The following is a 72,089-nucleotide window of genomic DNA, read 5'->3' as shown; positions in this document are numbered from 1 at the left end:
GTTCGCCATTTAAACTAATTATTCCCCTTGGTATTGACCCTCCTAATAAACCAAGTACCCCCTTATCTATCTGTTTGATACTTGTCCGTCTTTCAAAGCCCTTACCTCGTACCTCTTCAGGCTTGGGGGGCTAGTGTACTGGATAGGGAACTACTCGGTCTTACATATAGGAAAAAGAAATTGAATACCTATTCGGCCCAGTTTGGCCGAATATCTTGTTATTAGGATTAAAAGGTAATTAACTCAGTTAAAGGTAATAATCAGAGCATTATCTACCTTAAGTAAAAGGACAAAATCAAGGCTGACTCATCAGACCCATTAGCCCATAATAAAGCCTATAAAAGGAAGGTAGGAAGTACAAGTAAAGGGTTGACTTTCATTATAAAATAGCATTTATTGCTTAGAATCGAATTCTAACTTCAGCATCAGAGTGCCTTTTGCAGGTACCCTCCCACATCCGCAACGGTCAGAGAGACGTTATCGCTACAGATCAGAGACTTGAAGATTAGTGTTTCCCCAAGCAGGAATATTAGTCATTTTTTATACGCCTATTTTAGTTAAAAGAAATTTAAAAATATAAAAAAATTTGGTTAATCAAAGACCTATTTTAATAATTCTATTTAAAGTTTTTTTAAGTCTCCTTCAATCTCTCTTCATTATAGTCTTTTAAAAATAATTTTTTTGCACAAGACGAATCATTCTAAATAATTTAGTTATTTTTTTTTTACAAATGTTACTTTATTGTTATCTCTTATTACAATTTCAATAATAAATTAATAATATTATTTCAACCTTTTTCTTATTCTCGCTTTTCTTCCTTTGCTATTGCCTCGTGCCTCGACGGTACCAAAGCTCAACGCTCACCCATGGCTTCCTTTGCTATCTTTGTTATACAAACCTTCAATATAAAAATTATCTTAGTAAAGTTTTAATGATGAAAATTAGTGAACAGGAAAACAATGGCTCTTGCCACTAATTGAAGAATGAAACTTATCAATTATATTAATGGAGATTTACTAAAAAATATGAAAACAAAATGAAGAGATCAATGAACCACAATATTACTTGTTGTGTGGTTAAGAGCATAAATGACTCTTAGTTTTGACGAAGATGGTAAGCTTAAACACATCACATCAAATTTGAAAAAAACTAAAATGAAACATGCAAAAAATGAAACGAGTTAAAATTGTAGTTTGGATCTTTGAAAAAAGAAGGATCCGCTAATGACAATTTATTTGTGTAATTCATACACTAATCTATAGTAAGGTTGTATTTTTATTTAAATCACACATAATCTTATATCTAGATTAGTTTTTATTAGGTATTACACGTATATTTTGGTTCAAGTAGCTTGTTTTTTATGTTTGTAGTACATTTGGGGGGAGGAGTATAGAATTAGAATATAAAAATTAAGCTTGTTCATACATTAAGCTTGTTTTTTTAATATGTTCAGATTCATTACTTTGGCTTGTAATCCAAACATAACTAAGTTTTTTTTTTTTTTTTATTCTAGAGTTGGGAGCAAGCCAAATTAAAATTGATAGTAATGCAATCAATATTTTTATTATTGTTTTGTTAACAGTGATTTACTTCTTACTGATATTAATGTTTGCAAATTTATTGTACCGTTTAGTTTCATGATTTTACATGTTTAGAACAAACTGTTAAAAGATAAATTAAAATAAGCTAGATTTCTTGAGCAATCAGCAATTCACCATGGATCTTAACATGTTTATAAGATATAATTACTATGAAAGTAGAAGTTAGTCTAACTGAATATGTTAATTATATTTTGAAAGAGAACAATAATTACTTTAAAGTAATTCACTTTCAAGATAAATCAAGTTGAAAGATCTATTTGAATTATGCTTAATTTTTTTTTAAATCAAGCCCAATCCAACCAAATTTGTGCTTTTTTTTTTTTAAATAGTTGAATACTTGAATTGAGTCATTGGGCTTAATTGGCCCGAAACTAACTGAACAAGATTTCAGGACCTGACAAGTGTCCGACACGGACACATGGATTATAATGAGGCCCTGAAGGTGAAAGGAACGACCAGGGTACTATCTAAAAGGCTAAGTAGGAGAATTGTGGGACACTTTAAATTCCATCTTTGTTATTTAAAAATAATTAATAATTTTTTAAATGGTTTAGAGGCGTTTAATTTTTTAACTAATATTTTATTTTATTTTTAATTACAAAATATGAATGTTAATAATTGTCTTTAGAACATTGACAAATATACCAAAAATTAATAAAAATTATTTATATTTCTAATAATAAATTATTAGAAACCTTATTAGGAAGTTCATTTATTTATATTTCTAATAATTTAAAAGTTGAAAATAATAATAACTGTTTTTTCAGTTGTGTCCTTATCTCTATTGAAATTTGAATATTTTATTTTTTATTATAAATAAAAAAATTAACAATAAAAACCTTATTAGGAAGTTCAAAATAATTTTAATATAAATAATGATATTAAATATATTTCTTAATTTATGTATAATATTTCAAAATAAAAAATAATGAAGCAAATGTTATATGTTTTTAAAATTAGATATACTCACACATGTTTGGTATGAGAAAAATGTTGTATAGACAGATTTATAATGTTGCTATATTAGTCCTATTGGATTAAAGTGACATTTTTTTTAATTTGATAATAATTTAAATCTTTGATTAAAAATATATAATTTAATCAAATCAATGATTATGAAGAACAAAAATGACAAAAAAAAAAAACTGCTTTGGGAATCAATTCAAACCTTTAACATTGTTATCATCAATCTCCTCAATTAAATGTTAATACATGAATATTTATTTAAAAATTTACAATATATATTTAATAAAAAGATTATATCCTTGCAGTTCACCTGTCATCACTTTAACAGCGAAGTTAATAGTAAGAATATAATGAACTTACCTAAGTCCCTAATTATAATTTTTAAACAATTACTCCTTTTGTTTCTGAAAAATGATTTTTTAATTAATTTTATTTTTTAAAATAATAATAATTGTATAGTTTTAAAGTAAATTAATTTTTCTAATTTTATTTTTAAGATAATTATTATTTTAAAAACTATTTTTTTTATCTTTTCTTTCTATTTGTTTATCATAAAGACAAATTCTAAAAATAAATACAATAAAAAAATTGATAATAATTTTAATAAAAACAAAATATTTCATATATTTCTTAATTTTTGTATAACAACCTTAAACAACTAGTTTTTAGTTATGCTTTATAGATTTTCTCAATACTAATGTTTAATAATTAGTTTATAAGTGAAAGGTAAAGGTCTCTTATTGCTATGCGTCTAATCCAGCGGAGATAAACAAATTAGCTACTTCTTCTCAATTGTAGTCACTCTTTTATAGAAGGTAATTAACATTTATAATAATTAATATAATTATAATAAACGGCCATTGCAATTTAATCTTTCTTTAGTTTCTTATTTTTTTAAGAAGTTGTTGGAATTGTTTGGGAGTTAATTATTTAAGAAAGAAAAATCATTGTTACATTTTGCCGTTTTCATTTGATGTTTGATATTTTATTTTATAAATTTAAAAAATATATATACTTTAATTACATGCTAAATTATAAACTTTATTAGTTAATTAACTTGAGTAATGTAAGATTTTTTTATTGTATTAAAGGAGATCTATGTCAGTGAACAATTAATTAGTTACGGAGAGAAAATAAGTCTAAATATTAACATGCTATGTCAAAATAAAAAATCAACCTATTTCAGACTAATATAAGATTTTTTTGTCATAATATTTATCAAAGAACTATTATTCTGATTAGCAGGTTTATTGAATTTGTTAAAAAAAATTAGTCAGAATAATAGAAAAAACTCAATTACAAAGGTTTTTAAAATGTCTCAATAGGTGAATTTATTCCTCATCTCAATAATATTATTAAGCCTTTGCATAATAAACTTAAGAAAAACTCTCCATTTTGGACTAGCATTCATACCAACGTCGTCAAAGAGATTAAAATCAAAGTCAGAGAGATAAAATGTTATCTCCCTATTCCTAAAGCATTTAAAATTATCGAAATAGATGTATCAGATATAAGTTACGGTGGCATTCTCAAACAAAGAATCAATTCCTATGAGCATATCATTGCATACACATTTAAACACTAAAATTTTGCATAACAGAATTATTCAACTGTCAAAAAAGAAGTTTTGATAATTGTTTTGTGTGTTTTAAAATTTCAGTCAAATTTATTAAATCAAAAATTTCTTGTCAGAGTTGATTATAAATCAGCCAAAGAAATTTTACAAAAAGATGTTAAAAATTTTGCTTCTAAACAAATTTTTGTAGGATGACAAGTAATTTTAAGTATTTTTTATTTTAAAATCGAGTATCTCAAAGACACTTCAAACTCTCTTCCTGGTTATCTTACTCATGAATACTTACAGGACAAGTGAGATGCCTAAAAAGGCAACAACCCCCTCCCATGGAGGAACCACCAACAAAGGTAGGGTCAGACTTGCTCTGTCTCTTAACAAATCAAAATCGAAGTCTATCTCAGTAGATTCAAATTTAACTTCTCCCAGCCTTTTCACCCAGCAGGATATAACTACTGGGACTATATAGATGTCTGGACAAGGGTTTGCTGGCTCCAAAATAAATTTAGCTGACATTTTTGGTTAATTTATTTTAAAAGAACTCAAAACCATGGACAACATTATGAATTTTCAAATTGATTTCTTCAATGGTGGGACTTCTTCAGGCTTATTGAAGCAATTCTTCCCTCTCCAGTAAAAGAGGGATACGAACAATTCAAGAAAAGATATACTTCTGAATCAAGGATTATAGCAAATCTCAAATGCTTTTATGTCTTTGCTTTGGCATGGGTATTCTCATGGCAATATTGGTACAGCAAGCCAGAAGGTCAAGAAATTCTTCCCATTCTACAAAGACATTCCTTTGTCAAATGGTGGAATTAGTTTAATGGAGATTATGCAGGACCGTTAGGAGTAAATAACTTCTTTGGTGTAAATTCTCACTTTCTTAGAGTATCTGAACTTAATACTTCAAAATTTCTCAACAAGAAATCACAGATTACAGCATTTTTAACAAGATGCAATTCAAAATTGATTCTAAAGAATAATTTAAATGATGTTCTTCTACTTCTACAAAAAGAAGATGAGGTTGAACCTTCATCATCAAAGAAAGAATCTGAACATATATACCAAATTGAAGACGATTGTTTCAGAATAGATCTTCAAGATCTATAACTTGTACTATACACATACATACATAGGGTATGATGGATTCTATTATTTAAAGAAAAATAAAAAAGGACGCTATAATATAACTCCATGTCAAAAATAATAGTATTACTAGGTATGTCATCGACATGTACAACTAACTTAATATGACATGTCATCTGGTACTCATTAAATACATAATTAAGTCTATATTGTACAGAGTTATCTATCAGCTTAATTGTTTCCTGAGGTGTCGTCATCCTAATTTCCTAAAAATTTTAGTAAGGATGAGTGACTATTCTATCATATTACAAATTATCACATCACATAAAATCATAGTTACAACATAAAGATCACATAATCATTCCAATAACTAATTCACAGAACGATTATAATCACATATTCAAAACACAACAATTTATTATACTTATTCAGTTTCCTTCCTCAAATATGCACTCCCAGTGCAATATAATCATAGACAACGATGCCTATAGCATTTTTGGAGGTCTTACTCAACTAGGTAAATAGTCGTTGATTAGCCTATGCACACAGATACAACGTATACAATAACAGGTCCTTTAGTAAAGGTATAGTCAAGAGCCTAGTTAGGAAATGAGTGTGAGGTTGTGTGACGCATTTACTCTTAGAAGAGTGTGTACACACACACAAAAGTTGCTCACCACCCTATGTTTCCCACAAATTTCTTATCGTCTCTGAACTCTATACCTCCATTATATCTCTATAACTATTCACACTAGATCCATTCTATATCCAACACTTATACTTATCTCGAGAATCTCTTCATTCTTTATTCATAAAATCGTGCTTAGTAAAGCATTTTCGGACTAAGTCCACATCACTCATCCCATTAGAGTATAGTTCCACTCATCAACTCATTCAGACCAACATCATACTTTATAACAGCCATAAAATACTCATATACTATCTGTACATATAGTCTATGCATTTCAACTCATAAATACAATATCATGTTTTATCATAACATCTCATATAAACATATTTCATTCAATTACACCATAATCATTCATAATATTTTCATAAAACTCCACATTGAGTACTCATCATGTATTTCTTGTAAACACAACATAGTCATTCAAGCCAAACAACCAAACGCGCATATTCTCAGCTATAACTCACAAATATTATCCTTCAACATAGGTTTTCACAAAATCTTTATATGATAGTGCTCTAATGAGCACAAAATAAACATTTTAATATAATGAAAAAATAGATCTCTCCTTACCTCGAGGTGAGTATGTGAAAAAAGATTGACAAAGGCTCTTGCTCAACAGCAGAAGTTCTCCTAGATATCATGAGATACCCGTTAAGAGATGAAGAATGAGAAAAACAAATGGAGAAAATAATGTTTCATCTAAAGAAACTTAATTGGAGTCGTTAAGATTTAACCTCCAAGCTTGGATTCAAGGAGTACTTGGAGTTTGAAGGCGTTTTATCTGAGAAAAGTAAGTAAGAGTTTAGAGAAAATGAGAAGGGAACGTGACGTTTGGAATGAAATGAAATTTTCATATTGAAAATCTCTTAAATACCTCTCAGCTTCATGCACTTTTGCTTGAGTAAGGGATTGTTCGCTCAAGCGACGAAATTCTTGCTTGAGCGAGATGTAGCTCACCTGAGTGAGAACACCAGACAATGGCATTACTAAGCATTTTCTGCTATTCTTGCTTGAGCGAGGTCGAGCTCGCCTGAGCGAGATAGCATCCAAAGAGTTGGACATTTTTCCTGTGAGTCCTCACTTGAGTTACTTAGCTCGCTTAGGTGAGATCATAGCTTTCCTAAGCGAGATCACTCTCGCTTGGGCAAGGTGACAGTTGGGCATAATTTATTATCTCGCTTGAGCGAGAATCATCTCGCCTGAGCAATATTACCCTTAAAACATGTGATTTTAGGCTTTCAATCTTGCTTGAGCAAGATATGTCTCGTCTAACCGACACCCTCTGCACCCGACTTCTACCAAAACATCGTTAAATTATTCTCATACATTCTAACACTATATAATATCAAACAATCATCAATTTATTAACTAAATGAAAAAGAGGGTGTTACATAACAGCCTATAAGGAAGGTGTGCATGGGACTTAACTTGTTGATAAACAACGAGGCTTTGACAAAATTTATCACATCCCCTTTCATCCCTTTCCAAAAGAAATTTTCATTTAGCCTTCCATAAGCTCTGAGTATTCCCACCTGTCCAGCCATCAGTGTGGCATGGAACTCTGCCAATAAAACTTGTTTAAGAGGCAATTGTTCGGAGAGGTAAATTTTATTATGATAAAGGAGGACCCCTTTAACAATTTTAAATCCTAGATATTCCCCAGGCAATGAAGAATGCCTTGATATATTTGTTGGATGTCAGGCTCAGAATTGTAGGTTGCTTGAATTTTTTTTCTACTAAGTCACATTGTGGAATGGTTAGCCCTATCATTTGAGTTGGGTTTCCATGCATCCTGCTCAAAGCATCTGCTACACTGTTGGACACCCTTGACTTGTATACTATCTCATATGTGTAACCGAGTAACTTGGACAAATAGTATTGTTGTTCTTGTGTCTGCACTACTTGAGTCATTAGCTCCTTAAGGCTACTATGATCAGTATGGACAATGAATCGTTTGCCCAACAAATAAGTATGTCACTTCTTGACTGCGGCTGTGATTATGTGCAATTCTCTTACATAAGTAGAGGATGAGAGTAATTTAGGGCATAACTTTTTTGCTGAAATACGAAATAAGGTGGCCTTTTTGCAGCAGAACTGCCCCCATTCCTTGCCCAGAAGCATCAGTTTCTAGGATAAAATCCTCTTGAAAATTAGGTAATGACAAAACTGGGGCTTGAGTCATGGTAGCCTTCAACTGATCAAACGATTGTTGAGCTTTGATTGACCAAGCAAACAAGTCTTTCTTGAGTAAATTGGTGAGAGGGGCAACTATTGAAGCGTAGTGCTTGACAAACTTATGATAGAATCCAGTTAGTCCTAAGAACCCACGCAACTGCTTGATATTGTTAGGTGCTGGCCATGCAAGTATAGCTTGAATTTTTCCAAGATCTGGTTCGACTCCTTCTCTGCTTAATATGTGACCCGGATATTCGATTGACTCCTGCGCAAACAAGCATTTGCTCTTCTTGAGGAAGAACTAATTAGTCAAGAGGCATTGCAAAATTGTGTTAAGATGAACCAAATGTTCTTCTAATTACTTATTGTAGACTATTATGCCATAATAAAAAAATAATAACAAAGTTTCGCAAATAATCCTAAAATAAGATATTCACTGTTGACTAAGACGACATTGGTTTGTTGAACAACTCAAAAGGCATTACGAGAAATTCATAATGTTCTTCATGCATCTGAAAAGATATTTTTAAAATATCACCTAGGCTCATACTGATTTGATGGCATCTGAAGCATAAATCTAGCTTAGAAAATCACTGTGCTCCATGTAACTCATCTAGCAATTCATCAATTATAGGAACTGGAAAGCGGTCTTGCAAATTAGTCAAGAGGCATTGCAATTACATGTAACTCATACTCATAAACCCTAAACTAATTAGTCAAGAGGCATTGCAAAATTGTGTCAAGATGAACCAAATGTTCTTCCAATTACTTATTGTAGACTAGTATGCCATAATAAAAAAACAATAACAAAGTTTCGCAAATAATCCTAAAATAAGATATTCAGTGTTGACTGAGACGACGCTGGTTTGTTGAACAACTCAAAAGGCATTACGAGAAATTCATAATGTTCTTCATGCGTCTTAAAAGAAATTTTTAAAATATCACCTAGGCTCATATTGATTTGATGGCATCCGAAGCATAAATCTAGCTTAGAAAACCACTGTGCTCCATGTAACTCATCTAGCAGTTCATCAATTACAGGAACTGGAAAGCAGTCTTTCACTATGATTGCATTCAAAGCCTAGTAGTCTACGCAGAACCTCCAGGATCCATCTTTCTTACACACTAACAATACTGGGGATGAAAAGGCACTACTGCGGCTTTATATAATCCCTTCAGCCAATATATCCTTAATCTGACATTCAATTTCATATTTCTGGAAGTGTGGACATCTATAAGGCCTGACATTCACAGGATTAGCTCCTTCCATTAGAGGAATCTAATGGTCAGTTTCTCATATGGGAGGGAGCCCCTTTGGCTTATCAAAAATTTAAGGGTATCTGCTCAACAACTCCTTAACCTCGTATAATGACTAAAACTGAATTGGGGACGCTATAGGTAAAACCAATTGCAGCTAAAAGAGTTCAGCTACCCTATTGGTGGAGAACATGCGCTTAAGTTGATGCACAATGGCTTCTTGTGGGGCTGAACAATGCTCACCCTTAAGTTTGTTTGTACACAAGTGTACCTATCACAAAGTAATAAAGGGTTTTCAAATTAAGAGTTCCAAAGTTATTGTCCCACAGAGATTATTTTCACGTACCAAGAATAACTTAGTTTGATTGTTTAAACGTAACAGGATTGTAACGGATAAAAAATAGAGCTTAATTTTAACAATAAATTAAAAGAATAGTAATATAATGTATTAGAGAGATCAGATGAGATGAACCTAAGACTTATGGGTTCACCTACTACACTTCTTTATGTTCTAATTAATTTAATCCAAATATTAGTATCCAAATATTTGCTAACCACTCATAATTAGTTCTATTAACACCTAATGATTATGCAATGTCACTATTCTTTTCTCTGAGCAAACACCCTCAATGATCATGCAAGGTAATTGTTCGAGAAAGCATGAAGATCATATGAGTTTGTTAATTTAATAACTGCTGAAAGAAAAGAATTAAGTGTGATTAACCTAGCTCCTTATCTCGTTTTATCCTACAGTTTCGCTAATTACACGTAGTACGATCGCCTACAATGTAACTAACTATAGAGTGCTAAGGGTGATCAAATCTTAACATACACAATATAATCCAATAGAATAAAAACCAAATATTAAAGGAAAATCAATACCAACATTAAAGTAAAAATCACACAAAGTTTGCAGTAGGATTTGCCATAGTCTTAGCTATGGGTTTAGTTACTCATAACAAAATAAACCACGAAGAACGTGATAAATAAACCCATAACCACAAAGGAAAACTCAAATGAAAGATACCCAGAAAGGTAAAAGACGAAGAAAGTTCTCGTTCTTCGAAGGGTGCTTAATCACTTGCTTGAACTCCAAGGAGAAACTCGTCATCCTTGTCAATGGTCTTCAATGACTCTCAAATATGAGTTTTATTATAACTAAAAAGAGGAAGAAGGTTTGTAGAGAAGTGGAAGTGTCAAGTGTGCAGCATAAGGCTTCTTTATATAGGTTATGCCCTAAGTTTCCAGTCAGTTGAGCTCTATCTTTTTAAATCGATTTTATCCACAATCAAAATCGCTCCAAATCTTCACATCTCAATCTTTATCTAAGTTTAAATTTTAAATTTTAAATTCAAAATTCAAACTCAGATTCAGAGAGCACAGCCAAGGACTAAAAGTATCTAAATTTTATCTAAAATATCTCCATAATGCACTAATAACAACTTTCAGCTAAACTGCAACAACTAATAACATAATTAGTGTAAATATATATAAAATAGAGTTTAGGTGTATAAATATAAGTCATAAAATATATCAAAATATGAACTTTTCAACCCCTTCATACTTGAGGTTTGCTTGCTCTCAAGGAGAAGTCCTGGTTAAAAAACAAAGGAACAAATTGAAACATATCATCAAAACAAGAAACCCAAAATAATAGAGATACAAAGAACACAACAGTAATATCACTGAGTTCAAGTAATCAGAAGACATTTAAAATTTTATATGCTTTATCTTCTTGCTCGATTATCAAACTGTGATACTCTACTCTCCTCTCTCTTTCAGTGTATAAGGACAAAAATAAAGAACGCTTAGTCCCTCTAAGAAGAAATATACTACCATAGGCTTGACGATAAACTAACTCTTCACTAAGTCAATTGAATGCAATTAAAAATCATGAGGTCTTTTATAAGATATAATGTGGCCGAAAGGTTATAATAATTAAGGAGAGATAAAATGAAGGAAAAGGATACACAAGGGATTAACTTAATTAAAACAATCACAAATATCCCCTAGGTTTGTAAATGCAGCTCTTGAAGTAATGATTTCTATATTTTCACTTTCTTTACTCCTATTTTCTTTCATTCAAATGTAACCCTTTTTTTTCTTTTTCTTTTTACTATTTTTTTTTCTTTTTGTTCACATAAGAGATATAAAGAAGAATTTTTCTAACAATCCAACAACTTAATTGCTTCAGTTACAAACTCAAGGTCAATAAAATATTTCATAGTTTTAATATAAAGGACAAAAAAAAATCGATAAAGCTCAAAGTTGGCAACTAGTTATATATCTTTCTCAAACATGTTGAAGGCCAAGAAAAAAAATAATCCTAATATGTCTCAAAAACATGCAATCAAAAGGAGTAGTTTCAAATTGGTTACAAGTCAAGTTCTAGAGCATAACTCTCAAGGGGACAATCACACAAAGCAATGAGGAAAGGGATACAATTAAATTAGGATAAACATTTCCTTTAAGGCCCAAAACACATATGTGGGTTAAAGTTTAATGTAGAGCAAAAAGCTAGAGATCTCAATCAATTATTTTTTTTAGAACTCCAAAACTTAATAGAAATTACTCAATCATGTTCTTATTATTTTCAAAAAATTGGGTTTCTTGGGATAAAATTTTCAAAATTTTCTCAGAATAGGGACACAGGAAATTACTTGAGAGCAAGTAATGAAACAAATAAGAACATGAAATTGCTTGAAAGTAAGTAATGAGACAAGTAATAATGGAACCCCCCTCATACTTAAAGCATCACATTATCCTTAATGTTTAGATAAAAGAAGAAGAAGAAGTAAGGATAAAGAGGACAAGAGAAATAAAGAGAAAGGAAATCTCTGAATGTGAGACAAATTGCGTAGAAAAAGTCACCATGTTCTGAAAAACAAGAACACAAAATAAATAAAAGTGAAAAAATAAAACACAGGTTACCTCTTATGAGCGCTTATTTTACTTCACGAGCTTGATGTCCTATTAGGCTATAGTAAGAACATAGCTTGTTGGGTGGAGGTCACTCCATTTGTGTATAGCTTGGCCCTCTAACCATTGACTTGAAACGTCTCTCCCCCAGTATTTGGAGGGCATGTGTACACATCGAGAAGTAATACAAGGTTCTTAAATTAAGTTCCCAAAATATCGTCCCACAAGATTGATTTCCAATTACTAAGAATTTCTTAATTCAATTGTTTAAGCTTCAAAGATACGAGATTAATTAAAAACAAGAATTTATAAAATCAATTATAAAACTAAGAGCAAGGAACACAAAACACGTCTTGGTTACACTTATTAGAGAAAAACCTAGAGCGTATGGGTGTTCTCATTCAATCCTTTATGTTATTTTTCTGTTTTAGATCTAAACCTGAATTCCTTGTGATTACTAATTATTCATACGAATACTATTAATATTCACTAGTCATGCAATATCAATATTCTTTTCTCTAAGTTAATATCCCTAATGATCATGCAAGTTATCAATTTAGAGAAAGCCTAAGGAACCTATGAATTTGTTAATTCAATAACAATTAGAAGAGGAAGATTGGTTTGGTCTACCTAATCTTTCATCTCAATTTATCCTATAGATCTATTAATTAATCGAGGTACGATCGCCTGACGATGTAATTAATTAGGGTTAAGAAGAGAAGCGATAGGGTAAATTCTAATCACGGAACAAAATTCGAATTAAGATTCAAACATCAAAATCTCATAAAATCATAAACAATAATCCCCATAGTCTTAGCTACGGATTTAGTTACTCAAGTAGAAAGAAAGAGTTAAAACAATCAATAACATATCCATAATGAAAAGATATAGCAAACTAGAAATGAGATGGATCTTCAGTCTTTAAGTATGGTCACTTGAAGCAAGTTTCTGCCAAGAGTATGGTGAGAATCCATGCAAGAGAGGCGAAAAATAATTGAAAACTTGAAAGACTAAGGTTGTGTGTAAGCTGGTGTCCAAAAAGATGCTCTGACGATCCTCTCTCCCTTTATTTATAGAATTTTAACTCCTTTTGAAATGGCTAAGATTGAAGTTCCGCAAATTAGCACGGCCGTTCACACAATGCAGCATGGTCGTGCATTACGTCGAAGCACCCCTGTGTTATGCTCGCCGTGCTTATTTCTGTGAGGCTTTTAACCCCATCCATTTGGGCCTAAAATGCACCAAAACTCACTTTTGCCTCTTTTCTACCAAACTACACAAACAATATATAAATTTGTGTAAAATCTCAATAAAGTAAGGGTTAGATATAAATATATGGCTGTAAAATATAGCCAAATTACAAACTTATCAACTCTCCCATACTTATCTGTTTGCTTGTCCTCAAGCAAAGTATGGTTAAGATAATAACGTAATAACTTGAAACATAATACCACACAAGGAACCCGAGATAAAGGAGATAAAGGAAGCAACAAGAGTGATATTACTGAGCTTTAAACAATCAAAAGGATTCCCAATTAGAATCTTTCCATACTTTTCACTCAAGCGTCAAACTGAGGTACTCTACTTTCTTCTCTCACTAAGGGACAAAATAAGATATCGCTCAGTTCTCCTAAAGAAAAGTGTACTACCATAGGCTTGACTATAAACCGACTCTTCATTGGATAAATTAAATGCAAGTAAAAATCATGAGGTCTTTTACAGGTTATAATGTGGCCAAGAGGTTATAATAATTAAGGTGAGATAAATAAGAGAAAGGGAATATACAAAGGGGTAATAAATTATAAAAATTATAAACATCCCCTAAGTTTACAAATGAAGCAATAAGAGTAAAATTATTATTACTCTTTTTTTAAATTTTTTTTTTCATTCTTTCTTTCTTTCTTTTTTCACATCAAAGTTATAGAGGAGAATTTATCAAGCAATTCAACAACTCAATTGCTCCATTCATAAACTCAAGGTCATCAAAATATTTTATAAATTTAATGCAAGGGACCAAGAAAATCAATAAAGCTCAAAGTGGGCAACTAGTTGTATCTCAAACATGTTGAAGGCTAAGAAAAAAAAAATCCTATTATGCCTCAATCACATTAAAACATGCAATTAAAAAGAGAAGTCTTAAGTCGGTTCCAAGTCAAGTTTTAGAACACAAATCCTAAGGAGATAATCACACAAAATAATGATGAAAGGGGCACAATTAATTAAAAATCTCCTTTAAGGATCAAAACTCACATCTGTTGGTCAAAGTTTAATGTAGAGCATAAAAGTAAGGAGCTTAGCTAATTATTAGTTTCCTAATGAAAGTATAATGTCAAATAATAATCACTCAACATGCTCTTCTATCTGGAAAAATTGGGTTCCATGAGGGAAAAAGTTTTAAATTATCACAAAAATAGCATAGACACTTTACTTAAGAACATGCAATAGCAATTATATAATTAGGACTACTCCCCCATACTTAAAGCTAAACATGGTCCTCTATGTTCGGAAAATAAATAAATAAATAAATAAAGAGAAGAGAAAAAGGAAAAATACTGCCTGGTGGAATCGGGCGTTGATAAAGCTCATAGTGTCGACCTCCGAATATTTGAAATGTTATGAAGACAAAGTACCTGCATAGTAGACCAGCTTAGAGTAGCAAATATTTAAAAGAAGCTAGAGTTTAAGTACATGAATAGAACCAAGGTGCATGAAATAAAAAATAGGAAAAATAGATATTAAAGTAAAAGAAAAGACATAAAAGAAATCATGAAACTCATAAGTCACTAGGGAGGAGGGAAATGATGCTAGAACAAGCGGAGGAGCTCTGCGATCTGGGTCTCCTGCTGGTCAAGGCGCTGATGGACCGATGTAGAATACTCAGCCAGTTGAGCCTCGTACCTATCCATCCTCTCATCAATGTGCTGGTGCAACTGCTGTAGATCTGGGTGGTGAGCAGGAGCAGGGGATGAGGGCGGCTCTATTGGAGCATCATGAAACTCTCCATCCTCGTCAACAAGAGGAGGCTCAGGCTACTGTTTGGGTATCGCTGGCTCCTCTCTGGCGAGTGCTTGAGGTGGGGCCAGTACGAACTCCCCATTTCCTACTCAGACTAATATGCCCATATGGTAAAAGATGTCCGTAGTCATAGGGGTCATCTCGGCAATTCTCGTGTCTCTCTAGTGTACTCGCTTAAGGTTGAGGGCGAGATGAGATATGAAGGACCCTACACAGATGTAACCAGTCTTCAAGGTGCTCAGACGTGCTTCTAAGTCCATGCACGAGAGTAGAAGAAATCGCCCAACATTGACATGGCATTGGTGAAGCATGCACCATAGAATGAACAAGTGGTGAGAGCTAACATTACCTGTGTTCTGGCTACGTGCAAAAATAGAATGTACAAGCCACCTGTGGACCACCCGCAGCGCTGGATCTCAAATGGTTGTGCTTTTCGCGAGTCGGGCCTTGTAGACGTCATTGGTGCCAGTAATCTTCTACCAAGCTGTGTCCTCAGAATAGCCTGGAGGAATCTCTACCAATGCATCTCTATATGTCGCCGTCTGGACTGACTCCTCTGTCTGAAATCGGCAGTGGATGTTGAACTGTGGCAATGTCATGTCGTGTTGGGTGATCATGTGGAAATGCACCCTCAAGTCTTCAGTGTATGTGACCGAACTCAGGAACTCCAAGACTGGCTCCCTGTATGATGGTGCTCGTACAGCCTAGACACCCTCCCATCCTATGGCTACAATGTACCTGGAGACATCCTCCTAGAGACCATGTTCTTGAAGAACATTCTTGTCTAGATAGCATGTTGGGAGGAACTCAAACCCCAGCAAAGTATCCAAACGCTTGCGGTATCCTGCTACTGTACCCTGTTTACCTCGAAATTGAATCTCATAAGTTGTTGGCGCAATGGAGGTACCTTTACAGCTCTTTTAGAAGGCATTTTCTGCAGGAAAAATAGAGAGCCAATGTCAGTCCTGGTGAACATGCATGGCCGTTCTCCTAAACAAGCACGGTCGTTCTGGTACTTAAAGCACTCCCGTGCTTGTAATAAACACGGCGATGCCAAAACCCTAGTTCATATGCATGACCGTGCTATTCATATGCACGATCGTGCTTTGTGCACAGAGATAACAAATTTCTACCTAGAACAATGAAAAACATAAAGGGGTGCTTACCAAAATGAAATAAGATAAACGCACAAAAGCATACCTGAAATAACTGAAGGCCAAGGGAACTTAGAAGAAAGATACTGAAATTGAGAGAAATAGTGTGTAGGAGTGCTTTTGGGGAGAAAGGGCGTGCATGTTCTGCGCATCTCTCCCCCCTTTTATTTTTCAAATTTCGCATATAGGCACGCCCGTGCATATGTTAAGCACGATCGTGCTTATTTAATGAAAGCATGCCCAAACAACCCTTTTTAACATGGGCGTGTTTAAGGGAGGCACGCCCATGCTCCTATTGTGCACGGTCGTGCATTATGTAAGCGCGACCGTGCAACGTTTGTTTACCTTCTTCACTATATATATATATATATATATATATATATATATATAAAGAAAATGAAAACTTAAAATAAAATAAAATTAAGAAAAGAGAAATAACTAAATAAAAACATAACACAGAGTGCCTCCTGGAAGCGCTTGTTCAATGTCGCGAGCCTGACATCTTGCCTGGGCTAGTTAAATGTTATCGTGTGACCAGGAGGGGTCACATTCTCTATGTATAGCTTTGCTCTCAGCCCATTGATATGAAAGGGTTCTTCTCCATGCTTGGACACTTCTAGTACTCCATATGGAAGAACTTTGACCACATTGTAGGGGCCATACCACCTAGATTTCAGTTTTCCAGGAAACAGTCACAACCGAGAGTTATAAATCAAAACCTTGTCACCTACTTGAAAACTCCTATGATAAATGTGTTTATCATGCCACTTCTTAGTACGCTCTTTGTATAACTTGGCATTTTCAAATGCTTCAAAACGCAATTCCTCCAATTCATTGAGCTACAACAATCTCTTTTTACCTGTGACCTGTGAATCAAAATTTAGGAACTTCAAAGCCCATTAGGCCTTGTGTTCAAGCTCAACTGGTAAGTGACATGCTTTACCAAAAACCAAACGATAAGGGGACATACCAATAGGGATTTTGAAAGCAGTGCGATAGGCCCATAGTGCATCATCTAATTTCAAAGACCAATCTTTCCTGGAGTTGTTAACAATACGCTCTAAAATTCTTTTCAATTTCTTATTAGATATCTCAACTTGCCCACTAGTTTGGGGATGATAAGGAGTGGCCACCTTATGGGTGACACCATACTTTGTCAAAAGATTTTCAAATTGTTTATTGTAAAAATAGGTGCCACCATCACTAATAATAGCCCTAGGGGTGCCAAATCTAGTGAAAATATTTTTCTTTAAAAATTTGATCACTCGAGTATTATTGGTGGGTAATGCTACAACTTCTACCCATTTAGAAACATAATCAACAACTACTAATATGTACTCATTATGCATGGATTTGGGAAAAGGCCCCATGAAGTCTATGCCCCAGACATCAAATAATTCACAAATTAAGATATTACTAAGAGGCATTTCATGTTTCCTAGATATATATCCATTTCTTTGACTCCTATCACATGACTTAACATACAAATGAGCATCTTTAAACAAAGTAGGCCAATAAAAACCACACTGCAGGACCTTATGAGCGGTTTTTGATAATCCACAATGGCCTTCCACCTCCCTAGAATGACAATGGTTAAGGATCTCGTTAACTTCACTCTCTGAAACACACCTCTTAATCATATTATCCCCACAAATCTTAAAGAGGTAAGGTTTATCCCAAATATAATGCTTCATATCAGACCAAAACTTTCTAAGCTTGCGTTTGTCGAGTAGTTTAGGAGTTATATTACCTGCCAGATAATTTACAAAATCTGCATACTAAGGTGCCTTAGAGATTGCGAGGAACTTCTCATCAGGAAAAGAGTCCTTGATCTCCTTCACCGTGGATTCCTTTACTGAAGCATCCAATTGGGACAAATGATCGCTACAACATTCTCACTTCCTTTCTTATCTCTAATTTCTATATCAATCTCTTGGAGGAGAAGAATCCACCATATAATTCTTGGTTTAGCATCCTGTTTCGACAACAAATACTTAATTGCAGAATGGTCAGTGAAAACAACAACTCTGGACATTATCAGATAAGAACAAAATTTATCAAATGTAAAGATAACAGCAAGTAATTCCTTCTCTGTAACAGTGTAATTACGCTGAGCGTCGTCCAAGGTTTTACTTGCATAATAGATTGCATGAAACACCTTATCTCGCCTTTGTCCCAAAACTGCTCCCACAGCTACATCACACATTATTTCAAAAGGCAAAGACCAATCAGGGGCCACAATCACAGGAGCAATTATTAATTTCTCTTTTATTTTCATGAAAGCAGATAAACATGTTTAATCAAATTTTAACTCTACATCTTTAGCCAATAATTCAGAAAGGGGTTTTGCTAATCTTGAGAAGTTTTGTATAAACCTCCTATAAAACCCAACATGCCCTAGAAAACTCCTGACTGCCTTGACACTCGTAGGGGGAGGTAGTTTAGCAATAACCTCAATCTTGGCAGGGTCTACTTCAATACCTTTTCTTGACACCTTGTGTCCCAAAACAATGCATTCATCAACCATAAACTGACATTTCTCCCAATTTAGAATCAAATTGGCCTTCTGACATCTCTGTAAAACTAAATCTAAGTTATGTACACAACTATCAAATGTGGTGCCATATACAAAAAAATCATCCATGAAGATTTCAATACAATGTTCTAACAAATCAGAAAAATAAAGCCATCATACACCTTTGAAAAGTAGTGGGGGCATTACATAATCCAAACGACATTCGTTTATATGCAAATGTACCATAGGGGCATGTAAAGGTGGTTTTTTCTTGATCTTCAATAGTCACGGGTATTTGCATATAACCAGATAGCCATCAAAACAACAGAAAAATTCATGCTCAGCTAACTTCTCTAACATCTTATCAATAAAGGGTAGGGAGAAGTGATCCTTCTTGGTGGCTTCGTTAAGCTTCCTGTAGTCGATACACATCCTCCATTCGGTTACCTTTCTAACAGCAATGAGCTCCTGTTGCTCATTTTGCATAACAGTAGTCCCTCTTTTCTTTGGTACAACCTGCACAGGACTCACCCAAGGGCTATTAGAGATTGGGAATATGATATCGGCATCCAACAACTTAATTACCTCCTTTTTCACCACTTATTTTAGATTGGGATTTAATCGTTGTTGGGGTTTCACTTTTGGTTTGAACTCCTCCTCCAAGTGAATTCTATGAGTGCATATGGAAGGGCTGATGCCCTTAATATCATTGATGCTCCACCCTGAAAGCCTCCTTATTCTCCCTCAGTACTCTTAGAAGCTTCTCCTCCATGCTACCTGTCAAATTAGCAGAAATAATTACAGGTAAGTGAGATGGAGGGTTTAAAAAGGCATATTTAAGATTCGATGGGAGAGGTTTGAGTTCTAGTTCAGGAGGTTCTTCGACTGATGGCTTGGTTCTTTTTCGGGCACCCCATTGTTCAATGCTAAAATCTCGTCTATTATTTCTTCAATGTCGTGAAGATCCCTTTTTTCCAATGTAAGTATCCTCTCCAACACATCTTCTATTAATTCATCATGTACCTGTAGCACATTCAGGGAGAGGGAGGTAGCATTTGCAGTTGTCACAAAATTACATGAATCAAAAGTGGAGGGATGCTTGAGTGAATTAAAAACTTTAAATACTACTTCCTTATCATTCAATCTTTATGTAACCTTCCCCTGTTGAACATGTATTATAGTTCTTCCTGTGGCTAGGAAAGGCCTCCCTAGTATGATGGGTACTTCATCATCCTCTTACATGTCAAGGACAATAAAATCTGCAAGAAACATGAACTTATCTACCTTGACCAGGACATCCTCCACTATGCCCCTAGGATACGTTATTGAATGATCAGCAACCTGTAGAGAGATTGAAGTTGGCTTGGGTTCTTGCATACCCAACCTTCTAAACACAGAAAATGGCATTAGATTGATGCTAGCGGCTAAATCACAGAGCGCTTTATCAAAATAAGAATTGCCTATAGTGCATGGAATTGTAAAACTCCCTGGATCCTTAAGCTTAGGTGGCAGCTTCCTTAGTAAAATTGCTGAGCACTCCTCATTCAATCTAACTGTCTCGAATTCTTCCAATTTCTTTTTGTTGCTTAGCATCTCCTTGAGAAATTTAGTATATTTCAGCATTTGTGAGATGGCTTTAACAAAAGGAATATTGATGTGGAGCTTTCTGAGGATCCCACGGAACTTATTGAACTGAGGGTCTCTCTGGCTACTCATCAATCGTTGTGAAAATGGAAATTTCAGTTTTGTCACCACTGGTGCATCTTCCCTTGTCTCCTTTTTCGCATCTGGGTGGTAAGCACGGCCTTGCTCATCATCCAGCACGGTCATGCCTTCGTTGAGCATGACCTTGCTTTCGTCTAGCACGGTCGTGCCTTTATTATCTGTAAGGGTGTCCTGTTCTAAGCATGGTCGTTTTGTTTCAGGCAGCATGGGCGTGCTCCTCCTTCAGCACAGGCATGCATGACTTATGTGTTTGCGTCCCATTTAAACTTTTCCCACTTCTTAGAGTAATTGCCTTAGCTTGTTCCCTAGGATTCAGTTCTGGCTGGGACGGTAGTGCTTCTAGTGCTCTTTGACTGAGGAGACTAGTGATTTGCTCTAACTGGGATTCAAGCTTTGAAGACTGAGTCCTCATCCCTACCTTGATTTCTGCAAACCTCTTATCTTCCCTCTCAATCTGTTGTTCCATCTGGGCTTTAAGTTTTGCTATTCTCTTGTCAGAACTATGCACATATTGCATCATCTGTTCTTGAAAATTGGATTGAAATCTAGGAGCTTCTTTTCTTTCTATCTTCTCCCTTTGATTTGGCACACGGGGGGACGATAGGGTGCATTCTGATTTCCTTGGCGGTTTGCCCAAGGGTTTGTATTGCTGTTGCGCAAAGTGTTGTTGTTTACAATCTCTAAAGACTAGCAAGTGCACTAGGAATTGCAGCAAGTAATGAGTAATTTTTAAGATCAGAATATCGTCTCCTCAGGGAATTAAGAAATCAATTATCAATTCACAGAACAATAACCATTTGAGCTGTAAGAAATTGGAAGATTTGTAACATTCAGAAATCAAGATCAGGAACAATTAAAAGGTAAGAAACTTGCAGTAAAAATAGAGTATGAAAGTTGTGATGAAATGAGATAGGAATAAAGAATGTTTAGGAATTTATTTCACAAGAATGTCAATATCAATTCAATCATGCCTCTGAATATTCAAGTAATTGGTTAATTGCCAATCAATTTCTCTTATTAATAGTCAAAGTTTAATTCCTTAAATCATTGACCCTAACAAGCAACTAAACCCCCCTAATCCCTTAGGTGAAGTTCAATTTCATGTTGCATTAAGACTTGGAACCTTAGAATTATAGAATTAGGTCTCCTTATCCCTAAGAAATCCCCAATTCTGATTGCTAACTCAGATCAGAGAAGCAAATCCAACTTCCATTGGTAAATGTTCCTCTTTGGTTAACCATATGAATTTCCATTCACAGATTGCAATAACAGCAAAATTAACAATTCAATTAATCCAAGAACTCAAATTTCAGAAGCAAAAGTTGAATTAATACATCAATTCAAGTTCCATAAACTCCTAACTATGGAGAATTAAGCAAACATTGTAGCAGAGAAAGAGAAAGAAGGAGAAGATGAGAAGATTTGTAAAGAAGTCATCTCCACAAGCTCCAATCCAATGCCTCTTCTTGGAGCTTCAAAATTTGACCTCAATCCTCTCTCTCTCAACAAGAATCTAACAGAAAAAATGGAAAATGAACCAAAGACCCCGAGTTCTGAGCTTAAAACAGGTATTTATAGAAATCCCGATTCTGTGCGTTATCACTCTTGCTGATAAGAGTGGCCACGCAAAAGCTCATGTAGTTTCTGGAAACTGGAACTGTCACTTTCGCTGCTAAGAGTTGCAACGCAGGAGGTCAAGTGGTTGCGCGTGGTCACTTTCGAGAGCAAGAGTGATCACGCACAACTTGCCTTGATTCACTCCTCTTTGGAACATCCACTTTCGCTGGCAAGAGTGACAACATAGAGCTCGCTGAAAATTTGCCTTCTCTGGAGCACTCACTTTCGCCAGTAAGTGTGTTAACGCAGAGCTCACTGAAATTTTACCTTCTCTGGAACACTCACTTTCGCCAGCAAGAGTGTTAACGCAGAGCTTGTTCTTCTGAGTAACTCTCTGGAACACTCACTTTCGCTGGTAAGAGTGACCACGCCCAGACTCCCTTCTTCTTTTAAGCTCTAGAACGATCATTTTTACTGGCAATAGTGATCACGCCCAGTGTTTATTCCTCTTTGATGTCTGGAGTGATCACTTTCACTAACAATAGTGATCACGCCCAGTTTGCATTCCATAATTCTTGTGCTTTGAGTCTAGAATTGCTACTCTTCTTTTTTCTTTCCATTGATTTTCCATTTTCATGAACCTTGCTCAGATTATTCCTTCAAAACAAGATTAAATTCTTAATTTCTAATAAAAAAAATCTCACCAATGTTAAAATAACTACAAATTGAAATAAAACATTCAATCATTCTATTTTTTTGAGCTTTTCTGCTTTTCTCATGTATTTTCCTTATCAAATGGGTTAGAAATATGCTAAAATATTAGTAAAAATATGGATTCATCACTACCCCAAACTTGAATTTTTGCTTGTCCTCAAGCAAATCAAACTAAACCAAGGGTAATTCTTCCATTTTGCAAAATCACTTCATAAACTGCTTATCTTAGAATTTTCAATTTCTAATTTTGTGTTTTCTGTAGAATTTTCAATCAAATTGTTCATCCCAATACTCATCATGATCTTCATACTGCATAATCATTAGTGAGTAAGAATTGTTATCTAAGTTCATATATTTCATCAAAATTCATGTGAGCACAATTAATAAACATGATCACAGCTCACTTGGAAGTGTTTCTCTCATCACTCAACAATGTTTAGGTACTATTTTCTCTCTAAATCATCAATTTAACTACACTCTACCATATGCTTGCCCATATTCTCAATTTCCTCTGCTTAATACAGTTAATCACACATCCAAGGGACTTTTTGCAGGTTATAAAAAGGCTAAGGTCAAGGTAGGTATTGAACAAAATGAAAAACAATTCATGCATTTTCAAAGGATCAGTGACATTTTGAGTGAATGACTTTAAAACTAGCATGAGTCTGCACTATTTCTCACTATTTCTCTCAATTATGCAGCACATAGATTCATTCGTGCAGTAATTCTACTTTTCCTTTCTTTCTTTTCTTGCTTTCATTCACTATTTTCCTTTTCATTAAATTTCTTTTTCTTTTTCTACAGCATTTTGCTGTAATTCTTTCTTTTGAATTCACCTTTTTCTCTTTTCACGACTTTGCTGCATATTTTTCATTTTTCTGCTGCTTTTTGCTATTTCTTCCTATCTTTTTGAACTCAAAAACTATATAGCTTGCTATTCCCACCCCAAACTTAGAACATTGCTTGTCCCCAAGCAATTAAAATGTGGATGTCACCCCAAACTTAGTTTTAAAACTCATTCTTGATTAAACTCTTTATGCCTCATTTCATTTGAATGGTAAAATTGGTTTTTCAGCAAGGCTTATAATGAGGTAATTTCAAGAAAAGGGATATTAAGCTCAAGGGGTGAACTAAGACAATCAAGCACAAAGGAGGTCATTTAGGCTAACTAGGCATATTCAAACAAGGCCTCCATCATATATGTGAAAACTGTAAATTGCATATTTAATCAGGAAACAAGACAAGTTCTAGAGGGTGCAGCAAAATTATGATTAATCACACATCCAAGAAAAGTATGTAGCTCAAGTCTCACTAGGGGTTTGTAAGTGAACATGTAGATCAATGAACTTGCAATTCACTTTTTCATAATTATATGCACCTAGTGGCAAGACTGCCTCATTTTGAAAATACAAGTGTGATCTCATTTTGAGAATGGGAAAAACAACTTAAAAAGAAAATTCAAACAGAATTCACAGAATTATCAATTAGACTTCATTTGATTCACAACTAGCAGTTTAATATCTATTCTAGTATTTTTGGTGTTTTTTAGAAACAATTCAGTGTAATGTGAAGCTAACACATGAACAAGAGGTAGAGAATGAAACCCCCCCTTTTCATGGTAGCTTGTGCAAGTGTGAACATCCATTGTGTGTGAGTGATGTGTGATTGTGACATTTTTTGCACAAAACACCAAAAATTTGTCAATTAGCAAGTAAAAAGGTAATTAATTGGAAAGCTAACAAATATTCAAAACATAGATGTGAAAATTAAACCAAAATGTACCAAATTGTAATTACAACCTCAAAAAGATTTGAAACTTAATTACAGAAATTTACAAAATTTCTAATGACAGAAAATAAATTCCTAAACTATTCATTTGCTGCAGATTAGTCTGCCCCTCTGCTAATTGGTTTTGTCTCTTAGTCATTAGCTTTAAGGAGTCCTTCATCATCATTGGTTTTTTCTTTCTAAATTGAGAAGAAATAGGATTTGCTGCAGTGCACGATGTGGTAGCATATATTTCTTTCACCATGGAGATAGAGATGAGAGGCATAGATCTAATCCTCTCTTGGTAATCTCTAACTTCGACCCCTGCATCCTCACAAAGTAAGGTTATTAATGAAGGAAAGGCAAGCGAATCTCTCTTGGTTTTCAGAATATTTAAAATGCATTCATTGATGACCTCTCCCACATCAATATACAAATCATTAACTATTGCAAAAAGAAGTTCTGCCCTCTTCACAACTAATGTTGAACTGTGCTTGACTGGCATAAAGGAGTTCAGAAGGAAAGTGTTCCACACTTTGGCAAATGGCAGCAGTTGTTTGGTGACAATGCATTTGGGCTTCTTGGACTGGTTCAGCTTCCAAGTTGTTCCTGGCCCCCCAATCCTTTGCAGAATTTCCACATAGTCCTTGTCAGGGCTATTTTTAAAAACGTTGAACTCCAGCTGTCCAGGCTGCTGTGCAGAAATTATGTTCAGTACTCTGTTTATGTTTGCAGGAGTGAAGTCCACTCTCATCCCCTTTACCATTATGTTGAACTTAGGAAATTTGTCTCCTTTGAACCTCACAGCATTGGTATAAAACTCCTGGGTTATTTCCCTCCAACCCATGCTAGCTAGGGACAGAAGGATTCCCAATCCCTCTTCTGAATTTCTTCTTTGTATTCTGGGTAATTGTCCCCAACAATTTCAAAAGCTCTATCAGGGACAATCTTCCTCCTCAGAATATTTGCTTTGAAATAATTCTCATAAGCAATACTTCTGAACCTTGGATCACACACTTCAATTGGTGAGGAAGCTAAGGCACCATCTGTTCTGGCCTTCTTTGATTTAGGAGTGTTTCTGGTGGTCCAGCTTAGATGTTCCTATTGGATCTCCTCTTTGGAGTGTTGCTAGAAGATCCAGCCTAAGTTTTCCTGGAAGATCCAACTTATGTGTTCATAGAGGTTCTGGCCATTTTTCAGTTTGCTGCAAAAAAGAACCACTTGAACATTTTAATATTGTAGTACAAAGTTACAAAAGTATAAATTTTTATACTGAAGAAGATTCAATCAAACAATTTACAGAAATTCAATTCTTCTAACCAATATAACATGCAGTCTACTGTTAGGCGAAATCAATCATACATATACAAAAGCACAATTGCACAATATTAAGCATTCACAGTCAAAGCATGTTAAATCCCAATATATAAATTCAGAGTGCATACTCTCAAAACATATCATGTTAACGCAGAGGGATTATTACAGGTCTTAACCAAATTTCAACAAAACTCTATAATTTCAGCAAAAGAGAGCTGTTTAAGCAGAACAGGATATATTCGTATGCACCTATGAAAGTACAGATGCACAGAATTGAACAACCACATTCAGATAATTTTTAATTTGATATCCCTACTTTGTATTTGCAGAGTGCACAAAATCACAGAATATTATGGTAATACAGAGAGCTAAGTTCAGGTTTAAACTAATTTTCAACAGTTATGCGCTCACTCATTATCAGCAAAGAGTTATTGTATCACATTCATCCAGAACTGGTTTCAGAATCACAAATAATTGTAGATAATCATATTCAGATATTTTCAATCCAACACTTATACAGAAGTCTATTTAGACATATTGGATTCTGTAGAAATTTGGTTCAAATAGTGTGTAATGTAGGTTTGACTTTTCTTAAAAGAAATATCATGAATGATAGTGAACACCTATTCAGCATTTTTTCCATTCTATTATTGAATCAAATAATACCAGAATAGTTCTCCTAATTCCCATTTCTGACTTTTCCGTATACCTCAAACACATAATACATTTCAGAAGATAAATTCAGACAATCAATTTCAATACTTTTCAACAAACTCAGGCAATACTTCATTGCCTTTCTTTGACATTTTCCAAAATAATACACACAAAACACAATTTTAGAGTATTATCTTTCAATTAAAACATTTTTATTAAAGTCTTTATAGATCACTGAACTTCTGCAGAAATTTAATCAGAAAGTTGGCACAATGCAGATTCTAATCTCATAGAAAATTCATACGTAACAGAAAAACTTATTCAAAGTGTTGTCCCTTCTATTATTGAACCAATTAACCTCAGAACAGTGCCCTATTGCTCATTCGAGAATTTCTTCTAACTTAAAACCAGAAAACATTGCAGAATGTAACTCCAGAAATCATTCTCATAATTTTTATTCAAAGTTTTTTTTTTCTTTATTAAAAATGGATTAAAAGTTAGAAGTACAGATTACTATTCTAAATTGAATAACAATTTTAGTTCAAACATTTTCACTGAAGTCTTTTTAGGTCAGTCTCATTTTTGCAGAAATTTTGTTAAAATAATATGCAATGCAGATTCGAATCTTCTTAAAAGAAATTTTAAATGACAGGGAAACTTATTCAGTGTATTATTCATGCTATTATTAAGTCAAATAACCTCAAAACAATTTCCTATTACCCCTTTTTTCATTTCCCCTAAAACATTAACACAGAAAACCCTAATCCACTATTTCAGAGAGAAGAGAGTTGCGTACCTAGCAAAAAGGATGTAGAAATATGGGAGAAAAGCTTGTTGTTGCTAGGTTGATGTATATAAGAAGTGAAATCTCAGAGAACACTCAGAGAGAAGAGGAATTTGTAAGTGCAAAGGTGTGTGCGTGTTCACTTTAGTTTATATTTATAGTCACGTGTTGGCACGTGACGACTTTAAGCAAGAAAAGTGAATGTTACAGCATTTAAGACACTCAACGTGGTTACTTTATCTGATTAGAGTGAGCGTTCCAGAGAGTTAAGTTTTCTGGGTGAGGGGCGTGTTATCACTATTGCTGGACAAAGTGACAACGCGCAAGCAATGTTGCAACTGTTTTCACAAAAAAATGTAACGCACATAAAAGAACTCATACTTACCTGTGCGTAACCACTTTTGCTAGGGAAAGTGAGCATTCCAGAGAGTATGTTTTCTCATCTACCTTTGCGTGATCACTCTCATCAGTGAGAGTGAGTGTTCCAGAGGAGCGTGTTTACCTTGATGCCTCTGCGTGATCACTTTTGTCAGTAAAAGTGATTGTTCCAGCAGAGATCTTCAAAATGCATTCTCTACGTAGCTTCTTTCCTGCAAAATAATGACTCCTATCATTAATCAAATGCCTCTAAAACCTCAATTAACTCACTTCTCACACTTTAATCCTTCAATTTACTTCTCACAACCTCAAATTTTTAATCAATTATGATATTTAATTCAAAAAACCAGATGCAGCAGAATATTTATAGAATTCTAAACCTTAAAATACGCTTTCATAACATCAAATCTCTAATCAATTATAATATTCACTTCAGAAAATCAGATGCAGCAGAACTTGCAGAGAATTGTAAGACATGAATATGCAGAATTTTAATTTGCAGAAACTGCAAAATTTGTAAAAATGAAATGCAAACTTCTAAAATAATACAAAAAGCTTAAAATGAGTTAGAAATATGAGTTGCCTCTCACAAAGCGCTTCTTTAACATCACTAGCTTGACGTTAAATGTTCCTCACTCAAGAGGAACTAATTTGACACATGAGATATTCCTTGCAAATTCCTCTCCATGGTAGACTATCAATCTTTCGCCATTGACCTGAAATTCTCTCCCTATCTTTTGATCCTCAATCAGAATTGCTCCAAAGGGAGATGTTTCTTTGATCATAAAAGGTCCAGACCATCTTGATCTTAGTTTTCCTGGAAATAGTTTCAACCTAGAATTGAACAACAACACTTGCTGTCCAGGTTTGAATTCTCTTTGCAGAATGAATTTGTCATGAATTCTCTTGGTTTTTTCTTTGTACAACTTTGCATTCTCATAAGCTTGCTGTCTAAACTTCTCCAATTCATGTAATTGCAGAATTCTCTTCTTTCAAGCACTTGGTAAATCAAAGTTCAGCCACTTAGTAGTCCAATAAGCTTTGTGCTCCAACTCTAAAGGTAAGTGACATGCATTTCCAAAGACTAATTGGTATGGTGACATCCCAATTGGAGTTTTAAAAGCAGTCCTATATGCCCATAGGGAGTCATCCAGTTTCTTTGACCAGTCTTTTCTTGAACTACTCACTACTTTCTCTAAAATTTGCTTGATTTCTCTGTTTGACACTTCCACTTGTCCACTTGTTTGTGAATGGTATGGAGTAGCAACCTTGTGCTTCACACCATACTTCATTAATACTGTTTCAAGGTGTTTGTTACAGAAATGAGCACCTCCATCACTTATCAGAAATCTGGGTACTCCAAACCTTGCAATAATGTTCTTTCTTATAAAAGATATCACTACCTTGGCATCATTTGATCTTGTGGGAATGACTTCCACCCACTTAGAAACATAATCTACTGCCACTAAGATGTATTCATGAGAGAATAATGGGGGAAAAGGTCCCATGAAGTCAATTCCTCATACATCAAATAACTCTACTTCTAAAATGTTTGTCAATGGCAGCTCATGCCTTCTAAAGATGTTGCCTGTTCTTTGACATTTATCACAGCTTTTAACATACTTCTTAGCATCCTTGAAGAGTGTAGGCCAAAAGAAGCCCTGCTTGAAGTACTTTTGCAGCAATCCTTGAACTTGCATGGTGGCCTCCATATTCTGAGTTGTGACAATGCAATAATACCTCAAATTGTTCATTTTGTGGAATGCACCTCCTAATTAGACCATCTACCCCAATCTTGAACAAATAAGGGTCTCCCCACCCATAGAATTTGCTGTCATGTAAGAACTTCTTCTTTTACTGCCAAGTGAACCTCTTTGGGATTAATTGAGTAGCCTTAAAGTTTGCAATGTTAACAAATCAAGGCATCTCTTCTACTACAAGAACCCTTTCATCTGGAAATTCTTCATTAATTTCCAAGGAGTCAGGGTTTAGACTTTCCAATGGAAGTCTGGACAGTTGGTCATTTACCCCATTTTCCTTTCCCTTTTTATCTCTAATTTCCAATTCAAATTCCTGCAGCAATAGAATCCATCTCAGCAATCTTGGCTTAGCATCCTATTTTGACAACAAGTATTTCAGTGCAGAATGGTCAGTATATACAATAAACTTTGATCCCATCAAATATGATTTGAATTTGTCAAAGGCAAACACAATAGCAAGGAGTTCTTTTTCTGTGGTTGTGTAATTTACTTGTGCAGGATTTAAAACATTGCTGGAATAATAAATGACATGCAATTTCCTATCCTTTTTCTGTCCTAAAACAGCACCCACTGCACTATCACTTGCATCACACATTAGTACAAAAGGAAAATTCCAATCAGCTTTTGCAAGAATAGGTGCAGAAATTAGTTTTTCTTTTAAAACAAAAAATGCATGCAAACAAGTATCATCAAATATGAAATCAGCATCTTTCACAAGTAAATCACTAAGAGGTTTTGCAATTTTAGAAAAATCTTTAATAAACCTCCTATAAAAATCAGCATCTCCTAAAAAACTCCTAATTCCCTTAACATTGATTGGTGGAGGCAGTTTACTAATGACTTCTATTTTTGTTTGGTCCACCTCCATTCCTTTTTCTGAAATTTTATGGCCAAGCACAATGCCCTCTTGGACCATGAAATGACATTTCTCCCAATTCAACACAAGGTTAGTATCTTGACATCTCTGCAAAATAGTGGATAGATTAGCTAAGCAATCATCAAATGAATCACCAAATACAGAAAAATAATCCATGACCACCTCTATAATTTTTTTTACCAAATCAAAAAAAATGGAAAACATGCACCTTTGAAAAGTGGCAGGAGCATTGCATAATCCAAAAGACATTCTTCTATATGCAAAAACTCTAAATGGACATGTAAAAGCAATCTTTTCTTGGTCCAAAGGATCCAGTGCTGTTTGGTTGTATCCTGAATACCCATCAAGAAAATAGTAAAATGCATGTCCAATAAGTCTTTCCAGCATTTGATCAGCAAATGGTAGTGAAAAATGGTCCTTTCTAGTTGCATCATTCAACTTCCTATAGTCAATACACATGCGCCAGCCAGTGACAGTCCTAGTAGGTATAAGTTCATTCTTCTCATTAGGTAGAATTGTTATCCCTCCTTTCTTAGGGACAACTTGGACTGGACTCACCCATTGGCTGTCAGAAATTGGATAAATGATCCCTGCATTTAGCAACCTCATGACTTCTTTCTTAACTACTTCTTTCATGGCTAGGTTCAATCTTCTTTGTGGCTGTACAACTGGCTTAAACTTCTCTTCAAATAAAATTATGTGTTTACAAAAAGAAGGATTTATACATTTCAAGTCTGAAATACTCCAGCCAATTGTAGATTTGTGTTTTCTCAGAATTCTCAGCAGCTTTTCCTCTTCTTCCTCCTTGAGTTCATTGTTGATGATAACTGGATTTTCGTGACTCTCATCCAAGAAAGCATATCTCAAGTTAGAAGGTAGTTGCTTGAGCTCTAACTTCTGATTTTGATCTTTTTTTATTTCCTTTTTCAGCTCTTCTTTAACTGATTTTTCTGCAGGATTCAGAATTGGTAGAGCTTCTAGTAGCTGCTCAATTTCCATCATTTGTTCTGTTTTACAAATCTCAGAATTTATATTTCCTGCAGCTATGGTTTCTCTCAACACAGAATTTTCATCAAATTCATTAATAGGATAGTGTGTAATAATAGAATCCAAAATATCTACTCTCATACATGAATTATCTTCAACTGGATATTTTAATGCTTCAAACACATTAAACACTACCTTCTCATCTTGAACTCAAAGCATAAGTTCACCTTTTTGCACATCAATAAGAACTCTCACTGTTGCAAGAAATGGCCTTCCTAGGATTAAAGGTATGTTTGCATCCACCTCAATGTCCAGAAATACAAAATTTGCAGGAAAAATGAACTTGTCAACTTTAACCAATAAATCTTCAATAACTCCATATGGATAAGTGTATGATCTATCAGCTAGTTGCAGTGTGATGTTGGTAGGTTTCACTTCTTCTATGCCTAGTTTCTTCATGATAGCTAAAGGCATCAAGTTAATGCTTGCTCCCAAGTCACATAATGCTCTTCTTACAGTGCACTGTCCTATTTCACATGGAATGTTGAATGATCCTGGATCTTTGAGTTTTAGAGGAAGCTTTCTCTTGAGAATGGCACTGTATTCCTCTGTCAAGGGTACTGTTTTGTCATGCTCTAACTTCCTTTTTCTGGAAAGTAGTTCTTTCATAAATTTTGCATATGAAGGCATATGCTCCAAGACTTCTACAAAAGGTATGTTAATCTGTAATTTCTTAAAAACATTAAGAAACCTTTCAAATTGTTCTTCCTGTTTAGGATTTTGAACCCTTTGAAGATAAGGCAGCCTCTTGTATTTTTCTGGATCTATTGGCTTGCAAGCATATTCAAAGAGTTGTTTCTTTGTCTTCCTTTCAGAATTTGTAGGAGCTTCCACTTTTCCTTTTGATTGCTCTTTCTTTAATAATATGAAGTTTCCTTGTTGTAGATCTTGTTCAATTCTCCTTTCTTCTACTGCATCATTAACTTTCTTTTCTGCAGCTTTTGGACTTGCAACTACAACTCCACTCCTTGTAGTGATGGCTTGACATTGCTCCTTAGGATTGATCACTGTATTGCTTGAAAATATGCCCTCATCTTTGCTGGACAACTGCTCAGCTAGCTGTCCAATTTAGGTTTCCAGTTTCTTCATAGAGGCTTCTTGATTCTTGAAGCTTGTTTGGGTCACCTTCATAAACTGCAGCATGGTTTCCTCCATCTAAGTCAACCTTTCATTCATAGGTTTGGATAATTTTTGAGTTCCTTGAGGTTGAGTGGATGGATTCCTCTGAAAATAAGATTGTTGTGCTGCTGGACCTGTATTAGAAAAAGGTAAATTGGAGTTAGAAGTCTTGGCAGTAGAATATTGATTATTCTAATTAGAATACTGCTGACTTCTATTATTCAAAAATTGAAATTCAGGAGGATATGAGGATTATTGTCTCTGAAAATTATTCATATAATTCACTTGTTCCTATGATTCACTTGTAGATGCCTCACATGCACCATTGACATAATTTCCTCCATAGAAATCACAGTTTAGCTGACTAGTAGGCATATTCCCTGCTTGAAGATTGTTGATTTGTTGAGTTAGAACAGCTATTTGTTCTGAAAACATCTGATTTTGTAGCTGGTTCTATGCAAGAAAGGTTTCCAAAACCTTAGCTTCATAACCAGAGTTTCTTCCTTGATTTCTTGAGTTTGAATTTTGGTACATTGAAGATGCCATCATCCCAATAATTCTCTGGGCTTCTTCTAAAAACTTTGTATTTAAGGAACCTCCAACAGCAGCATCAACCATTGTTCTTGTTGATGTATTTATCCCATTGTAGAAAGTCTCCAATTGCGTCAAATCTGGGATACAATGATGTGGACACCTTCTCAGTAATTCTTTGTATCTTTCCCAAGCTTCATACAAGGATTCTCCTTCCTGCTACACAAAGGATGTAATTTCTCCTCTCAGCTTAGCAGCTTTGGATAGAGGAAAATACTTGGTTAGAAATTTATTCACTAGCTCTGTCCAAGTTGTGATGCTTCCTTGTGGTTGAGCTTGCAACCAACATTTGGCTCTATCTCTCAAGGAAAAGGGAAATAATCTCAGTCTGATGGCTTCTTCACTAACCCCATTCATTCTTACGGTATCACATAGCTGCAAAAAGTTTGAAATATGTAGGTTAAGGTCATCAGAATTTCCACCAGAAAACTGATCCTGTTGGACAAAGTGTAATAGGGCAGGTTTAATCTCAAAATGGTTGGCTTGGATAGTTGGCCTAATTATTGAAGAATTAAAACCTTGCATGTTAGGAATTGCATAGTCCCCTAATGTTCTAATCCTATTCTGTTCTGCCATCTCTATTTCTGGATTTGGTTGTCTCAAAGGTGTAGGTGTTCTTTTTACTCTAGGAGTATTCTGAATTTCTGGAGAATAGACAACTTCTAATTCACTATCACTTCCTATGAATTTTTCTGCTCTAGCCTCTTTTCTTAATTTTCTTAAGGTTATGTCTATGTCAGGATCAAAGGCCAGAGTTGATTTATTTTTGTTTTTATCACGCATATACAAATCAAAATGAAACAAAATTAGACTACAAATCAGTATTCAGAAATGCACAACAAAGATTATGCAAAAGATATCAGCAAAAGCATATAAAATTCAAATCTAGCAACTGCAGAATTATGCATAATTCAATAGAAAATGATTTAGAGAAATGAAAAATGAAATTATGCAGAAAAATGAAAAAAAATAGCAAAAAATAGTGCATAAAACTATACAAAATGCAAAAAGAAAAAAAATCATGCAGAAAAATTTGGAAGCAAAACAACAAAAATAAATGCTCAATCTAGCTACCTCTCTGCTACTAATGATATTGAAACACAAATTTCCCCTGCAACGGCGCCAAAAACTTGTGTTTACAATCTCTAAACACTAGGAAGTGCACTAGGAATTGCAACAAGTAATGAGTAATTTTTAAGATCAGAATATCGTCTCCACAGGGAATTAGGAAATCAATTATCAATTCACAGAATAATAACCATTTGAGCTATAAGAAATTGGAAGATTTGTAACATTCAGAAATCAAGATTAGGAACAATTAAAAGGTAAGAAACTTGCAGTAAAAACAGAGTATGAAAGTTGTGCTGAAATGAGATAGGAATAAAGAATAGTTAGAAATTTATTTCACAAGAATGTCAATATCAATTCAATCATGCCTCTAAATATTCAAGTAATTAGTTAATTGCCAATCAGTTTCTCTTATTAATAGTCAAAGTTTAATTCCTTAAATCATTGACCTAACAAGCAACTAAAACCCTCTAATCCCTTAGGTGAAGTTCAATTTCATGTTGCATTAAGACTTGGAACCTTAGAATTGTAGAATTAGGTCTCCTTATCCCTAAGAAATCCCCAATTCTAATTGCTAACTCAGATCAGAGAAGCAAATCCAACTTCCATTGGTAAATGTTCCTCTTTGATTAACAATACGAATTTCCATTCACAGATTGCAATAATAGCAGAATTAACAATTCAATTAATCCAAGAACTCAAATTTCAGAAGCAAAAGTCGAATTAATACATCAATTCAAGATCCATAAACTCCTAACTATGGAGAATTAAGCAAACATTGTAACAGAGAAAGAGAGAGAAGGAGAAGAAGAGAAGAATTACAGAGAAGTCATCTCCACGAGCTCCAATCCAATGCCTCTTCTTGGAACTTCGAAATTCGACCCCAATCCTCTCTCTCACTCTCTCAACGAGAATCTAACAGAAAAAATGAAAAATGAACCAAAGACCCCGAGTTCTGAGCTTAAAACAGGTATTTATAGAAATTCCGATTCTGTGCGTTATCACTCTTGCTGATAAGAGTGGCCACGCAAAAGCTCATGTAGTTTCTGGATATGCTTTTCTATAATTTATCCTTAACACTACAATCATAGTCTGCAAAATACTTTGGCTTAACTCTATTACGTTTGGGCCTGCTCTTCAATATTGGGCTGGTGACAAAATCACTTCCATCCTCTTCTACTTCAGCTTCATTATCATAAGCCATTACATAATATAATTTTTTTAAACTATCAATTATAATTATAATATACAATAAATATGAATTTTAAATTGATTAATATAAAAGACAATAAATCTGGATAATATTAGATAACTGTAAAAAATAATATTTATATTATCAATACATTCCAATTAAATTCATAATATAAATTATTCAAACTTTAAAAACTTTATTTGTCATTTGGTTTATTTGTCTCAATTCAATCAATACAGAGCTAAAAAAAGACTTTGTAAATAAAATCTAAAGTCACATACATAGTCAATTAATGCATTCATGGGTGCTTGATTATTTCCGCACAATGTTTAGTACATTCAAATTTTTTTAACTACAATTTTACTGGGGCTAACACACGAATGATAACTAACTGGTGTATCATCGAGAGTTTTGTAAATTGTTAAATATATATTTTTTTTAAAAATAAACGGTTTAAGTTTTTACATGTAACTTAATAATCCTATCTTTTATATATTTATGATTTAATTTTTTATAAAAATTTGTAAAATTATTTTTTTTATAATATAAAATCACTCTTTAACTCTTTAACTCTTTAAAACTTGTTATTTTATATTTTTGTATAGTTGTATTAATAGTTATTTTTTATTTTTTCAATTAAATTTTATATGTACTTTGTATATAGACAGTAATTTTAATAAAATTTTCATTCACATATGTAGTCTTAATATATAATTAAAAATAAATATTAAATTAATAAAATATTAAATATCATTTTAGATCTTTAGGATTTTTCTACAAACTTTGTGTATGAAATTTATGATTTATAAAATTAAAACTTTTATATTTACTTTCACAGTTTAATTTATCATGAAAATTAACTTATATATTGATAAATTGTTCAATGTCATTTTAGATCTCTTTCATGTTTTTCATGTACATTGGTTGTATTTTCTCTACATGATTTTTACAAATTTCATTTTTACTTAAACAAAAGTTACAAATTTTTTTTTTTAAAAAGTTATTAATTTGCTTAAATTACACAAGATATTTTAATATTTATTTAAATAAATAAAATTTAGTTTAAACTAAGATTTGGTAGCATATTTTCGCTTAAGCCAAATTATTATGACTTAAGCGAAATCAACTTGACTTAACTTAAAAAGAATAACGTAAGTGAATATTGAAGAAATTTGTATGTTCATCACAGTATAAAATTAACTTAAGTAAAAATCATAAAGAATAATTTTTCTATATTTTTTAGTATTAAATTACATCTCTTTGGTCATTATTTATATTCTGGTTTAGGTAAGTCATTGGTTTCTAATAGAATTGAAATGCGTATATAATGTTTACAAATTTAATATTTCGTTTACAAAATCCCAAATTAAAATATAATAGTAAAAAGTGACTATGATTATTTAGGTTGTTAAATTTGTTAAATATGTTTATATGCTGTTGGGAGGAAGAAATAAAAAAAAATTAAAATAAAATAAGAATGAATTAAACAAAACTTCTAAGTCACTATTTTAAGAAAAAAATTATTTAATTTCATTTAATCTCTTATCTTAGATATCTTTTTCAAACTTTTATCACTTAAATTTTAACTATAATTATTAAATTTATCAAACTAATTATTAGAACTAGTTATTAAAAATATAAAAGAAATATTTAAACTAACTTAAAAAATAAAAATAAGTGAATAGGAGAGAATATATTAAATTTTATATAAATGAAAAAAGAAAACTTACTTTCATAATTGTTAAAATTATATTTTTAAAATATTTTTATTTAAAAAAAACTACTTTCTAATAATTTATTTTAAATATTTACTATTTAAAAATATTTAACCTGCAAAATTTATTAATAATTACATTATAAATCCTATAACTTTTACCATATTTATCTTATTAACTTATTTATAACTCATGTATTTCACAAACACTAACTCATTTAAGCGTCAACCCTCACCATACATTTGTATCGAACAATTTGGATTTATGGTACACAACATGATTTTGGATTTGATATCTTGGTATAATAGAAAATGAGTAGATTCGAACGATGGGGAGTGAACGGTTGCGATTGAACAAAGTGAAGTGGGGGTCCATTCGGAATAAAAGGATAAGATTTAATTTGAAGCGTGAAGTTAGTTAACCAACCAATAAAATAAAAATACTATTCCTACGAAAGAGTGAAGAAGCACCCGCACTGAGACATTTGCGTGCCCTCGGACTTTTCGGAACACCTATGTTAATCACACGAAACAAACAAGAAACAAGACACAAACACCCGTTTCCTGCCACTTCTGCATTTCAAACACAACAAATCTAAATCCTTTTTTGTTTCAAATCTTTTCATTATCTGCACCATAGATCCTTCCCAATTTCCAATGATGAAGATGCGTAATTTGATTCCATAGGACCCACCACCACCCAGGATTTTCATCGTTTCTTTTTTTTGCTTTCGTCCTCGTACCAGTAAGCGATGACTCTCTCTTCACTTCCTCATTACCATCTCCTTATTTTAACGGCTTTTGTTAACCGCTGTAACGGATTTTCTTTTTCTGTTTTTTTTCCTCTATTTTATTTATGAAGAGGAAGGGTGGATTTGATTAGAAGAACTGTTTGATTGAATAAAATTCCAATTTAATCTTTTTTATTTTCCTGTGAATTTGCACTCTTGCTTGATTCGTTATGCTATAGACTTATGGTTCTGAAATTAAAAGAATATCATGAGGTTGCGGTCGTGTTAGTTAAATTGATTCACAGTTTGATGTGTTCAGTGTAGAAGGTTAGTTTATTAAGATTGGTGCAGGAATTAATTTGTCATAAGAGTTTGAAATGTGGACCGCACCAGGTTAGTTGCAAACAGTGATTTAAAACAATTATATGATGGAATTGTGTAAATCATTTTGTTGAAAGTTATGCTCTGTTGTATTGATTGTTGTGATCAATGGTTGAATTGGTCTAAGTGGATCCATCTTTCTAGTTAGTTCAATTCGTGTTTACGCCTTAATATGTTTTGCTTCAACCGTGCAGCGATTCTATTGTAGAGATTCGTCATGGCTACAAAAGGGAACCCGGGAGATAATAGAAACAATAGGAGTTCAACCTCTATTTTCATTATAGTTGGTTTGTGTGGTTTCTTCTATATATTGGGTTTGTGGCAACGGAGTGGTTTTGGAAAGGGAGACAGCATAGCTGTTGAGATTACTAAACAAACGGATTGCAGTGTTCTCTCTGATCTAAACTATGAGACCCACCACAATGATGATGATGCTGGATCACCAGATAGTTCCAAAGCACAAGTCAAGCACATCAAACCGTGTGATGATCGCTACATAGATTACACACCTTGTCATGATCAGGCACGAGCAATGACATTCCCCAGAGAAAATATGAACTATAGGGAAAGGCACTGTCCTCCTGATGAAGAAAAACTGTATTGTCTTGTACCTGCACCGAGAGGATATGCAACACCATTTCCATGGCCCAAGAGTCGTGATTATGTGCCATATGCAAATGCACCTTACAAGAGCCTGACAGTTGAGAAGGCTGTGCAGAATTGGATACAGTATGAAGGAGATGTTTTCAGGTTCCCTGGTGGCGGAACGCAGTTTCCCAAGGGAGCCGATGCTTACATAGATGAACTTGCGTCTGTTATTCCATTGGACAATGGAATGGTTAGAACTGCACTGGATACAGGCTGTGGGGTAAGTCAATCCATCCTTGTTTTTGGCTGAATCTATTTTGTCGGCCTCTACATAATGTTTACATGTAAAATTTGTTGTTTTAATGAGATATTCCTTGCTAATGACTGTAAGCTTTCCTATGGAAACATTCTGCTTCTGAATGCTCATCCATGCAAAATTTTCATATTTATAGAAACACAATTTTTCTTTCCTGTTTCTCTTTTCAAATTTTGAGCCTCTAACAGGGCATGTAGCTTCCATTTATTTTATATTGTAGCTCATTTGATGATTATTGATGATGCTAGGTTGCTAGTTTTGGTGCATACCTCTTTAAGAAAAATGTTCTTACAATGTCAATTGCACCAAGGGACTCTCATGAAGCACAAGTTCAATTTGCTTTGGAAAGAGGTGTTCCGGCAATCATTGGTGTTCTTGGAACAATAATGTTGCCCTTCCCTTCTGGATCTTTTGACATGGCACACTGTTCCCGTTGCTTGATTCCATGGGGTGCAAATGGTGAGAGTAACTATGATGTTTCTGGCCTACAACAATTAAAATATATCTTTTGGATCAACAAATAAAATTTTTTGGTATTTTTTTAGGAGATGATTCCGTGATAGTCGATGGATAACAAATAAACATTTTTATGATATATGCATGCATATCAATGATACAAAGCCTGATTCAGCTTGTAATGGATGTAAAGTTGACATTTTATAAGGTTGGGTAGTTAACTGCTAGGATTTGTTCACAATGGCCTAGACAGCGTAAATTAAATTCTAATACTTAAATTATGGCCTGGTTATTTATAATGATTTTGAAAACCCCCTTCTTCTTTAACAGATTAATGTACACTTTCTTTTTTCCAGTGTTTCAGGATTTCTTATTTACTGTTTGATAGATGGTTAACAAAAATAGTATTTATGCTTTTTTGTTGTAAAAATATCTTTAAACTGTATTTGTTGTAACTTTTGTCTCAGATGGAAAGTACATGAAGGAAGTTGATCGGGTTCTTAAACCTGGTGGTTACTGGATACTTTCTGGTCCTCCTATCAACTGGAAGAATAACTACCAAGCATGGCAACGTCCTGAAGATGAGCTTGAGGAGGAGCAACGACAGATTGAGGACATTGCTAAACTTCTTTGTTGGGAAAAGAAATACGAGAAGGGTGAAATTGCGATCTGGAGAAAACGATTACATTATGATGATTGTGGTGAACAAGATACTCAATCTGCAATGTGTGACACCACAAAGTCTAATGATGTCTGGTAAACTGTTTCACTCATCTTTTGCCTCTTTTTGCTTTCATTGTTTAGTTAAAGTTCACGAAGTCAGATACCTATCACTACTCTTGCATCAGATTCTTTGCCAAGTTGGAAGCACTATTTCTATATGTATTTCAATTTAAATAACTGCTAAAATTTCTTCTAAATTCATTTTTTCTGAATAACAACAATAGACCCGTTTTGAAAAAATGGCAATCCTTTTCTGCCTTGAGTTGCTAGTTGCAACTCCTAGTGACTTGCCCCAAAATGTTTTCTAAGCTTTGTTATTGAAAGGATACAAGAAGTTTGAATCTTATTCTATACCAATTATATAAGAATTATCCTTTGGCCGGTAAAAGTTAAAATGGTGTCTTTCAAGATTTTGAGTACTTGAGAAACTTGGTTTTTCTGGGGATCAGATTTCTTCAGCCTTTTATGATGTAAATTTAATATTGTATTTCCTAACCTTTGGATTAAGGTATTCATTTCAACACTTGTCTAAAAGGTCTGACAATGTCCAGGTACAAGAAAATGGAAAATTGTGTAACTCCGAGTAAACCTAGTGGTTCATGGAAGCCATTCCCTGAGAGACTCAATGTCATTCCTTCCAGAATTTCCAGTGGATCCATTCCTGGTGTATCTGTGGAAGCATTTGAAGAGGACAACCGATTGTGGAAGAAGCATGTGAATGCATACAAACGGATCAACAAAATCCTTGAGTCTGGGAGATACCGCAACATAATGGACATGAATGCTGGTCTGGGAGGTTTTGCTGCTGCTCTGAATTCTCCCAAATTATGGGTTATGAATGTTGTGCCTACAATTGCTGAGAAAGCTAACCTGGCTGTTATATTCGAGCGTGGATTGATTGGCATTTATCACGATTGGTAAATTCTATATTATGGTTTCTTTACCTTTATTTTGTTTTTCCATCTTGTCTCTCCTCTGCAACTTCGATTTTTCATTATGCTGTTTACCTTTTGTGAAGTTTGACCTTTTATCTATAAATTAAGATGTCAACTCTAAGATTGGAGTAATGTTGACCTTCCACCAATCAAAAAGAAGTGTAAATAGTTGACATTTTGTGTGTTGGAATTTTTTAAACCAATCAAATGGGAACTTTTTGGTGATTTAATCGTAATTTTGATGATCCATCTGTGTTTTATTAAAATAGAGATAAAAGGAGTTGAAATTATATGGATTTTAGTCGAGAAAAAGAGAAACAAACTCTGAATAATTGAACATAATAATGGTATATGCCAGTTTGTAATGATATGTAATAAAATAGAAAGCAGTTACTTCCTTTTATACTAATACTAGACGCTTAATTTTTATCAAATAAGGAACAAGTCACGAAATACAGAAACCACTTCTAAGAGTTTGTGCAAGATACTCTAAATATTCTAGACTTACAACGATAATATTATGAGTTTTAAGTGGGTTACAATTAAACACACAGAAAATTAAGCAAAAATACAACAAAAATTAGGGACTGTATGGTAGATGGAACCATATTGCATCCAAGATACAAGATGAGGCCAAAGTGCATATAAGACCAGGAAAAGGCAAAAGAGATGAAGCAACAAAAGCAATATATTAGATAAAGAATTGTCTTTGTCCACAGTAGAATTGTATTATTGCACAATTTGTGTACAATATCCGTTCATCCCTACTCTTCTTTGAGTCATTATTCCTTCTTAGTTCAAAACTGAACCTGCTAGGCTGGTCAAAATCATTTTGTTGAGGGACATAATCTGAGTTAATTACTGGCAATTGCAATGATGATTTAGTTAAAAGCAAAGAAACTTGCATTATATTAAAAAATAATTCATGTTTGGCTGAACTTTATCTACAAGGATTACATTCAGGATTTCTACCTTGAGAAATAAATGCTGCTAAATTTTGCTTTCAATGGAAGGGAATGAAAAAGAGCCTTTTTCTGGTTATTAATTGTCAATTTTCTACCCAGGTGTGAAGCCTTCTCCACATATCCAAGGACCTATGACCTTATCCATGCAAATGGTGTTTTCAGCTTGTACAAGGATGGGTACGTTGATCTCTTCGTGTTTCCATTTTTATATTTCCAGATTAAATATAGTTCTCATGGCTAGTTGTCTACACACTTGGATTATGTAATCAGAAAGATAATTAGTCAATTATATATTGGTTGGCACACTAAATGTTTATAACAGAACCTGTAATAGAAACCACCTTGGAGATTGGTGTGCAAGGGAAACAAACTACTTCAGGTTTTCCCTAACTCAAATGTTCAATGCAGATGCAATGTCGAAGACATTCTATTGGAGATGGACCGAATCTTACGGCCTGAAGGAGCAGTGATATTCCGAGATCAAGTGGATGTACTGATGCAGGTGAAAAGAATTGTGAGGGGAATGAGATGGAATACCAAAATGGTGGATCATGAGGATGGTCCACTGGTTTCAGAGAAGGTATTGTTTGCTGTCAAGAAGTATTGGGTTGCTGGTGACAACACCACCAGCACAGTGTGATGGCCCAAGCAGAATTTGAATGGAAGAATCACTCTAAAATGACAGTTTACAAAATGATTCTGCTTGTGATTTGGACTCAAGATATTTCCAGCTGAGTATGAAGCTTAGATCATTAAATTTTTTGGTGTCTTAAAAACATCAGTGGGCTTTTTTTTTTATCTTTTTATTTTAAATGTAGAGTTAATAGATGGCATATTTGTTTTAGGGTTCATATATCATAGTCATCAGATTTCTTTATTTGGCTGCTCCTGAGTCACATTTTTACTCCTAAAAACATACAACAAAAGACACTGTTGAGATCCCATCAAGCTAATGTGATTTTGAAACTCACGGTCATGAGCTGGGTTTGGGCTTTACATTTTCACCTTCTTTTCGGTTAGCCATTGTGGTGTCCTTTATGAAGGAATTTTAGGTATTTATCTTGCTCATTTTATAACTTTAATCAATTCCAATTTTACTTCCTTCTCTTTCTGTTAAGGATCATTCATTAAATTGCCTAACAACACTTACAAAACATAGTAGTCAATTCCGGATAGCGGCGCGGAGCGGCTAGCCTCAAAAACGCTATAGTGGGGATAGCGGTAGCGGGATGACCGCTATTCTGAAGTTTTAATGCACACACATACATGCTGAAAAATGTAAAATTAATATACAAATTTGGAACAAAATAAAAAAGAAAAACACAAATTAAAGAAGGAAATAAATAACAAAAATCAAAGGATGCAAGAACAGCCATTGTTTCTACTTGAAGCTTTGAAATTTGAAATAGAACAAAGTAGGGGAATCAAAACAAAGAAAGAAATAGAAAAAACAGAGAGAAAAGAGAAGAAACGAGGAGAGAGCTGAGGAGAGAGTTGAAAGGTGAGTTGAGAGGCTAGGGTCTGCGAGAGGGAGGGAGAAGATTCAGAAAATAAAGGGGGGGCTGAAATCCCAATATTGCCCCCTTAAAAGCTCCAAATGTAAAAAAAACAAATGGTATATTTAGAATTTTTAAGCAGAACAGAATAGCGGCGGCTGCTATAGCCGCGATTTTCGTTATTTCTAGTCGTTATTCACGGCGCGACAGCCGCGACACTGAACCGCGACGCTACAAGATTGCCATAGCGGAATTGCGCCACTTCGCTCCGCTTTGCCGCGATAACGGCCGCTATGACTGCTATTGATAACTATGTTACAAAATACATGACTCTAAATCACAAGAATTTTACAATAATGCACGATAGGTAAATAGAAAATTCAAGCTAAGGTGCTCAAATATAAATAGAAATTAGCATTCCTAAAACCCCATTAATAATAGAAAGTTAAAAAAATTTACCAATTTGAGATATTACTGTTACAAGTTATTACTAAATTTTTCATGTTTTTATTTTGTCATGTTATACTTTTACAATGGGTGAAATATTGCTTGTTTTGAATTTAATATTTGAATCTTAGGAATGTTTTTATGTGGTGCTAACAATTTAATATCTACTATTTGGATATACCAAGAAAGATGTACAGTCTAATGTCTAACATCTAACGAGGCTACTACAAAATATTTATTTATGGGTGTGGTAAGCTTTTTATTATGGTTTATGATTTATCTGGGCTTGCTGATTTAGTTTACTATGATGCTATCAAATTAGTCGGAAGGATTAAAAATTGAAAAATTGCTAAAATTTTGGAACCAGAAGTCCAAAACAAAGTCGCTAAAATATTGTTTGCAAGAATTAAAATAAGAAAATCACTAAAATTTAGGAACTAAAAACATATTATTTAAGCCCTTATAAAAGTATTACCAATTAAGTCAAAAAGCAATCAGCCAATAGCTTTAAGCGTGTACTTCGTACATGCATCTACTTTATGAAATAATAAGAAAATCATTGCCCCACACAAATATCTGTCAAATCAAATGAAATACGAAGGAACTCATTATTTTCACTTGTGTTTCCTAAATAGTTTATGTATTAAAATATTCAAATGTCATAGGTGGTAGAGAAGGTGTATTAAGGACACTAAGTTCTTTTACAATAAAAAAAAAATCACATTCAATCTAAGGGTGACAACCTAACTAGGACAGAAGTTTTCTTGACCTTTCTTGATCATCCTCTGAAGAAGGTGGTGTGGGTATTGATATCCTTCCACATTGACATCATGTCTTGGTTTATCTTTCATTTCGTATTGACTATCATTCTCTCAATTACTTTTAGTATTTTTTTTTAATCCCTTACCTCTTGTTTTTTTTTTTTTTTTCCTTTTCTCGTATGAAAGCTAATAATTAAGATTTTGATGCGTGGGCCCAATCCATAAGTGATGGAGAAAGATCACGTTCAAGCTTAAATGACTCACTTATCTTATAGTCTTAAGCTATTAGAATTATAACCCTTATGCTTAAATATCGTTTAATTTATCTCGTTAATCCACCGATGTGAGATTTTATTATCTTAACATTGGTTCTCAAAGTCCAACTAGTTTTTGGGCACTTCTTTTATGTTTGTGTGGGTGTCTTTCTTTTATACTTGACCCCTTTTTTTATTTAGCATTTGTTCTTTTTTTTATTTGGATTCTGATACCATAGTAAGATTTTGAAATGTGAATCCAATCCAATATTAAAAAATAAAAAAGAGTGAATGAAAACCAGGCTTGAGTAGTCTACTTATCTAAAATGTCTTATACAATTTTAGAGTTGAAACCATTTTAGTTGTGTATCCTTTGATGTATTGCTAATCTACTAATGTGAGACTTTATATGTTAATACTCTCCCTCAAGTCTAACTAGCTTTGTCATTTCTTAATTGCTTGAGGTTATGCCCTCTTAATGATTTTAACGCCAAAGTTCTAAATAAATTTTTGTGCTTAACCCTTTTTTTATCGTTAGGCCTTTGTTATTCCTTTTATTTTTTTATCTGAGTTGTGATATCATACTCTAATCTTTGAAATGTGACCTTGATTCAAGAATGAAGGAGTGTAAACGAGTTCAAGCTTTAGTGACTTGTTTATCTAAAATGTCTTCCTGCCGTTTAGAGTGATAACCCTTTTATTTAAAGACGCTTCAATTTGTTTTTAATATGCTAACATGGAAGTTCATATCTTAACACCAACATACCCATGAGATTTCCTACCTCCTTTGGTGTCCATACACAAACTTTGTCATGGTCAATATCATCCGATATGTCCATCCCTCCCCATCATACTCTAGAATCTTGTCCTCTCTTTACACACTTTAACTAATTATGTTATCAAGTTAAAAAACAAATCTCACTCAAAGACCAGCAACAAGCACACCAAAATAAAAAATTACCATTAAAGTAAATAAAAAATTTGAAGTTAGCATTAATTCTATGACAAAAGACCATAATAAACACATAACTTTGTACTAAATCCCAACAAAAATACTATTTTTACACATATTAGACATTAGAGCTTTATTCTACACCACTAAACAACTTTTTTGATATTTAATTCTTTAACAAAACCTTCTTTAATTTAATCATTGTGTAATAACAATTTTTAATAATGTTGAAGACTACCAAAGGTTAGTATTTCTACCTTTGGAAAGAATGATTTGGTGCGATTAGTTGACACCAAAATAGTCACATTTTTACTGTGCAACACCATATTTTTACAAAAACTTATAAACATTGACTTGATTTAAGATAGAAAGACAATGACAAACGATTTTAAAAAGATATAACTTAATGCATCAAAATTTAATAAATTACTTTTAATACTTCTTTTTATAAATAGTTTGTAAAATTATTTAAATTTGATCAAAAGTTTGAAAACAAAAATCGCCTATCGAGAGGAGATTAAAATAGCTTTCTTTAAGTCATGCTTCAGATTAAGTTTCTTGAATTTGTCATTTTATAAGACAAATCTAATTTCAACAAAGATCTCTTTATTTTTTATTTTGAATAAGTATGCTTTCATTAATAATAATTAAAATTTCATTTTTATATTAATTTTTTTAAAATGTATATATGAAAATGAAAATAATATTTTGTACAAAAAAATAAAGTATATTTATTATAGTTAAAATAATTGACACTGCAAAATTTTAATAGATACAAAACATTAGCTTGGAATAAATTTTGAAAAAAAAAACTACTATATTTATAAAGGTTATGTTTAATTTGATAAAAGGAGACCAAACAAAATGAAATCAAAAGTAATAGACTAAAAATTATATTTATTATTTTATTCATATAATACTCTTACTTTAAAAAATGTATATTTTTAAAAAAATTATAATTTACTATATTATAAATTTAGAAAATGATTATGATCTTATAAAAAATAATTATATGTATACAAATTAAATTAAGGCAATATTATTTATGAAATATAGGGAGTTATAAAATATGATACCATGCATTTTTTTTATCTAAATTAATCAAACTAATTAATTTTAATATTTTTATTTTAAAATATGTATACTATTTATATGTTTTACTTAAATTTTATCAATCTAATTTTAATTTATATATGTTAAGATTTAAATATGACAACTAATTTTAAATTAATTAAAAAATAATCATAGAATAAACAATAACTTTTGTTTTATTAAAAAATTATTTATATATTATTGAATACTACTACAACTACAATAATAATAATCAAGTCGTATCCCATTAGATAAGGTTGCGTACATGAATCATACAATACTATTAAGCTTTATCAAACTAAAATATTATGAATTATAAGATTCTTTTTAATAATTCTCTCAAATATTATTCTAAGTCTTTTTAACCCTTTTCACCATATTGAACATCATGTCATATACTTTCATTACTAGTGTCATTAATGTCTTTTTTTTTCATAGGTTCAAACATTTACTTTCTTTATTAGTGTCTTTTGCAATATCCTTAATTTTGCTTTTATTATTTGTGCATTTTATGTTAATTAATTGTGCATATTGTTTGAAATTAGAAAATTTTAAATGGTGATAGTTGTAGGAGATCCCGCTTAAGCGAGATTGAACGTTTTGGACTAGGTGATTCCAAAGCATTCTCGCTCAAGTGAGATAGGATAAAATTACCCCCTACTATCCTCTTGCCTAGGTGAGATAGGCTATTGTGCATGTTGTTTGGAATTAGAAAAGTTTAAATGGTGATAGTTGCAGGAGATCCCGCTTAAGCAACATTGAATGTTTTGGACCAGGTGATTCTAGAGCATTCTCGCTCAAGTGAGATAGGATAAAGTTACTGATCAATTGGATTTTTATAACCTTATTTCCTCTCATTCCTAGCTCATTAATCCTCTTTTGTGCCTAATTGGTTTGAATTGGATCATTTTATGATGTTTGAATTTTATTTGGGCTTTATTTAATTTTTCCAATATTCGGCAAATTCTGATACTGTTTTGGTTTCTGGACCATATCTTGAGTTGTAGAACTCCTTTCATTGTGATTCTTGATTTGTAGGAAAGCTAAGAGAAAGATGCACAATTCCTATGAAGAGGTCAGAAACCAATTTTGATGATAAGAAGCTGAAATTGGGCCTGGAAAAATTCGAAACGCGCAGTCGCAGATCTTGAGCAAGGTGCAGTATTTGGGCCATATCTCAGTCCAAAGACATCTGATTAAGCCCATTCCAGTGGCGTTTTGAAGCTAACATCCAAGGCTACAATTGTCCTTCAGCCCACGAACCAAAAAGAGGCCGTTTTCATAGTCGGAAAAAAGGAACAAAGTGACGAATAGAATTTTCGAATTTTGAATTTTAATCTTTTTGCCTCCTCTCCTCTCTTCTCCTCTCTTCTCTTTTTTGTTTTTTTTTCTCCCCTTTTACGACTTGTTTCCCTCCATCCATGAAGGCTTAGATTTCTATCTAGTCCAAGGATTGAAAGAGGGCTGAGATACTCTTGAGGATCGGTTTCGCAATTTATTCAATAACAAATTTGGTTTCATCTCTTCCTTCTTTCTTCTTTTGCTAATTATGATTTCGAATTGAAGTTCTTCATTTGGATTGATAATTGTGCAACTGTTTGATTACATATTATTTGGTTGATGTATGTAATTAATTCTTGAAGGAGTGTGAATTAGATTTTCAGGTTTGAGATCTAAGATTAATGGCATTGGTGAATTAAATTAACACAAATCGATTAGGTTCTAGAGGTTTCTGAACTTTGAGCGAATTGTGTGTTAATCGAATGCATGAGGGTTCTCGTGTGAATGCTTAATTTGAATTGAGGTTTCATTCGAATTTAATGTTAATCACTAATTTGTTGGTTTATGCATCTTCTTGGAATCCAGTGATAGAGTGGTCGTAGTTCTTTTAAATTCTTGGATTAGACTTTTTAATTATTTTTAACTTTTGATTCTAATTAGTTATTCTATAAATCAAACCCCCACTAAAAATTTTATAATCGTATAACGTTATCATCGTTAGGAGACGACTCAGATTGCACCACTTACTACATAATTTTTATGCAATTCGATTTTTATTAATTTGTCCGAGAGCGACACTCGCGATCAAATTTTGGTGCTGTTGTCGGGGATGATGATGTTATTTGATTATGTAATTTTGTGTTAGTGTGATTGCATTGCATATTCTATGTTGCATTTTACATCTAATTAGGATTATGCATAATTAGCGTTTTTCATCGAATTAGAATTCTACATAATTAGTATTTTTCATCGAATTAGGATTCTACATAATTAGTATTTTTCATTTAGCATAATTGTGTCTATGCATTGTATTTTAGTAGCCTTTGAATAGCATAGTAGGTAGTCATCTATCCTTTCTTAGTATTACATCATTCAATTCTTTACATTTTGTGTTGTGTTTCTGCATTTTTGCATTTTGCATTCATCGAAAAAGTACACGGCCGTATATTTGAACGTGTAGATCTCTGTCCAAACTTAAAAGTGACATAACTTTTTGCATACAACTCATATTTCTTATTGTAATATATGCATTTCATATAGCTCGATGAGATCTACGCAATGGCAATAGGTCGGAGGTTGGTTGGTGGTTTCTGAAAAAAAAAATTATTTCTTTTCATTCTTATTTAGATATTATGGCTCAGAGAATTTTTTATATGGCTGATCATAGAAGACTAGAGAACAAGCTAGATGATTTAGCTTCTTTGATTGAGCAGTTGACATTGTCACAAATGGCTACAATGTTGTGTGAAATTTGTAATTCACCTGAACATCATATTGATTTCTGTCCTATATTGTATAAGCTTGTAGGTTGGATGAGTCATCCAAACTTGGGATGAGAGAATTTTACACAGCAACAATATCAACCCCCACCACAAAATGTTGCACCTTCCAAGAATGAGCCTTCCTTGGAAGAGTTGATAAGAGAGATGACAATTAACGATCTGAATTTCCAATTAAGAACAGAAGCATCCATTCAAAACTTGAAAAATCAGATTTGGTCAGTTAGCAACAGCAGTAAACGAGCTGAAGTCTCAAGGTCCTGGTAATCTTTCTGCACAACCAGTTGTTGAACCAGAGAATGTTACTTTGAGTTCAAGAAAGACCATTCAAGACTCGCAAGAGCAGCAACCAATAGATGAAGATCTTAATGCTACTGCTCCAACAATTGATTGCAGCCCAATAAGTGTAGAATTTTCTCCTACTACTCATGCCACTTCTACCGAGGCAGAAGAAAATTTTGAGCAATATGTTCCTCTTCCATTTCATTTGGTTTTATATAATAATTTGTTGAATAATTTAGTTGATGATAATTTGGCTGAGTTTTCTGAATTTTCATATTGTATTAATTATCCTAACCTAGCCAATTATCCTAATTCTTTTACTTACGATGCATGTAATGATTCTGCAAAATGTAGCATCTGTGTTGAGATTGATACATATGTTTATGGTGATTTTGATGTAGCTATTATAGATTCTGAAAAAGTAAATCATGATGCATCCACGGCAGATTCAGCTCCAATTTTTACATTGCCTCTTTCTCTAAAGTTGCCCCCTGCATTTGAGTTAAAGCTATTTCCTAAGCAGTTGAAATATAAATATTACATCATTGTATATTCAAGGGAGCAGCCTAGGTACAACAGCAAGACACGATGTTCTGCACATCAAGGAAATGAAGAGCATGAAGAGAAGCTTATTAAGTTCATGAAGCAGCTAGAAATCCCTCCACGGCTATTTCTTCCATGTTCCCAATTAAATGAAGTGCTGCAAATTTATGAGAAAAAGGAGGAATATCTAGGGATACAACTCACAATTATTATTAATTTTTTTTTTTAGAAGTTTTCAATTTATTTTCTGCATTCAATAATGGTCTTGCATTTGAGTTTCTCGCCTCAAGTTCTTTTCTGATAAGCTTCGTTCTAGGTGGCTTGGTCTTTATATCTTGACTAAGATTTTTCCCTATGGTGCTGTGTAGATTTTGAAGCCTAGAACGGATAAAGTACTCATAGTGAATGGCCACTGCTTGAAGCCATTTCATGAGGACATACCCTTGGAGACCACTGAGGAGGTCTGCTTACTAGCGGCCACTTATGCTTGATTAAGGAGTTCCCCTCTTCCTTTCCTTACTATATTTTACTTACATTTCCATTATACATTACATTGAGGACAATGTAAAATTGAAGTGTGGGAGGGAGAATGATAGCTTATTGATAAAAAATAAATAAATAAATATTTTTTATTTTTTTTAGCATTGTTTTTGTTTTGTTTTCTTTTGTTGAATTGGAAGTTGTTAAGTTAAGGCATTAGTCATTAAGGAGGATAGAGTTCCTACATGATTTCATTATTGCTTCTTCCTCTTGATATATGTGAATTGGGTGATTGATTTTGATTTGTATGATTGAGTATGTTAGACTTTACCTTTGTGAGCTTTTGACCCTTATTTTTGGATGGTTGAAATTCATGTCATTCTTTTCTTTCTTGTGTGCTTTCCCTCTTAGATTTTGTCATTCTTAGAGCTTGTTTTGATTCTTCTTTGAGGCTACAATTTTTATATGCAATTACGAACACGATAGAGACATTTCTTTCAAATTTTTACACACTTGGCCATATAGCTTACCTTACATTTTGCCCTTTGTTTAGCCCCTTTGAGCCTTATTGACCATTCTTTGGCTTCTAGCACATTATAAGCTTTAAGTGAAAAACCATGTTATACCTAACCTTAAGGAATAGGGAGTGCATTGGTTTCATTAATGTTATTGCATTTCAAGTGTGAGGGTTTGGAAAGAATGCAAGAAGAGAAAAAAAATGAAGAAAAAGAAAAAAAAAAGAGAAAAAATAAATAATAATAATAATAAAAAATTTACAAAGAAAATGAGAATTTTTTATAAAGGGAAAAGAAAGTCCAAGGAAAGTAAATGTGTGTTATGGCTTGATTTGTCTAAGGACCAATGTTATTCCTATTCTCTTCAGTTGTATCTTGTCATATTCTCATATTTTCCTACCCTTACATTAGCCCCATTACAACCATTGAATAAAGCCCTCTTGATTTGGGTTTGCATATGATTGTAAGTAGTGGAGAAGCAGAAGATTAACAAGCTTATGGTAATGCATTGTCTTTTGAGGTTACTTGAGTGAAAAACTTTGAACCATATACTTGAGAGTTGATTTGTATACACCATCTTGTGAGATCTTTCATGCTTGATCTATACACTTTGAATGATATTACTTGGCTTGCATTTCTGAGAGGTTAGGAGTTAAATGTTTGATTGTTGTAGAACTCTTGATGCTTTATTTGATCTTGTATTCCTAAGTTCAGCACTTCTAAGGATTCATTGGAGAATTTATTTATTTTGATTATTCTGCAATTTTTAGGTTACATGTTTCTATTTGCTTGACTGTGTCTTACATGAGGACATGCAAGAGCTAAGTGTGGGGGAATTTGATCAATTGGATTTTTATAACCTTATTTCCTCTCATTCCTAGCTCATTAATCCTCTTTGGTGCCTAATTGGTTTGAATTGGATCATTTTATGATGTTTGAAATTTATTTGGGCTTTATTTAATTTTTCCAGTATTCGGCAAATTCTGATACTGTTTTGGTTTTTGGACCATATCTTGAGTTGTAGAACTCCTTTCATTGTGATTCTTGATTTGTAGGAAATCTAAGAGAAAGGTGCACAATTCCTATGAAGAGGTCAGAAACCAATTTTGATAATAAGAAGCTGAAACTAGGCCTGAAAAAAGTCAAAACGCTGCAGTCACGGATCCTAAGCAAGGTGCAGTATTTGGGCCATATCTCAGTCCACAGACATCCGATTAAGCCCATTCCAATGGCATTTTGAAGCTAACATATAAGGGTGAAATTTTCCTTCAGGCTATGAACCAAAAAGATGCCGTTTTCATAGTAAAAAAAAAGAACAAAGTGACGAACGAAATTTTTAAATTTTGAATTTTAATTTTTTTGGCTCCTCTCCTCTCTTCTCTTTTTCATTTTTTTTTTCTCCCCTTTTACGACTTGTTTCCCTCCATCCATGAAGGCTTAGATTTCCATCTAGTCCAAGGATTGAAAGAGGGCTGAGACACTCTTGAGGATCGGTTTCGCAATTTATTCAACAACAAATTCGGTTTCATCTCTTCCTTCTTTCTTCTTTTGCTAATTATGATTTTGAATTGAAGTTCTTCATTTGGATTGATAATTGTGCAGCTGTTTGATTACATATTATTCGGTTGATGTATGTAATTAATTCTTGAAGGAGTGTGAATTAGATTTTCAGGTTTGAGATCTAAGATTAATGGCATTGGTGAATTAAATTAACACAAATCGATTAGGTTCTAGAGGTTTTTGAACTTTGAGCGAATTGTGTGTTAATCGAATGCATGAGGGTTCTCGTGTGAATGCTTAATTTGAATTGAGGTTTCATTCGAATTTAATGTTAATCACTAATTTGTTGGTTTATGCATCTTCTTAGAATCTGGTGATAGAGTGGTCGTAGTTCTTCTAAATTCTTTGATTAGAGTTTTTAATTATTTTGAACTTTTGATTCTAATTAGTTATTCTATAAATCAACCCCCCTCTAAAAATTTTATAGTCATATAACATTATCATCGTTGGGAGACGACTCGGATTGCACCACTTACATAATTTTTATGCAATTCAATTTTTATTAATTTGTCCGAGAGTAACACTCGCGATCAGTTACCCTAATTGTCTTCTTGCCCAAGCGAGATGGGCTCGCTTAGACGAGGAATCGTAGAAAAAGTGAGTAGCTCTCTAGACCCATTCTCGCTCAGGCAAAAATAACCCTCGCTCAAGTGAGAATATCAAAAAAATGAGAAAATTCCTCTTTCTGTTTTACTTGCCCAAGAGAGAAAGGGCTTGCCCTGGCGAGAATGACCTCGCTCAGGCAAGAATTAGCTTGCTCAAGCGAGAGTGCGTGAACTTGAGGTGTATTTAAGGGATTTCAACTTGGAAAACTTGCATTACAATACAAGAAACCTTCTTTAACTTTTTTTTTTTCTAAACTCTCTCTTCTCTTCCTGTCAGAGAAAACCCTTTGAGCTTTAAACTTGTTTCAAATATGAGCTTGAACCTTCGCTCTACTAAATCACTAGTAAGTTTCTTGAAGCTTGACTCTTCAATCTCATCTTTATTTCCTCTATTTTCTCTCTTTTCAAAAAATACTCTTGGTCTTTTGGATGATCTCTTCCACTAATTTATTCACAAAACTATCTATATAAGGTAAGGAGAGCTTTATCCCATTACTGAGAACAAGATGTAATTTGTGGTCATGAGAATGATATTATGTGTTTCTTGTTTGTAAATATATGTTGAATGAAACTGTTAATGATTTAGTTATTTTGATGAAATATGATTTCTTTGTTCTTGATGACTTGAATGAGATATTGTATCTAATATGTATGATTCTAACTGAGTCCAAAGGTGTCTGACCTTTAGCAATGGTTGATTAACATACAATATAAACAATGGACTTGAATAAAATAGAAAGAGAAAAGGATGAAAAGTATGTTATCATAAAAGTGACAAGTTTAGGTTACGATGAGAAATGAGAAAAGAGTATAGTCATAATGAGAAATGAAAAGTGATAGGGATAAGTATGGATAGTTCAGAGATACACTGACAGTGTGGAAGATGGAGGCAATTTTTGAAATCTTGGAGAAATGAAGGTGGTGGATGCTTTTCTTTGATTTACGCATAACTGATGAGAGTAAAAACACCACAGACTTTACACTCATTTCCTAACTTAAACTCTTGACCATGCTTTTGCTAAAAGGGGTTGGGTCAACATATGTTGTATCTGTGTTGTTGTGGCTAACCAACAACTATCTATACTAAGGAAGACCTCAAGGGATCCTAGGGGCAGTTAATGAATGAGATAAGGAATTCGGGAATATAAAAGAAGATGTTGGAATAAAATTATAATGTTGATGATCATTGTATGTATATGAAATGTATTGTTATTTCTTGATTGGTTTGTTATTCATGTATGTATTACCTAAAATTACTGTTAATCATGTTTAGTAATGAGAAAAGAAGCTCATCCTTACTAAATATTTTAGGAAAGCAAGATGACCACTCTTCAGAGAAACATTAGAGTAGAAGGAGGATCTATGTTTAGTATGTTACATTTTGTATTTAGAGAGTAGTAGCGGTTCTATTATTGCAAGTTTACTATAGATTATAACGATGAATGGGGTATTTACATTAGAAATATATATAAATTATAGTATTCCTTTTGGGTATCTTGTTATATATATATATCGAGGAATGGTCCAGATGCCACGTATGATGAATTACTTGTACACTTTTCTCGATCATGACCATATGGAAAGACCTACTCAGTTCACCTTTGAATGAGTGATGTGTAACACCCTCAATTTTGTTACTCTTAGATAGGAAAAACATGAATTTGGATAAAGGATATCTCACTCAAGCGAGAAAGATCTCCCTCAAGCGATGTAGAATTTCCTAAAATAGAACATTCTGGAACCCCTCGCTTAAGCGAGTCTCGCTGAGGTTGGGAGCAGCTCGCCCAGGCAAGATAGACCTCGCTCAGGCGAGGAGTCGCAAGAAAGATAGGGTGCTCTCTGGATTCAATCTCGCTTAGGCGAGATTGTATCTCGTTCAAGTGAGAATATCAGAAAAATGGATAGTCTCGCTATCTGGTTGTCTCGCTTAGGCGAGGAAGACTCCCTTAGGCGAGAATGGAAGCTCGCTCAAGTGAGAATTGTATTGCTTAAGCGAGATCGCGCGAGTTTAGAAGGATATTTAAGAGACCTCAGCCTAAAAAACATTCAATTTTCACCAAACAACCTTCTCTCTTCATTTTCTTTGTCTTCTCCCCTTCCTTTCTCTAAAGAGAACTCTCTCGGACTTTGAATCTCTTCTAGATCTGAGCTCAAACATTGACTTCATTCAGATCTAAGTAAGTTTCTCGGAGCTCAGATCTCTATTTTATTCTTTTTCTTTAGTTTTCTTCTCATATTAAGACATCTATCTTGGAATACTTAGGAAACTACATCTTTTGGACGATATCTCTGTTGATATCGTGGAATCTTTCTGTAGATCTCTCAAAGAACTGGTTTTTGAGGAACCGTTACCAGGTAAGGGGAGTATTCTCGAGCCTTAGTTTTATATACATATATAGTGATCTTAGGAGAAATTGAGTAACTTATTTTAGTAATAATCTATAATTTTATGAAACCATATGGTGAAAATGTATTTTTGGTATAAAGAAAGGTTTTGGATTTATTTTAAACTAATGAAATTAGATTTATAGAAAAAGATATGGGCTAAAATAGCTTTAAGAGATCTTAAAAACTAAGTTTTTAAAAATGTATATGAGTTAAGTAATAGAGGATATAAAATAATGAACTTTAGGTTAGAAGACCATTTTGATATTGTACGAGTTGGACTGAGTCCGAAGGTGTTCGACCTTCGGCATATTGTATTAATTGTATGGTGTGATATTTATGGTAATTTCTGCGTTAGATTGATGTATTGTATTGATTACATGGTGTGATTTTGTATGATAACTTTCTATGTTAGACTGGTATGATGCAATAAGTATAAATATGATTTGATAGTTGAAACGTATCCAAAGTGCGTAAATTCACATGAATAATTGAAGTGTTGATTGATTTTGAAAATATATGATATATGAAAGAGAGAATGGAATATGTTTGAGAATGAATGAGATGCATGAGTCAAAGTAACTTGAAAAGTGTAATTACAATATATATATTATAGCACACTAAAGGATGTATTATAATATAAATTGTAATGCACGTATTATGACATGTTAATCGATAAAAAGAATATGGAAATGAGAAATATTGAGAAAGAGAAAGAGAATAAGTATAAATAGTACATCGATACACTAGAGGTATACAGTCCAAAAAAGATTTGGAAAATCTTGGAGAAATAAGGTTGGTGAATACTAACGATAAAAGGGTGCACAATAATTTATTGAAAAATAGACATTCACAGGTCACACCCTCATTTTCTAACGAAGCTCTTAACTATACCTTTGCTAAAAGGGGTCAGGCGGCACACGTGTATCCGTGATGTTGCTGCTAACCAGCAACTATCTATGCTAGGAAGTCCTCAAGAGATTCTAGGGGCAATTATTATTTATAGATGTAAAATAGTGTAGAATTTGTATGATTATAACATATGTATCATAACAGATCGATTTATGTTGTTATGATATGTGTGTTGTAGTACATCAACGGGTATGACTGGGACACATATACTGTGACATATTAATTGAGGCGATATGATACATGTATAATAACATACAGGTTAACATAGAAATGTATGTTTAATTAATGAAGTGTTCTATATGCTTTGATTATTGGTTGAATTATTGTACGTACTTGGATGTGAGGAGTGTCAATATGAATTGTGCAATATTGATAATAAATTAGAATAGGGTATTAGACAATAACTTTAGTTGCTTTTATAATAACTCATAATAAAAGAGATTTAGTGGGGTGGGAAAATACTCACCCTTACTTATATGTTTTAGGTAATGAAAGAGAAGAAATGGAGATGACCGGTCTGTTCTAGGGTCATACTCATCAAGGATTGTGGGAGTAGAATTGTTCAAATATAATAAATTTAATGTAATAGATGTATAAATCCATTTATGTATTTTTATTCATTAACAGTGAAATGTTTTGTTGAGAGATTTTGTAAATTTGTCAAATTGTATTAATTTGTATTCTCATATTGTGTCATTTATTCAAACATGTATTATTTCTTACAAAAATTTCTTATTTATATTTTTAAAAATGTAAATATTTAAAGAAAATTATTTAAAGAAGAGAATGATGTTACAAAATGGTATTAGAGCAGTTCGTCCTAACAAGGCTGGGGTATGGGACTAGTTCATTCATGTTATGTGTTATCTGTAATGATATTTAGTAAAGTAAGAACATAATATGATTGTTGTTAGTGTGACCTGTTTAGTACTCCAAATGGGGATTTATGTGAAATATTTGATTTGGATGTGTGTATGTATACGTATGTGGACAATAGGCTTGCTAACATACGTATGATGTGTTTATCTAGATTAGAAAATGACGAGTAGAGATAGTTCAATTGAAGCCACCACTAAAATTTTGACGAATATAGCTCAAGTGTCAGAACCCTTAGTGTATGATCAGAATGCAAAAGTAGCTAAAAGTCATGGATTATCGATGTTTATGAAGCATCGTCCTTCAAAGTTTGAAGAAGAGTTTGACCCAGAAGGAGCCTCGAAATGGTTTGCTAAAAGGAGCTGGGTTGGCTCAAGTTATATCTATGTGTAGCGACTAACCAGCTACTATCTATGCTATGAAGACCTCAAGGGATCGTAGGAGCAATAATTGTGAAATTATAATGGATGTAAAATACTATAGTAATTGTGTGATTGATGAATCCACAATTTATTGGATTTTTACTAATCTTTTTAGTGTTCTTTAATAGAAAAAATAGATTTAGGAAGTGTAAATAACATAAAAACATCATTTTGGTCAAATTTCATAGGTTTCTTAATTTTTGGTTAATTTACATTGATTTACATAGATATAATTTGTAATTTTGATCATTTGAATAATTGTGCAAGAATTTCTAGACTCATTACATGGATTTTTAGCCTTTGAGAAATTTTGAGTTGAAAGTGACCACTTTCAGAAGTGATAGTTGACACTACAGCAAGCTAGATCCAAAGGGCAGGCCAGAGTAACCACTTTCAGAAGCAATAGTGATTACTCCAGAGCCAAAGGAAGCACCCAGACTTGCGCGTGTTTACTCTCGGAAACGATAGTAAACACTCCAGAGAGCCCCAGAGTTGAGGACCCTGCGCGTGTTTACTCTTGTAAACGATAGTAATCACTATGCTTGTGCGTATTTACTCTTGTAAAGGATAGTAATCACTATGCTCGAGAGTGTTCACTATCGTGAATGAGAGTAACTACTCTGAAGGCGTCAACTTTTCTATATATGGATTTTTACCATTTAGGGTAAAAGGGGAGGAGAACTTTTGCAGAACCTTTTCTTTGAGATATTTTAGGGTTTCTAGGATATTTTGGAGAGCCGAGGGTGGCCTTGGGTGACAGCCAAGGGTCCAACCTAGGGTTTGATTTCCATTTTCTCCTTACTTCTCTTTGATTTTTGTATTGATGTTATTGATTTATCTTTACTTTCATTTTGTAATTGTGAGACCCATCCTTATGGAGGGTTAATTTTCTTGTAATCTCTAGTGAGTTCATATGGATTCTTGAATTCTTGATTTTTTGAATATTAATGCAAATCTTTTTCTTCCATGAATTTCTTCCTCCCAAACTCTTGAATTGAATTAATGGTTGAATAAGGAGAGCATTGTGTAATGAACCCTAATTCGTTTTAAGGAAATTCTAAATTTGAATTGCTTAATTCTTGTTTAATTCCAAGATTGCGTAATCAAGGAATGAGAGATTGGAGTTCATTGGATTACTTAATTCATATGAAAACATAAGGTTGATTTTCGCTTGTTAAATCAACCTAATTCTGGGAGGAGAGGAAGAGTATTAAATCCTGAGAGGAATAGGGATAAAGTTTATATGAATGAACTAGGGGTTACTACATTTTATCGATTAAACTTTGCAATTTAATTTTCTGCTTAAGTTGATTGAACTTAAAATCACAAACCCCCCTTTTTACTTGCTTTCTAAATACATTGCACACTACATGTTTGATATTTGGTCACTCGTCCAATGATTCAGGGGAGATGACCTAAGCTTGCATCCTAGACTACATAAATTTTTCTGCATATTTTGATGAAGGTTGACAACAAACTTTTTGCAAATGAGAAAATATTTCGTTCATCAAATTGGCGCTATTGCCGAGGAATCATTGGTGCTTGATGAGATATTAAACATGTTTTGTGTTCAATTTTTGTGTTTTGCATGTTAGTTTTGTTTTGATTTTTGCATAGTAGATAGATTAGAATTAGTTTAGTTGTATTACTCCCTAGTTACTTCTGCATAATTTTTCTATTTCTGCATTTATTCTGCTGCTGCATAATTTTCTGCAAAATTCTGGTAGATATTTCTGAAATTTGCATAGAGTTTGCATGCATTCTTTTTGCATAATTTTTTGCAATATTTTCTGCATGTTGCATCATTTTCTGCATACTATCTTTGATGCATAATTCTGCTGCATATTGTTTTATTTGGCATGATTTTTTTGCATAATTTTTGCATTCTGCTCATCACACTCTGCATAATCTTTACTATATAGTGAGTTTAATTTTGGTTCTTTTTCTACTTCTTTGTTCTCTTTTTATTCTCTTTTTATTCTTATTTAGATATTATGGCTGAGAAAACTTTTCATGTTGATGATCATAGAAGACTAGAGAACAAGCTAGATGATTTAGCCTCTTTGATCAAACAATTAGCATTATCACAGATGACTACAATGTTGTGTGAAATCTGTACTTCACCTGAACATCATACTGATTTCTGTCCTACCTTGCATGAGCCTACAGGTTAGATAAATAATTCAAACTTGGGATGGGGTAATTTTACACAGCAACAATATCAACCCCCACCACAAAATGTTGCACCTTCCAAGAATGAGCCTTCCTTGGAAGAGTTGATGAGAGAAATGGCAATTAACGATCTGAATTTCTAGCTAAGAACAGAAGCATCTATTCAAAACTTGGAAAATTAGATTGGACAGTTGGCTTCCACTTTGAATCAATTGCAAACTCAAGGTCATGGTAATCTTTCTGCACAACCAGTTGTTGATCCAAAAAATGTTACTTTGAGTTCAAAAGAGACCATTCAAGACTCGCAAGAGCAGCAACCAATAGATGAAGATCTTAATGCTACTGCTCCAGCAACTGATTGTAGCCCAACAAGTGTAGAATTTACTCCTACTGCTCATGCCACTTCTACCAATGCAGCAGAAAATTTTGAGCAACCTGTTCCTCTTCCATTTCATTTGGTTTTACATGATAATTTGTTGAATGATGTAGTCGATTATAATTTGGCTGAGTTTTCTGAATTTTCAGATTGTATTAATTATCCTAACTTAGCCAATTATCCTAATTCTTTTACTTGTGATGCATGTAATAATTCTGCAAAATGTAGCATCTGTGTTGAGATTGATACGTATGTTTATGGTGATTTTGATGCAGCTATTGCAGATTCTGAAAAAGTAAATTATGATGCATCCACTGCAGATTTAGCTCCAATTTTTACATTGCCTCCTTCTCTAACACTGCCTCCTACATCTGAGTTGAAGCCATTTCCTAAGCAATTGAAGTATGGATACTGCATCACTATATATCCAAGAGTACAGCAGCCAAAGTATAGCAAGAGTACACAATATTCTGCACATAAAAGCAATCAAGAACATGGAAAGAAGCTCATTGAGTTTATCAAACAGTTGGAAGTCTCTCCACAGTTATTTCTTCCATGTTCCCAATTAAATGAAGTCTTGCAAATTTATGAGAAAAAGGAGGAATATCTAGGGATACAACTGAAACCGCTGCCATCAAAAGTATCTCCTAGAATTAAAGATCATAAGGCGTTAAGCTAGTGACGTTAAAAGAGCGCTGTGTGAGAGGCAACTCACAGTTATTTTATTTTATTTTTATTTTTTTTAGAAGTTTTCAATTTATTTTCTGCATTCAATAATGGTCTTGCATTTGAGTTATGATAATTCATGAAGTTGCTACACATCTTTGATGCATAAACACTTCATGTTGCACGTTACCTTATTATTTCACACGCGTTTTTGCATAATTCTAAATTTTTCTGTGGGAGAACACAAATTTTGGAGACCATTGAGGACATACCCTTGGAGACCATTGAGGAGGTTCGCTTGCTAGCGGCCACTTATGCTTGAATAGGGAGTTTCACTTTCCCTTTCCTTACTACATTTTACTTACATTTCCATTATACATTACATTGAAGACAATGTAAAATTGAAGTGTGTGGGGGGGGGGGGAAGAGTAATAGGCTTTTATTATTTAGCATTGTTTTTGTTTTGTTTTGTTTTCCTTTGTTAAATTGGAAGTTGTTGAGTTAAGGCAATAGTCATTAAGGAGGATAGAGTTCCTACATGATTTCATCTTTACTTCTTCCTCTTGATATATGTGAATTGGGTGATTGATTTTGATTTATATGATTGAGTATGTTAGACTTTACCTTTGTGAGCTTTTGAGCCTTATTTTTGGATGGTTGAAATTCATGCCATTCTTTTCTTTCTTGTGTGCTTTCCCTCTTAGATTTTGTCATTCTAGAACTTGTTTTGATTCTTCTTTGAGTCTACAATTTTCATATGCAAATATGAACATGATAGAGGCATTTCTTTCAAATTTTTACCCACTTGGCCATATAGCTTATCTTGCATTTTGCCCTTTGTTTAGCCCTTTGAGCCTTATTGACAATTCTTTGGCTTCTAGCACATTATAAGCTTTAAGTGGAAAACTATGTTATACCTAACCTTAGGGAATAGGGAGTGCATTGGTTTCATTAATGTTATTGCATTTCAAGTGTGGGGGTTCGGAAAGAATGCAAGAAGAGAAAAAAATGAAGAAAAAAAAAAGAGAAAATAAATAATAATAATAATAATAATAATAATAATAATAATAATAATTTACAAAGAAAATGAGAATTTTTGATAAAGGGAAAAGAAATTCCAAGGAGAGTAAATGTGCGTTATGGCTTGATTTGTCGAAGGACCAATGTTATTCCTATTCTCTTCGGTTGTATCTTGTCATATCCTCATATTTCCCTACCCTTACCTTAGCCCCATTACAACCATTGAATAGAGCCCTCTTGATTTGTGTTTGCATATGATTGTAAGTAGTGGAGAAGTAGAAGATTAACAAGCTTATGGTAATGCATTGTCTTTTGAGGTGACTTGAGTGAAACACTTTGAACCATACACTTGAGAGTTGAGTTATATACACTATCTTGTGAGATCTTTCATGCTTGATCTATACACTTTGGATGATATTGCTTGGCTTGCATTTCTGAGAGGTTGGGAGTTGGATGTTTGATTGTTGTAGAACTCTTGATGCTTTATTTGATCTTGTGTCCCTAAGTTCAACACTTCTAAGGATTCATTGGAGAATTTATTTGTTTTGATTATTCTATGATTTTTTAGGTTACATGTTTTTATTTGCTTGATTGTGTGTTACATGAGGACATGCAAGAGCTAAGTGTGGGAGAATTTGATCAATTGGATTTTTGTAACATTATTTCCTCTAATTCCTAGCTCATTAATCCTCTTTTATGCCTAATTGGTTGAATTGGATCATTTTATGATGTTTGAATTTTATTTGGGCTTTATTTAATTTTTCCAGTATTTAGCAAATTCTGATACTGTTTTGGTTTCTGGACCATATCTTGAGTTGTAGAACTCCTTTCATTGTGATTCTTGATTTGTAGGAAAGCTAAGAGAAAGATGCACAATATAAAGAGGTTAGAAACCAATTCTGATGATAAGAAGCTGAAACTGAGCCTAAAAAAAGTCAGAATGCTACAGTCGCATATCCTGAGCAAGGTGCGGTATTTGGGCCATATCTCAGTCCACAGACATCCGATTAAGCCCATTCCAAGGGCGTTTTGAAGTTGACATCGAAGGCTACAATTGTCCTTCAGGCCACGAACCAAAAAGAGGCCGTTTTCATATCCGAAAAAATGGAATAAAGTGATGAACGGAATTTTGAATTTTGAATTTAATTTTTTGGCTCTTCTCTCTCTCTCTCTCTCTCAGCCCCTCTCAACTTTACGACTTGTTGTTTTCCTCCATTAATGGAGGCTTAGATTTCTATCTAATTCAAGGATTAAAAGGGATGTGACACTCTTGAGGATTGGTCTCACATTGGCATAAATTCAATAACAAATTCGGTTTCATCTCTTTCTTATTTTCTCCTTTTGCTAATTAAATTTTTGAATTAAAGTTATTCGTTTGAATTGATGATTATTCATCTGGTTGATTACGTATTATTTGATTGATGTATGTAATTCAGTTTTAAGGAACGTGAATTATATTTTCAGGTTTGAGATCTAAGATTAATGGTATTGGTGAATTAAATTAACACAAATCAATTAGGTTCTAGAGGTTTATGAACTTTGAACGAATTGTATGTTAATCGAATGCATGAGGGTTCTCGTGTGAATGCTTAATTTGAATTGAGGTTTCATTCAAATTTAATGTTAATCACTAATTTGTTGTTTGATGCATCTTCTTGGAATCCGGTGATAGAGTGGTCGTAGTTCTTCTAAATTCTTGGATTAGAGTTTTTAATTATTTTTAACTTTTGATTCTAATTAGTTATTCTATAAATCAAACCCCCTCTAAAAATTTTATAATCGTATAACGTTATCATCGTTGGGAGATGACTCAGATTGCGCCTCTTACTATATAATTTTTATGCAATTCAGTTTTTATTAATTTGTCCGAGAGCGACACTCGCAATCAGTTGGATGAATGATTCAAACTTGGGATGGGGTAATTTTTTGCAGCAACAATATCAATCTCCACCACAAACTGCTGCACCTTCCAAGAATGAGCCTTCCTTGGAAGAGTTGATGAGGGAAATGGCAATTAACGATCTGAATTTTCAGCAAAGAACAGAAGCATCCATTCAAAACTTGGAAAATCAGATTGGACAGTTTGCTTCCACTTTGAATCATTTGCAATCTCAAGGTTCTAGTAATCTATCTGCACAATCAATTGTCAATCAAGAGGATGCTAGTGCCAACACCTTGAGATTAGAAAAGACCATTCAAGACTCTCAAGAGCTACAACCAACGGATGAAGATCTAAATTCTATTGCTCTAGCAAGTGATTGCAGTGCAGAATCTGCTCCTACTCCGCATGCCACTTCTACTGATGCAGAAGAAAATTTTGAGCAACCCGTTCCTCTTGCATTTCATTCAGTTTTACATGATAATTTGTTGAATGATTTAGTTGATGATAATTTGGTTGAGTTTTCTGAATTTTCAAATTGTATTAATTATCCTAACTTAGTCAAATGTCCTGATTCTTTTACTTGTGATGGTTGTACTGATTCTGCAAAATGTAGCTTTTGTGCTGAAATTGATACATATGTGTATGGTGATTTTGATGTAGCTATTGCTGATACTGAGAAAGTAAATAATGATGCATCCATTGCAAATTCTAAAAAAATGAATCATGATGCATTTGTTGAAATGCAAGCTGCATATCCAGCTCCAATTTTTATATTGCCTCCTGCATCGGAATTGAAGCCTTTCCCTGAGCTCTTGAAGTATGGATATTACATCATTGTATATCCAAGAGAGCAGCGGCTTAAGTACAACAGCAGGACATTATATTCTGCACATCAAGGCAATGAAGAGCATGAACACAAGCTCATTGAGTTAATCAAGCAGCTGGATGTCCCTCCGCAGTTATTTCTTCCACGTTCCCAAATAAATGAAGTGCTGCAGATTTTTGAGAAAAAGGAGGAATATCTAGGGATACAACTTAAACCGTTACCATTAAAAGTATCTCCTAGAACTAAAGATCATAAGGCGTCAAGCTAGTGATGTTAAAAAAGCGCTCTGTGAGAGGCAACTCACAAATTTCCTAGGAATTCTTAATTATTTTTCTGCATTCAACAATGGTCTTACATTTGAGTTGTGATGATTGATGAGTTTGCTGCAAAATTTTGTTGCACAAGCACTTCACTCTGCATTAAGCTTGTTAATGATATGTGTTTCTGCATAACTTCAGTTTTGCAAAGAGAAATTGCAACCTTTGGACCCAATTCCTGCTTAAATTCAAAAAAGGATCAAGTGCAGCAGGAGTAAACACTTTCAAAGCTTCAGGTAACCACTTTGGTGAGAAAAACAAGAGTCTGTCTTGAAGGTAATCACTTTCCAAAGCAAAAGTAGTTACTCTCAGCTCAGGTATGTATCTTTGCGCTCTTTGTAGTAAGCACTTTCAGTGGCCATAGGAGTTACTTTGAGCTCAGCAAAATGGTGAATACACCTAGAAACACCTCAAGGACCAAAGAGGCAAGACTGCTGGAACACTTTCCTCTCTTTAAGCTCCTCAGAGGAAGAAGGAGAGGATGCAGCTGATAGTTTTTCTTCCTCCAACTCAAATGAAGACCTGATTTAGTTTGTTTCTTTTATGTCATTTACCTTTTAGTTATTTTTATTTCATTTCCTTGTACATATTACCCACCATTTCCATAGTTATTACACTTTATCACTTTTCTCTTCTTGCTCTACTTTTACTTTACTGCTTTATCTTTCAATAGTTACTTGATGCTTTCATTCTCTTTTATATATAAATATCTATCCAGTCTCCAGACTTCCTTTGTGTGATGAATCCATTGTGCATCTCTCTGCAGAGTGTGCCCTCAATCCCATCAAGAGGAGCATCAATTTGATTCCTGAATTATGAGCCATCATCCATGAAAGGGGAGTGATCTCCTTGCTTTTATTTCATGACTGCTCAGTCTAAATTCCTTGCATAGTAATAGCCAAAAACATACAAAAATATATTTTTCCTTTGCGCTTTTGTTTTTAATTTAGTCCAATTTTGTAATTCCAATTTTATATTCTAATTGCACTTCCCATTCAACTCATAATCATTCTCTATTTTGTACATATTTACCATTCCTACCATACTGAACATATTTTCTTGAAAGGTGAACTGTACTCACATTTTACTAAGAAATTATCACCTTTGCCTTGGTAGAGAATTGAGCCTTTAATTTCTTTTTTGTGTGCATGTATTGTTGCATCTATCCTCTAGAACTTGCCCTGTTTCTTAATTGAATAGCATTGTACAATTTTTCATCTAGATGATTGAGGCCTTCTTTGCACACACCCTCACACACACCCTTGCACCTAATTTTCCTTGTTCCACATTTTTTTTTTGGCCAAACTTAGTCTGCAAACATATTTCCTTACCTTAAAAGAGGTATTTCTTTTGAGTTGCATCAAGAATGAATGCAAGAAACTAAGTTTGGGATGCTGATTATTACTGTAGTTGCTTGAGGACAAACAAAATCTTAAGTTTGGGGTGGTGAACATCATATATGTTAATAATACATCTAAAAAAAATGTTTGAAATTGAAGAAGAGAATGATTGTCAAGTCTATAAAAAATTGATGATGAATGAATGAGAAAGAAAGAAAGAAAATACAGTAAGGGCCTTGAGTTGAAAAGAATCCCACATAAGGCAAAATAATGAAAAACATGGTGAAAGAATGCTTGAACCTCATAAACTGCATCATTTAATGCATTCCATTCTAGTTGTTGTACTCACTCACTCAAAGGAATTCCCTCCTTTTAAAAACCCACTTGAACTTTTGTCCTTTCTTGATCAAAGTTGAACCTAACCTAACCTTATTTGTGACTAACAAAGCCCTTATGATAGGTGGTTCATTGTATCTAGGCAAAGAAGATTGAGAATATGGGCAAGCATATGGTAGGGTGAGGCAAAATGCATGAATTGAGAGAAACACTTAGCCTGAAACATTAATGAGTGAAGAGTGAAACACTATACTATGAGCTAGATGATTTCTTCGCATTGTGTGAATTGCATGAAACCTTGCTGGATTTTTGTTTCAGTTTAGTGGGACTTTGCTTGAAAATATTTGATATGAGTGTGATTTCTTTGTTGAATGAATCTATGATTTTGGAAATATTGGAAGTGCCAATTAGAGTGTAAGATTAGAATGAAAAATTTTGAGAAAAACTTTTGGATTAATCCAACCTTGTAACTTTCTTGAGTTTTGATTTGCTTGAGGACAAGCAAAAGTTTAAGTTTGGGGTTGTGATGAATCCACAATTTATTGGATTTTTACTAATCTTTTTAGTGTTCTTTAATAGAAAAAATAGATTTAGGAAGTGTAAATAACATAAAAATATCATTTTGGTCAAATTTCATAGGTTTCTCAATTTTTGGTTAATTTACATTGATTTACATAGATATAATTTGCAATTTTGATCATTTGAATAATTGTGCAGGAATTTCTAGACTCATTACATAGATTTTTAGCCTTTGAGAAATTTTGAGTTGAAAGTGTCCACTTTCAGAAGTGATAGTGGACACTACAGCAAGCTAGATCCAAAGGGCAGGCCAGAGTAACCACTTTCAGAAGCAATAGTGATTACTTCAGAGCCAAAGGAAGCACCCAGACTTGTGCGTGTTTACTCTCAGAAACGATAGTAAACACTCCAGAGAGCCCCAGAGTTAAGGACCCTACGCGTGTTTACTCTTATAAACGATAGTAATCACTATGCTCGCGCGTGTTTACTCTTGTAAATGATAGTAATCACTATGCTTGAGAGTGTTCACTGTCGTGAACAAGAGTAACTACTCTGAAGGCGTCAACTTTTCTATATATAGATTTTTACCATTTAGGGTAAAAAGGGGAGGAGAACTTTTGCAGAACCTTTTCTTTGAGATTTTCTAGGGTTTTTAGGATACTCTTGGAGAGCCTAGGTCGGCCTTGGTTGACAGCAAGGGTCCAACTTAGGGTTTGATTTCCATTTTCTCCTTACTTTTCTTTGATTTTTGTGTTGATGTTATTGATTTCTCTTCACTTTCATTTTGTAATTGTGAGACTCATCCTTATGGAGGGGTAATTTTCTTATAATCTCTAATGAGTTCATATGAATTCTTGAATTCTTGATTTTTTTAATATTAATGCAAATCTTTTTCTTCCATGAATTTTTTCCTCCCAAACTCTTGAATAGAATTAATGGTTGAATAAGGGGAGCATTGTGTAATGAACCCTAATTCATTTTAAGGAAATTCTAAATTTGAATTGTTTAATTCTTGTTTAATTCCAAGATTACGTAATCAAGGAATGAGAGATTGGAGTTCATTGGATTGCTTAATTCATATGAAAACATAAGGTTGATTTTCGCTTGTTAAATCAACCTAATTCTGGGAGGAGAGGAAGAGTATTAAATCTTGAGAGGAATAGGGATAGAGTTTATATGAATGAACTAGGGGTTACTACATTTTATCGATTGAACTTTGCACTTTAATTTTCTGCTTAAGTTGATTGAACTTGAAATCACAAACCCTTTTACTTGCTTTCTAAATACATTGCACACTACATGTTTAATATTTGGTCACTCGTCCAATGATTCATGGGAGACGACCTAGGCTTGCATCCTAGACTACATAAATTTTTCTGCATACTGTAACACCTTATATTTCTTTCCTCAATACATGATAAATTTTCATAAAAATTAATATGGTAAAGTAAATTTTCCTTCAAAACTTTCTAATAAGGAAAAGACATTGAAATGATATAAGGTTCATAGAGTAAAATTTCATTAATTCATAAGTACTTTAGGAAAACAAAGATTCTAAAGTTTTCATCAGCAATAAAGAGGAATAGTAGTTTTACAACATTTTCAAAAGAACGCTATAGAACTGAAAATATTCATTACATAACTCAAAATAACTAAGTCCTATAGCAGTTCTCATCCATCCATGCACTGTGAGCCTGGTACTATTTGTCCTGGTTTCCTGAAAAATGTTGTGTAAGGGTGAGTCTCTACCCTACCACTCATACATAACATATACATTCTTCACAAAACACATCTTATCACGATTAACGAAAACATCATGGCATTACATATCACAGTGTCATATATAGCATATTCTCATCTCAACACAGATTATATTCCATAGATTCACAATTTCTTTTACTTTCATCCGCGCTTACCGCGCCCTGTAGCCACAGTTATCCGATGCCTCTATCTCGAGGTCTTACACATTCATGTAAATAGTCGCCGGATGGCCCAATGCAATACTGATACAACGCATGCAATAGACGGCCCCTTAGTAAAGGTAATGGTCAGGAGTCAAGTCGAGAAATGAGTGTGTGGCCATGTGGTGCATTCGAACACAATATTCCGTGCACAATCCCGAATGTCACTCACCACCCTGCATTTCCCCAAGATATCCCATATCGTCTCCATCTTCCACTTCCTCAGTGTATCTCTGTAACTATTTACATCATATCTTTTTCCATCTCATACTCTTTTGAGCATATTCACATGTTCACATATGCCATTTATCATGTTTACACATATTTTTCATTATATTTCCACATACTTTTCATCATATACATCAAACCATGGCACATTCACAATACACATCATTTTTACATAAAACACAATATATTCAAACATGAAACATCCATCTCTTCGTATATTTTATATCACAAAATCATAAAATCATATCAACCATCCTCAATATACCTTATCATGCCCTATTTGAACATAATATCCCAATTTCACCATGTACTCATCATAAAATCACATAAACAACTAATTATTCTCACTTTTCACCGATTATTTCTCATAAAACAGGGATTATTTCACATATAATTACATACATGACAAGATTTATGAGAATACAAGTAATAAACATAACGAAATGATAAAGTAGAGCCCCCCCTTACCTCAAAACAGAGCTTTTACAAGGATTTAACCGAAGGTTTAACTCTAGAACGGAGGTTTTCCTAAGAACATCATGAACATCTATAAGAAGAAGAAGAAGAAGAGAAACGAACGGTAAATCTAACTTCAAACTTAGAAAAACTTACTTGTAATCCTTTAGATCGAACGTAGAATCACATATCTGAAGAAAAATCTAAGTTTAGGAGGTTTAGTATGGGAGAAAATGGCGAGATATGACTTTAGAACCTTTGAGAACCTTGGATAGGAGTGAAGAAATGAAAATTTCGTCTGCAACCCCCTTTTTATAGAAAATTTTCGAAGTTACTGTTCACCGACAGAATTTACTGTTCATCGCCGGAAACACTGTTCACCGCCTTACGCCGGAAACACTGTTCGCGGTAACTGTTCACACGTACTGTACACGGATTGTACGCGTATTGTACGCGGATGTGACGTCAGCCATGACGTCATCGTCACTGTACAAAGGCGGTTTCACTGTTCATACGCGGTTTACTGTTCATCGACACTGTTCATAGGCGGTTTTACTGTTCACTTTTTTTTTTTTTTTTAATAAATTCTATCCAAATCTATTCCAATTATACTTTAACAAACCTCATTTTATTTAAATCAAAATATAGAATGTTACACATATTTTGATGAAAGTTGACGACAAATCTTTTTGTAAATGAGAAAATATTTCATTCATCAGTGATTATAATATATGTGTTGTAACATATCAATTGGTGTTGTTATTATATATGTGTTATAATACATCGATAGGTGCAATTAGGACACATGTATTGTGACATACTGATTAATGTGATATAATAAATATATTATGACATACAGATTAATGTAGAAATATATGTTATGAATATTACAAATGTGATTGATTTAGTGTGTGTGCTCTGTTGTGATAATTATTGGTATGATATGTGTGTTCTTATTAACTAATATGTATTAAAATGTGTCAGATAACATTTTCAATATTACATAATTATTCTGTCAAATAAAGGATTTAGTGGGGCTGAAATACTCACCCTTACTAACTATTTTCAGGAAATGGATTTCAAAGAAAATTAAAGAAGATTGACCCAATCTAAAGTCATATTATCAATGAGACTACAAGGAAAGACTGCTCTATAGAGTTTAGAATATTCTGAAGAATTATAATATTTATTAAACTTCTATTTAAATTGACAAGGTTATGTAATTATTATGTATGTCGATTTTTTAATTTATAATACTTTGATAAGTTTGGTTGTAAATATTAATTTGAAGTGTATTTGTAATATTGATAGTTA

The 72,089-nt window shown here is 33.4% G+C and overlaps 1 protein-coding gene and 1 non-coding gene across 2 annotated transcripts; both read left to right on the top strand.

Annotated features, from left to right (window-relative positions):
- The first annotated feature begins 33,330 nt into the window (after positions 1-33,330).
- Positions 33,331-33,437, top strand: LOC113853422. Its single transcript, XR_003502594.1, has one exon. It is a non-coding gene; the product is annotated as a small nucleolar RNA R71 (small nucleolar RNA).
- A 4,220-nt stretch (positions 33,438-37,657) lies between these two features.
- Positions 37,658-43,427, top strand: LOC113864483 (probable methyltransferase PMT2). Its single transcript, XM_027498245.1, has 7 exons — positions 37,658-37,964; positions 38,526-39,199; positions 39,484-39,694; positions 40,159-40,447; positions 40,966-41,331; positions 42,414-42,491; positions 42,723-43,427. The coding sequence occupies exons 2-7, from the start codon at positions 38,549-38,551 to the stop codon at positions 42,952-42,954; spliced, it is 1,827 nt and encodes a 608-aa protein (XP_027354046.1). The 5' UTR covers positions 37,658-37,964; positions 38,526-38,548; the 3' UTR covers positions 42,955-43,427.
- Positions 43,428-72,089: the final 28,662 nt, after the last annotated feature.

This window comes from Abrus precatorius, unplaced genomic scaffold, assembly GCF_003935025.1.
Source record: "Abrus precatorius isolate BTA unplaced genomic scaffold, Abrus_2018 Scaffold10, whole genome shotgun sequence".
Lineage (NCBI taxonomy): Eukaryota > Viridiplantae > Streptophyta > Magnoliopsida > Fabales > Fabaceae > Abrus > Abrus precatorius.
The sequence above is the reverse complement of the archived record's forward strand: the minus strand, read 5'-3'. Positions and strand labels throughout refer to the sequence as shown.

Excerpts from the sequence above, each read along its gene's own strand:
- LOC113864483 (XM_027498245.1), top strand. The coding sequence starts at position 38,549 with ATGGCTACAAAAGGGAACCCGGGAGATAATAGAAACAATAGGAGTTCA. Across the intron at positions 39,200-39,483 it reads CACTGGATACAGGCTGTGGG|GTTGCTAGTTTTGGTGCATA; the intron begins GTAAGTCAATCC and ends TGATGATGCTAG. Across the intron at positions 41,332-42,413 it reads ATTGGCATTTATCACGATTG|GTGTGAAGCCTTCTCCACAT; the intron begins GTAAATTCTATA and ends TTTTCTACCCAG.